Below are 72089 nucleotides of genomic sequence, written 5' to 3'. Positions count from 1 at the left end.
CGTGGTTTCTGACTCTCTCAAATCTGCTCCAATTCACTTTTTTATAGGAATCTGACAGACCTTGTGAGAGAGCTCCGGTAAGATGCTGCCTTCACGGGGCCATCTTGGCTCTGCCCCCTTTCCAAACATTTTTGTACTCCCTCAAGTCTCTCAGGGCTCCCCCTCCTTGCACCCCTCTCAGCTGACAGCCTCATCTCCTGTTTCACTAAAAGAACTGAAGCCCATAGGTCCCTCTCTCCCTTCCTTCCTTCTTTCCTTCCTTCCTTCCTTCTTTCCTTCCTTCCTTCCTTCCTTCTTCCTTCCTTCCTTTTTTTCTTCCTCCCATAAGAAGGGACTGGCCAGTGAAGCCATAGTCCTGGAAGAACATGGATGTTGAGTGGAACCCAGAGTACATACAAAAGATTCCCTTGGGAACCACTTTGACTCTTTCCCTTTTAGTGGCTTGTGACCAGGATGAGCTACTGTGATCCTCCCTGTGAGGGAAGGGGCTCTCTCAGTCAGAATTTTTGAGGTCTTGTACTTGGGACCTTGCCTGGGATAAATATTGGTCTCTTACATTTGTGGGAATCCATTGAAGAAATTCTTCACCTGGAACTTTTGTTATTGGATTCTTTAAATTGAGAGCCACTAGTCAATAACTGGCAATTGTTTTTCTCTCATTTTCTTTATTTCAATTTTTTTTCCTTAACTGCATACAAAAACAATTTTAAGCATTCGTTTTAAAAATTTTAAGTTCCATACTCTATATGTATGTGTGTATGTATGTGTATATATATATATGTGTGTATATATATATATATATATATATATATATATATATATAATAACTATACAATCAGGAAAAAAGATATTTCTATATTACCCAAGTTACAAAAGAAAACACAGGCCAAAAGAAAAAAAAAACAACAAGACTAAAAGGAAAGTAAAAAGAAAAAAGATTCAATCTGCATTCAGACTCCTTCAGTTCTTTCTCTGGAGATAGCAATGTATTTTCATCATGAGTCCTTTAGAACTATCTTAGATCATTGTATTTCTGAAATTACCTAAGTCATTCCCAGTTGGTCATCATACAATGTTCCTCTTTCTGTGTACAATATTCTTCTGGTTGTGCTCACCTCTCTTTGCATTTGTTCACATATGTCTTCCCACATTTTTCTGAAAACATTGTGCTCATCATTTCTTATGTCACAATAGTATTCTATCACAGTCATGTACCACAACTTGCTCAGCCATTCCCCAACTGATGAGCATTCCTTCAGTTTCCAATTCTTTGCCACCACAAAAACAGATCCCATAAATATTTTTGCACGTATGGTCCTTTTCCTTTTTCTCTGATCTCTTTGGAGTACAGCCCTAGTAGTGGCATTGCTGCATCAAAGAGTATGCACAGTTTTATGGCCTTTTGGGCATAGTTACAAACTGCTCTCAGGAATGGTTGGGATCAGTTCACAAGAATTCACTGTCACCAACAGTGCATTCATGTCTCAGTTTTCCTACATCCCCTCTAACATTTAATATTTTCCTTTTCTGTCATATTAGTCAATCTGATAGACATGAGGTGGTACTTCACAGTTGTTTTAATCTGCATTTCTCTAATCAATAATAATTTAGAGTATTTTTATATGAATATAGAGAGCTTTGATTTCTTCATCTGGAAACTTCCTGTTCATATCTTCTGACCATTTATCAATTGGGAAATGACTCACATTCATAGATATTTTACTCAGTTCTTTATATTTTTGAGAAATGAGACCTTTATCAGACAAATTTGCTATAAATTTCTCCCATCCCCCAGTTTCCTGCTTTCCTTCTAATCTTGGTTGCATTGTTTATGTGAGTGTGTGTGTGTGCAAATACCTTTTAATATGATGTAATAAAATGACCCACTTTATATTCCATAATGCTCTTTTATTATTATTTGGTCATAAATTCTTTCCTTAACCATAAATCTAAGAGGTAAAGTATTCTATGCTCCCTTAGTTTACTTATGAGATCACCTTTTATGTCTATTTCATGCACCCCCTTCGAATTTATCTTGGTATATGGTGTGATACATTGTTCTATAGCTATTTTTTGCCACACTGTTTTCTAGGTTTCCTTGGAATTTTGTCAGATTGTGAGTTCTTGTGACAAAAGCTTGGATCTTGGGGTTTTTTAAAAATTAGATTGCTATGGTCATTTATTACTATGTATTGTGTAACTAATCTATTTCATTGATCCACCACTCTATTTCTTAGCCAGTACCAGATTTTTTTTGATGATTAGCAGTTTTAATGCAGTTGAGATTTAGTACTGCTAGGCCACCTTCCTTCATATTTTTTTTCATTGATTCTCTTGATGTTCTTTACCTTTTGTTCTTCCAGATGAATTTTGTTATTATTTTTTCTAGCTCTATAAAACAGTTTTTGTTAGGTGGCTTGTGTAGCACTGAATAAGTAAATTAATTTAGGTAGAAATTTCATTTTTATTATATTGCTTGGCCTACTCATGAGCAATTCATATTTCCCCAATTATTTAGATTTGACTTTGTTTGTGAGAAAAGCATTTTGTAATTGTGTTCATATAGTTCCTGAGTTTGTTTTGGCAGGAAGACTCACACTTATTTTGTACTGTCAATAGTTATTTTAAAAGCAATTTCTCTTTCTATCTCTTTCTGCTGGACTTTGTTTGTAACGTATAGAAATGCTGATGATCTAGGTGGGTTTATTTTAGTTACAACTTTGTTGAAGTTATTATTTCAACTAATTTTTAGTTGATATTCTAGAATGCTCTAAGTATATCATCATATCATTTGCAAAGAGTGATAGTTTTGTTTCCTCATTGTCTATTCTAATTCCTTCCATTTCTTTTTTCCCTCTTATGCTCTATCATTTCTAGTACAATGTTGAATAACAATGATATCCTTGCTTTACCCTTGATCTTATTGAGAAAGTTTCTTGTTTATCCCATCACAGATAATGCTTGCTAATGGTTTTGGATAGATCCTATTCATAATTTTAAGGAAAGCTCCATTTATTCCTATGCTTTCTAGTGTTCTTAATAGGACTGAGTGTAGTATTTTGTTAAAAGTTTTTTTTGCATCTATTGAGATAAGCATTTAATTTTTGTTGTTTTTGTTATTGATATAGTCACTCATATTGATAATTTTCTTAATATTGAACCAGTTTTTCATTCCTGGCATAAATCTCACCTAGTCATAGATTGCTGCAATCTCCTTAATAATATTTTATTTATATTTTTGGTAACAATATTCTTTAGAGAAATAATCTATATTTTTATTTCTCTGTTTTTGCTCCTCCCAGTTTAAGTATCATTACTATGTTTGTGTTGTAAAAGGAATTTGTTAAGACTCTTTCCCTTTTTTCCCTAAATAGTTTATATAGTTTTAGAATTAATTGTTCTTCACATTTCTGTTATAATTCACTTGTGAATCCATAATGATATGGTGATTTCTTGGTGATTTCTTTTTAGGTTGTTTATTGATGACTTGTTCAATTCCTTTTTCTAAGAAATGGTTATATAAGCGTTCTCTCAGCTGCACATGGCAAGTTCACAAAAATTGACTATTAGGACATAAAAGCCTCAAACCAAATGCAGAAAAGTAGAAATGGGGGAGGTGTCAGCTTGTTTGCTCCTCTATCAATACTCTTTCCTGTCCCATTCCAAACATCATTTTCTCTTCCTCACAATCATAAACACATTAAGTGGCCCTACACCCACATCCCCCTCATAGAAATGAAGTGGCTACAAAGAGGGAGGCCAGGGTAAAGACATATTTTGGAGACACTGAGATGATCTGGAAAAGGAAATGGCAAACAGTTCCAGTACCTTTGCCAAGAAAACCCCAAATGGGGTCACAGAGAGTTGGACAGGACTTATATAACTGAACAGAAAGAGATACCCTCGATAAGAATAGAAAGTTACATAAGCTCAGTAGCAATCCCTACATCAGATGGTTATTCTGATCTTTCTTTTTTTTTCCTAAGGAAAAGTACTATAGAGCATTGTTGTTTGTGGGGAAATGATTGTTGAGTCAAAACAAAATATAACAATTACACAAAGAAAACATGTAGGATTGTTCTCTTTAAATGAGCCAGGAAGCCCTATTTAGGACTTGATAGGTCCAGAGAAGTAGGGCTTAAATCACTGGTATGTCTTCCTGTCTGCCAGAGGTATAAAAAGCCCAACCTAAGAGTCTTCATAGGCGTCACAGAACTCTCAGTGATATGAAAGTCAACAGACCTTTCTTATTGGGCATTGCTGTTCTTGCTTATGTGGAGGTGGAAGAGTTCCCTTGCACATTTGGAGTAATATTGTGTCCTTATTTATTTGTTTTTATGTTCGAGTCAAATTCTTTGTTAAATATTTCATGGTCCACAAGTGTCTCATTGCATTTTAGTCTTAAACCTGAATCCTCCAACTGGCTTGAGTTAAGCTTAGCCCAGAACAGGTGCCTTCTTTTTTTGTGTCTGTTTGTTGGTGTAGTCTCTACTTCCTGTCCACCATTCTGTACCTACCTGGTGCTGCCTCTGAAATTTCTTGTAAAGTATCAGAAAATAAATTCAGAGAGAGAATCACGGAAGGGTTGAACTGGAAAGAACTATGTAGTGTACAACCCAGAGTATGCTGAATCTGGGGTAGCTAGGTAGCACAGTGGATAGAACATTGGGTCTGGTGTCAGGAAGACCTGAGTAGAAATCTAGCTTCAGACACTTACTAGCTTTGTGACACTGACCCTGGGCTACTCAATGCAGTTTGCCTCAGTTTCCTGATTTATAAAGTGAGCTGGAGAAGGAAATAGAAAACTATTCCAGTATCTTTGTAAAGAAAAACCCCAAATGGGTTCACAAAGAGTCAGAAACAACTGAAATGACTGAACAAATGCTATATCCATCTTGTACCATCTCATGGGATGTGATTCTCAAATTTCCAGTGTAAGATTTTATAGCAAATGTTACAAATAAGGGTGTAAAGTTTTTGTTGTTGATTGTCTAGCCTTAAGAAAGGGATAGAGAAAATGTTAATAATACACCTTAAGCATATATATATATATATATATATATATATATATGTATATGTTTTTCCTGGAGATGTTGGGTATTAAATGTTTATCAGCACATCCCTGATGCTAACCTTCAGAAACTGCTGGTGCTACAACTTTCTCTGTTATGTGTGCAGTAGACACTTGAAAACTACATTTTGTCATCATTTAATAATTCAGCATTAAACTGATTAAGGAGAATTAAGGAGAATTTTGAGACAATAGTTCTTTTTTCTTCTTCACTTGGCTATTATTTTTTGCTAGCACCTTTTAAATCCACTATGTGTAAAAAAGAGTTTTCACCATTTAAAAAAATGACCCTGCAACTGAGGCACCATTTTTTTCTTATGGAAGGATCATCATCATTATTTGTTGTGGTCTTCATTGAAAATTTACTCTAGATCATTGTTTCTTAAGTTGTACATACCTAATGGAGTAATTGCAAGTGGCCCATGGAGCAAAATGTACCTGAAGCTCTGTCATTTAAATAAAAGTTTGATGTAGCCAAATAAGCAGTAAAGACTGAAAGAATATTGTTTTACACATATATATATTTTTTCAAAACTATAGTAAAACTTTTTTAAAAAGCAAATTAAGTTAAAAGCATTGCTGAATATATATATACCTTTTTTGTAATTAGTTGTGTTTTTTTTTAGATTTTTTATTTTTAGTTTACAACTCTTGGTTCTACATAATTTTGAGTTCCAGATTTTCTTCTCCCCCTCAGCCCCTCCCTCCTCAAGATTGCATGGAATCCAATATATCTTCAAAGTATAACTTCACATTGAACTTATTTACACACTAGTCAAGTTGTGAAGAATTATAAACAATGGAAAGAATAATGAGAAAGAAGAAACAGAACAAAAAAAACCCAAAACAAAAACAAAAGAGAAAAAAAGGGCAAAAAGGCAAGCATAAAGTGTGCCTCGATCTGCATTCAGGCTCCATAGTTCTTTCTCTGGATGTAGATAGCTCTTTCCATCATGAGTCCTTTGGAGTTGTTTTGACACCTTGTGTTGCTGAGAAGAGCAAAGCCTATCAAGGTTAGTCCTCACAGAATCCATATATCTGTGGTTGTGTATAATGTTCACCTGGCTCTTCTCCACTCACTCAGCATTATACTGTGTAGGTTATTCCAGGTTGTTATGAAGTATGTATCGTCCCCATTTCGTATAGCACAATATTATTTCATTACCTTCATATACCACAACTTGTTAAGCCATTCCTTAATGGATGGACATCCCTTTGATTTCCAATTCTTTCCTACCAAAAAAGAGCCACTATAAATATTTTTGTACATATGGGTCCTTTTCCCAATTGTGTGATCTCTTTGGGATACAACCCTAGAAGTGGTATTGCTGGGTCAAATGGTATGAATATTTTTATAGCCCTTTGGGCATAGTTCCAAATTGCTCTCCAGAATCGCTGGATCAGTTCACAACTCCATCAGCAATGTAACAGGGTTCCAATTTTCCCACATCCTCTCCAGCATTTATCATTTTCCTTTTTTGTCATTTTAGCCAATCTGACAGGAGAGATGTGGTATGTAAGAATTGTTTTGATTTGCATTTTTCTAATCAGTAGTGATTTTGCACATTTTTTCCTATGCCTATAGATATCTTTAATTTCTTCCTCTGAAAACTGCCTATTCATATACTTTGACCATTTTTCAATTGGGGAATAACTTGTATTCCTATAAATTTGGCTCAGTTCCCTCTATATTTTAGAGATGAGGCCTTCATCAGAGACAACACTTGTAAAGATTTTCTCCCAATTTTCTGCTTCCCTCCTAATCTTTGCTGCATTGGCTTTTTTTTGTACAAAAACATTTCAATTTAACACAATCAAAATTATCCATTTTGCATTTTGTAATGCTCTCTATCTCTTGTTGTGTCATGGATTCTTTTCTTTTCCATAAATCTGATAGGTAAACTACTCCTTGCTCTCCAAAACTGGTTATAGTATCAGCCTTTATTCCTAAGTCATGAACCCATTTTGATTTTGTTTTGCTACATGGTGGAAGATATTGGTCTATGCCCATTTTCAAGTTTTCCCAGCAGTTTTTGTGAAATAGTGACTTTTTAGCCCAGAAGCTGGATTCTTTGGGTTTATCAAAGAGTAGATTGCTATAGTCATTGACTTCTCCATCTTGTGTACCTATCTTAATCCACTGATCCACAGCTCTGTTTCTTAGCCATTACCAGGTAGTTTTGATGAATGCTGCTTTATAGTACAATTTAATATCTGGTATTGCTAGACCACCTTCCCTAGCATTTCTTTTCATTAATACCCTAGATATTCTAGACTTCTTGTTCTTCCAGATGAATTATGTTATTATTTTCTCCAGCTCTGTAAAATAATTTTTTGGTAGTTCAATTGGTGTGGCACTGAATAGATAGATTAATTTAGGTAAAATTGTCATTTTTCTTATATTAGCTTGGCCTAGCCATGAGCAACTGATATTTTTCCATTCATTTAGATCTGACTTTATTAGCATGAAAAGTGTTTCATAATTATGTTCATATAGGCCCTGGGTTTGTCTTGGCAGATAGACTCCCAAATATTTTATGGTGTCTACAGTAACTTTGAATGGAATTTCTTTTTCTATCTCTTGATGTTGGGCTTTGTTAGTAATGTATAGGAATGCTGAGCATTTATGTGGGTTTATTGTATATCCTGCAACTTTGCTAAAGTTGTTTATTATTTCAAGTAGATTTTTACTTGATTCTCTAGGATTCTCTAAGTAAATCATCATATCATCTCCAAAAAGTGATAATTTAGTTTCTTCTTTGCCTATTCTAATTCCTTCTATTACTTTTTCTTCTCTTATTGCTACAGCTAACATTTCTAGTACCAAATTGAATAGTAGGGGTGATAAAGGACATTCTTGTTTCACCTTTGATCTTATTGGGAATGCATCTAGCTTATCCCCATTACAAATAATGCTTATTGATGGTTTTCAGTAGATTTATAATATATATATATATATATATATATATATATATATATATACCCACATATATATGTATATATATGTATATTTATAATCTTAAGTAAGGATCCATTTATTCCTATGCTTTCTAGTTTTTTTAATAGGAAAGGGTGTTGTATTTTGTCAGAAGCTTTTCCTGCATCTATTGAGATGATCATATGGTTTCTGCTAGTTTTGTGGTTGATAATATCAATTATTCTGATAGTTTTCATAATATTGAACCAGTCATTACTGGAATAAATCCTACCTGGTCGCGGTGTATTATTCTCGTGATAAGTTGCTGCAGTCTTTTTGCTAATATTTTATTTGAAGATTTGCATCAATATTCATTATGGAAATTGGTCTATAATTTTCTTTCTCTGTTTTGACTCTACCTAGTTTGGGTATTAGTATCTTATTTGTGTCATAAAAGGAATTTGGAAGGACTCCTCCTTCACCTATTTTCCCAAAAATCTATAAAGTATGGGAAATAATTGTTCTTTAAATGTCTGATAAAATTCACATGTAAAACCATCTGGCTCTGGAGATTTTTTCCTAGGGAGTTCATTGATAACTTGCTCAATTTCTTTTTCTGAGATAGGGTAATGTAGGAATTTTACTTCCTCTTCCTTTGCCCCGACAATTTACGTTTTTGTAGATATTCATCCATATCCCTAAGGTTGTCAAATTTATGGGCATACAATTTGGCAATACAATTCCTAATTATTGTTTTGATTTCTTCTTCATTAGAGGTGAGTTCACCATTTTCCTTTTTGATACTGGTAATTTGATTTTCTTCTATTTTTTTAAACAAATTGACCAAATGTTTATCAATTTTATTGGATTTTTCATAAAACCAGCTCTTTGTTGTATTTATTAATTCCACAGTTTTCTTGGCTTCAATTTTATTAATCTCTCCTTTGATTTTCAATATTTCTAATTTGGTATTTAATTGGGGATTTTCAATTTGTCCTTTTTCTAGTTTTTTCAGATACATGCCCAATTCATTGATCTCCTTTTTCTCTATTTCATTCGTGTAAGCATTTAGAGATATTAAACATCCCCTAGGAACTACTTTTGCTGCATCCCATAAGTTTTGGTATGTTGTCTCATTATTGTCATTTTCTTGAATGAAGTTATTGTTTCTCTGATTTGTTCTTTGGCCCACTCATTCTTTAGAATTAGATTATTTAGTTTCCAATTAATTTTCAGTTTATTTTTCCCTGGTTCTTTATTACAAATAATTTTCATTGCATCGTGATCGGAAAATTATGCTTTGACTGCTTCTGCCATTCTGTACTGGATTGTGAGGTTTCTATGCCCTAATAAATGGTCATTTTTTGTGTATGTGTCATGAACCTCTGAGAAAAAAGTATATTACTTTCTATCGCTGTTCAGTTTTCTCCAGAGGTCTATCATATATGCCTCTTCTAAAATTCTGTTCACCTCCTTAACTTCTTTCTTATTTATTTTGAGGTTAGATTTATCAAGCTCAGAGAGGGGGAGGTCAAGGTCTCCCATTATTATAGTGCTGCTGTCCATTTCTTCCTGTAGCTCCCTTAACCACTCCTCTAAAGAATTTGCATGCCATACCATTTGTTGTGTATATGCTAAACAATGATATTGCTTCCTTGTTTGTGGTGCCTTTTAGCAGGATGTAATGTCCTTCTTTTTCTCTTTTAATTAAACCTAACTTTACTTTTGCTTTGTCTGAGATTAGAATTGCTACCCCTGCTTTTTTTTACTTTAGCTGAAGCAAAATATATTTTACTTCAGGCTTTTAACTTTACCCTGTGTGGATCACCCTGTTTCAAAGGTGTTTCTTGTAAACAACATATTGTAGGATTAGGGTTTTTAACCCATTCTGCTATCTGCTTCTGTTTTATGGGAGAGTTCATCCCATTCACATTTACAGTTATGATTTCTATCTGTGTCTTTTTCTCCATCCTATTTCCCCCCCTTTTATGCTTTTATTTCTCCCCTTCCCCTTCCACTCCTCAACAGAGTTTTCTTTTGCCTGCCACCTTCCTCAGTTTACCCTCCTTCTTGATTCCCCTCCCTTACCTTACTGTTTTCCACTTGCTACATCTTCCCTCCCTTCTGAACACCCCCTCCCTTTCTCCCCCCTTTCCCCTCATACTGCCTGTAGGACAAGTTGGATTTTTATCCTTATCAGGGTATGTTATTCCCTTCTTGAACCAGATCTGATGACAGTAAAGCTCAAATACTGCTCCTCTGCCTTCCTTCTTTCTGTCTACTATAATGTGTTTTTGTGCCTCTGTATTTGATATAATTTACCCTTTTCTACTACCTACTTACCTCTTTTCCCATAACTCTCACTAATATCTCTTACTAATGTTTTTTATCCTTATGTCAGTTATTTTATACAGACATCCACAGTCTATGTGTATCCTTTTCAATTGTCATTAGTTGTACTATTCTCAAGATTGACATATTTATGTGTATATAAATATGTATATAACATACATAAGATGATATAATCCTACATAAAGATGCAAATAATTTGCACTTATTGATTAATAAGGCTTGTGGTGTTTTTTCCCCTGTTTACCTTTTTATGTCTCTCTTGAGTTTTGCATTTGAAGATGAAATTTTCCATTGAGTTCTGGCTTTTTCATCAGGAAAGTCTGGAATTCCCTTATTTCATTGAATATCCATCTCCTTGCCTGAAAAATTAGGCTTAATTTTGCTGGGTAGTTGATCATTGGTTATAGTCATAGCTCCTTTGCCGTTTGGAATATCACATTCCAATTTCTTCTTTTATTTAATGTAGATGCTGAAAGATCCTGTGTGATCCTTACTATCGTTCCACAATGTTTGAAGTGTTTCTTTTTGACTGCTTGCAGTATTTTCTCCTTGATTTGGTAATTCTGAAATTTGCATATAATATTTCTCGGTGTTTTCAATATGGGATCTCTTTCAGGGTGTGATCAGTGGATTCTTTCAATGATTATTTTACCCTCTGGTTCTAGAAACTCTGGGCAGTTATCTTTGATAATTTCTTCAAAGATGCTGTCAAGACTCTTTGCTTCATCGTGGATTTCTGGTAGACCAGTAATTTTTAAATTGTCTCTCCTGTACCTATTTTCCAGGTCAGTTGTTTTTCCAATAAGACTTTTCAAATTTTCTTCTATTTTTAAAATTCTTTACATTTTGTTTTACTACTCCTTGATACCTCTTAAAGTCATTAGCTTCCACTTGCTCAATTCTAATTTTTTTATTTAATTTATTTAATAAATTTAGTTTTCAGCATTGATTTTCACAAGAATTTGAATTACGAATTTTCTTCCAAGATGGCGTATATTCTGGTCGCTCTGTTCCCCAGTCAGCTCTTCCTCCTGTCACCCCACTCCCTTCCCATTCACCTTTCCCTTCTTCTCTTGTAGAGCAAGATAAATTTCTATGCCCTGTTGCCTGTGTATCTTATTTCCTAGTTGCATGCAAAAACTTTAATTTTTTTGTGTTTTTGAACATCTGTTTTTAAAACTTTGAGTTCCAAGTTCTCTCCCCTCTTCCCTCACCACCCACCCTCCCTAAGAAGGCAAGCAATTCAACATTGGCCACATGTGTATCATTATGTAAAACCCTTCCACAACACTCATGTTGTGAAAGATCAACTATGTTTTGCTCCTTCCTAACCTATCCCCCTTTATTGAATTTTCTCCCTTGACCCTGTCCCTTTTCGTAAGTGTTTGTTTTTGATTTCCTCCTCCTCCCTGTCTGCCCTCCCTTCTATCATCCCCCCTTTTTTATCTTCTTCCTCCTTCTTTCCTGTGGGGTAACATACCCAAATGAATGTGTATGGTATTCCCTCCTCAGGTCAAATCTGATGAGAGCAAGATTTACTCATTCTTCCTCACCTACCCCTCTTCTCTTGCTACAGAACTGCTTTTTTTTTCTTGCCACTTTTATGTGAGATAATTTACCCCATTCTATCTCTCCGTTTCTCCCTCTCTCAATATATTCCTCTCTTATCCCTTAATTTGATTTTTTTTAGATACCATCCCTTCATGTTCAACTCACCCTGTGCCCTCTGTCTATATGTGTGTGTGTATGTGCATATATACATATATATGTATATATATACATATATATACACCTATATATACATGCATAGACACACACATATGTATATATTATATATATGTATATATACATATATATACACCTATATATAATACATAGACACACACACACACACACACACACACACACACATATATATATATATATATATATATATATATATATATATATATATATACATACACACACAGACACACACAATACTATCCTCTTCCACATTAGTATTTTGACCATCCCTGTCTTTGTAAAAAGAATTAATGGTCCTCAGTTTTTTTGTGTTCTTCTTCATGTTGGTTAGCTTTTTCCTGGCTTTACAATGGATATCTGCTTTTGGGGCTCAGGGATCTCTGTCCCAGGTTTCTTGTTCTGGGGATTTTGAGTCTTGTTCCTGGCTTTGTGTACTATAGCCTTCAGTTTCCTGAGGTGTGGGGGAGGGGTCTGGCTGCCTGAAGTGCCTTTTTACCCTGGAACTGCTCTCCAGCATTGTTGCTCTTCAGCAATGGTCTCAGCTCTTCGTTGTCTGTGCTGGTGTCTGCCACTTCCCCTTGCTGTGCAAAGGTATGTCTGCCCTCTTGGTGTTGACCCCTGCTGGCTCTGTCCCATCGGGAATCAGGAACCCCCAGTGCTCTGCCACTGAAGCCCCAATTCTGTCTCTTCTATTCCAGCATTGTTCCTGAGGAATTCTCTGTGTCAGGGAGGGAGGGATTAGAGCTGTTTACGTGGCCACCATGTCTCCTGGAAGTTCAAGAAGGCAAACCTTTGGGCTGCAAGCCTCAGAAGTAGATGTCTCATGGTGGGAGGCCTTCTGCTGCTGCCTCTCATCGCTTTGACATACTCCTGTCCTGTGTTGGGAGGCCTGGGGATCTCCCCTAGTTTCGGGTGCCCAGCTTTCTCCCAGCCTGGATCACTGCCTGGTTTCCACATCTGCTACCACTATGGTGCTGTCTAGTGCAGCTCTGCATGCCGAGCCCTCTCCCAGCCTACAGATCCGTCCCATTGTCCTTTCAGAGTCTCCTGGCTTGCCCCACTCAGACTGCTAGCTGCTTATAACTCTCTCAAATCTGCTTAGATTCACTTTTTTAGACGTATCTGATAGAACTTGTGAGAGAGCACCGGTAAGACACTGTTTGCACAAGGCCATCTTGGCTCCACCCCCAGTATAATTCATTGTAATAGTGATTATGCACTCAGGTAATAAAGTGCACTAATTCTCTGTCTAAGGAAGGAATAAATATTAACTGTTTTGGAAGCTGAGAACAGATCTTGAGATTGTAGAATCAAGTATTATTTTTGTAATTATGTTTTATTTCAAATCATTTTTATTCACATTTTGTGTTTCTATGTAGACTCCATTTCTGAATGTCCCTTCAACTGGAAGTATCAAACACATATAACCCACAACACTCCTGAACCAGATGGAAATATAATTGGGAAATATTTAACAAAATAAATAAAAATACAATTAAAAATTACAAAATATATATGTGGTCTTCAACATTCATAATGACATGCATTATTTAGTAGCCCTTGTTTCTGTTTGAATTTGATGCCACATTTCTACACTCTCTTCATGTGTCCTCCTTCCTTCTCACATCTCCCACATAACAATCATCTCCCCCTGTCCCCAACACACAAACACGCACACACACACACACATGCACACACACACACACACACACACCCTCTGTAAACAAGAGAGGGAAATATGTTTTCTCATCTCTTCAGGAACAAGTTTGGCTTGGTCATCATAATTATGCAACATTTGGTTAAGGGTGTGTTTCCATTTTCGTTGTTGTCATTGTGAGTAGTTTTCTTGGTTCTACTTAATTTACTTTATACCAATTGTCATGAATGTGTCCAGGCTCCTTTGGATTCTTCATAAGTAATAGACTATTAGTGAATTTTTACAATAGATGACTTTTACTCAGTAGAGAACAGGATCTAAGAGAAGGTATGAAGCTTCTGGAGAAGAGTATACCATTAAGAATAATTAGAGGCATCTAGATGACCCACTGGATAGAACACTGGCCCTGGAGTCAAGAGGATCTGAGTTCAAATACAGCCTCAGACAGTTGATGCTTACTAGCTGTGTGACCCTGTGTAGGTCACTTAACTCTGATTGTCTTGCCAAAAAAAAGGTCTGGGATGCCAAATTCACAAGTGAATATGTACATTAATGTTTATATATCTTGGATTGGAAATTTTAAGATATTTATAGATTTTTGAAAAGAAAAATCCCTATGATTAACCTTTAGAATAATAATAATAGCTAACATTTATATAGTGCTAATTATGTTCCAGGCAAAGTGCCTCTACATATAAGAAAAGGAAAGATAGTGCCTGAGGTCAAGGAGCTTACAACTGAATGAAGGAAAATGTCACATCAAAGGAAGTTTATTTTAAAGGGCTGGAATAAGGCAAGGTACCTGATGATGAGAGTATGATAACAACAGAGTAGATTCCAAAGAGCGAGGCTTCCTGGGAAGTACTTGTTTTTATATGTTTCTTATTTTCTCTTTGGAAACATACTGTACTTGCTTTCATTTTGTGATTTCAACTAAATACTCACCCAAATTTTAGGCAGGAAAATGGACTTTGAGTAATAATGGATATTTCTGGCAGTAATGTACAAGTATCAGTCACAATTCAAAGAATTAAAGTAAATTTTCTTTTAAAGTAAATCTTATTCACAGTCTTTATACATACTGGAAGAATAAACCACAGAGTTTTGTTCATTCTTGTATAAGATAAGAATTGTACTTAATCTCTTCACTGGTTCTAGAAGAAATCAGGGAGAATGAGCAAAAGTAGAATTTAGAATATGTATTGTGCATTTCAAGTCCTTTAATTTTTTTGCACATGAGGAAAAAGTATCTGTAACATAAAATTTAAAAAAAAATTTCTAAAATGTAAGCTTATTTTGTAACTTTTTTGGGGATTTTCAAAAAGCTTTTTGGGGTCCAGTCAATAATTAATAATAACAGCAGTCCTGATTCTAGCAGTTACTGGGCAAACTTAATGTTTTTCATATATGTTCAAATCGACATGGGAAAATAGTTAAAAAAATAGACTTAGATATCTTTTTCATCTTCCTCCCATTTTATTGTATTCCAAAATGATATGAACTTTAATTTGTCAAAAGCAGTGCTTGCATCCTGGCAATTACATGTGGCTTCTAGTAAAATGACAACCAATCTGTAGTTAAACAGAAATGGTTCTTCACCAAGACAGCGTACAAAGATTGTATTTCTAAGAGTAATTACTGAAAATGGGCCATGTAGACACCCTTTGTTTGTCTAGAAACTCAATAAAATCTGAGTAATAGCCTCTTCCCAACCACATACTCGATAATCTATACATGTCTTCCAAGATTCTGCTATGAACTTTCATTCTCTGTTGCACTTGGTTATTTTATCACCTCCCAGTGGATTGATATCTTTATGCAGATGGATCCTAAACAAGAGTCCAGTGCTGATTTTTCTCCCCCAAATACTTCCCCTCCCCCTAACTTCCCCATTACTCTTAAGGAAACTATTTTACCATTACCTAGATTTCCAACCTAGATGACATATTCTTCCTCATTCACATTTAGCCCCTATATCCAATCTGTTCCCTAATCATTTTAATTCTCTCTACAATAGCTCTCATTCATAGACCCTTTCTCTCCTCTGATATTGCCACCACTCTAGTACAATCACTCATCACCTCATGCCTGATCTAATACAATTGATTTCTGGTTGATCTACCTGCCTCAAGAGGAAGGGTGGGAATAAGCATTTTTTTAATAGTGCCTACTATGTGCCAGATACTGGCTAAGTGCTTTACAAGTAATTAATCTGATCTTTGCAACAACCGTACAAGTGGGTGTTTTAATTTGTATTTTACAATTGAAATCAAGACAAATACAGTTTAAGTAACTTGCCCTTTCTCACATGAAGAAATGATCTCCTTTCCAATGCTAACCCCTCTTTACCTGTACAAGTGATCTTATTCCATCCCATCTCCTTTAACATATTTCCACCTCTGTCATCTCTAATCTCTCCCACTCTACTGGCTCCTTCCCTACTACCTACAAACATGCTCATGTCTCTCTCAACCTCAAAAAAGTCTTCACTTGATTATTCCATCCCTGCTAGTGATCATCCTATGTCTCTTTTAACCTTTGTGACTAAAATCCTTGACAAATCTGTCTTCATAGTTGCCTCCACTTTCTGTCCTCTCACTTTCTTCCTAACTATTACAATCTGGCTTCCAGCCTCACGATTCCACTAAAGTTGCTCTCAGAAAAGTTGTTTTGGATCTCAGTAGCCAAATCCAATGGCCTTTTCTCAATCTTAATTCTAAACTTCATCTCACATAGTAAACACTTAAGAAATGTTAATTGATAGACATACCCTACACAGCCATTTTTACTAAGAGAAAGGAAAAACAAACACAAGATAGAAATTACCAAGCAAGAGGACTCCTGAAGTAATATTGCTGGAGTTCTGATCCAGTTAGCATTTGAGTTATAAACTTGATAATCCCCTTAGCATTCAGGGCTTTACAAGCCTGATTATTCCAGCAGGCAGGCAGCCACTAAGGTGCTGCTGTGGATAGAGTTGGGCTGGAGTTGGGAATACCTGGGACACTTTCTAGCTGTGTGACTCTGGGCAAGTCAGTTATGCTCAGTTTCCTCAACTGTAAAATGGGGATAACATCACCAATCCCACAAAGCTCTTGGGAGAATCCATTGAGACAATATTTGTACAGCACTTTATGTAGTGTCTGGTACCTACTAGGTGCTATGTAAATGCTTATTGCCTTTCCCCAAATAACTTCTTTTTATTCTGGGCTTATAAGGTAATCATTTCTTGGGTTCATTGAAGTACAAGGGATTGCACCAACAAACTTTACTGCTCTCTGTTTTACAATTATTGTTTGTTAATATTTAATTGAAAATTCCATTGTCTTTTCTCTAGTTTTACCCTGCCAAGTCCTAGTTTAGGTTAGATTACTGCCACCATTTACTGCCTTTGCTCTTATTCCTGTGCTAATGAATGAAGCTAGAGAAAATTATGAAAATTATGACTATTGCATCCATCGCAGATTTTATTTATCATCTCAGTTTGGCCCTCACTATGGCACAGCAATCATTTTGTGCCTCCATAATCAACTAATTATCATACTACAATGTTTTTTCCAAACCTTATTTTCCCCCATCAGATCTCTCAGGGCTCCCCCTCCTTTCACCCCTCTCAGCTGAAAGAACTGAAGTCGTTTTCCCACAGGTCCTTCTATGTCTTTTTCCCTTCTTTTGTTCCTTCCTTCTTTCCTTCCTTCCTTCCTTCTTTGCTTCCTACCTTCTTTCCTTTCTTCCCTCCTTCCTTCCCTTCTTCCTTCCTTCCTTCTTTCCTTCCTTCCTTCCTTCCTTCCTTCCTTCCTTCCTTCCTTCCTTCCTTCCTTCCTTCCTTCTTTCCTTCCTTCCTTTCTTCTTTTCTTCCTCCCATAACAAGGGACTGGCCAGTGAAGCTGCAGTCCTGGAAGAACATGGTTGTTGAGTAGAACACAGAGCAGATACAAAAGATTCCCTTTGGGGGCCACTTGGACTCTTTCCCTTTTAGCGGTAGTGAGGAGGATAAGCTGTTGTGCTCATCCCTGTGAGGGAAAGGCCTCAGACTCTCTCACTCAGAATATTTTTTTAGATTTATTTTTTATTTTTAGTTTATAATACTCAATTACACAAGTTTTTGAGTTCCAAATTTTTCTCCCTCTCTCTCCTCCCCTCCCTGCACCCCAAGATAGCATGTAATGCTATATAGGTTCTTCAGATACTTTCACATTAAACTTATTTTCACAATAGTCAAGTTGTAAAGAAGAATCATAACCAATGAAGTGAACCATGAGAAAGAAGAAATAAAACTCCAAAGAGAGAGCCAATAGTTACTTCAATCATTATTAAGACTCTGTAATTTTTTCTCTGGATGTGGATCACTTTTTCCATCATGAGTCTTTTGGAGCTATCTTAGAACCTTGCATTGCTGAGAAGAGCCAAGTCTATCAAAGTTAGTCATCACAGATACCATGTGTCTGTAACTGTGCCTAATATTCTCCTGGTTCTGCTCTCCTCACTGAGCATCAGATCATATTAGTCTTTCCAGGTTGTTATGAAGTCTATCTGCTCCTTATTTTTTGTAGCACAATAGCATTCCATTACATCTATATACCACAACTTAAGGCATTCCGCAATTAATGGACATCCCCTTGATTTCCAATTTTTTTGCCACCACAAAGAGCTGCTATAAATATTTTTATACACATGGGTCCTTTTCCCACTCATATGATTTCTTTGGGATACAACCTTAGAAGTGGTATTGATGGGTCAAAGGGTATGCACTTTTAGCCCTTTGAGCCTAATTCCAAATTGCTCTCTGGAATGGTTGAATCAGTTCATAACTCCACCAACAATGCAATGGTGTTCTAATTTTCCCACATCTTCTCCCTCATTTATCATTTTCCTGTTTTGTCATGTTAGCTAATCTGATTTAGAGCAGTTTTTCATATGCCTATAGATATCTTTAATTTCTTCCTCTGAAAGCTGCCTGTTCATATCCTTTGACCATTTATCAATTGGAGAATGACTTGTGTTCTTATAAATTTGACTCAGTTCCCTGTTATTTTGGAGGCCTTTATCAGAGACACTGGTTGGAAAAATTCTTTCCCAGTTTTATGCTTCCCTTCTCATCTTGGTTGCATTGGCTTTTTTGTACAAAAACTTTTCAATTTAACATGACCAAAATTATCAATTTTCCATTTTGTAATGTTCTTTATCACTTGTTCAGTCATAAATTCTTCCCTTCTCCATAATTCTGACAGGTAAACTATTCCTTGCTTTCACAAATTGCCTGTATTATCAGCCTTTATATCTAAATCTTGAACCCATTTTGACTTTATTTTGGTATATGCTGTAAGATATTGGTTTATGCCTAGTTTTTGCCATTCTATTTTCCAGTTTTCCCAGGAGTTTTTGTGAAATAGTGGGTTCTTATGCCAGAAGCTGGACACTTTGGGTTTGTCAAAGAGTAGATTACTATAGTCACTGACTACTGTGTCTTTTGTACCTAACCTATTGTACTGATCCACTACTTTATTTCTTAGCCAGTACCAAGTAGTTTTGATGATTGATGCTTTATAATACAGTTTAATATCTGGTATGGCTAGGCCACCTTCCCTAGCATTTCTTTTCATTAATTCCCTTGATATTCAGGACTTTTTTTTTCTTCCAGATGAATTTCGTTATTATTTTCTCTAGCTCTTTGAAATAATTTTTGGTAGTTTGATTGGCATGACACTAAAAAAGTAAATTAATTTAGGTAAAATTGTCATTTTTATTATATTAGCTCTGCCTAACCACGAGCAACTGATGTTTTTTCGCTTACTCAGATCTGACTTTATTTGTGATGAAAAGTGTATTGTAATTGTGTTCACATAGTTCCTGAGTTTGTTTTGGCAAGTAGATTTCCAAGTATTTTATGTTGTCTGCAGTTATTTTGAAAGGAATTTTTCTTTCTATCTCTTTCTGTTGGACTTTGATGGTAATATATAGAAACGTCAATGATGTATGTGGGTTTATTTTAGCTGCAACTTTGCTGAAGCTGTTAATTATTTCAACTAATATTTTAGTTGATACTCTAGAATTCTCTAAGCATGTCATCATATCATGTGCAAAGAGTGATAGTTTTGTTTCCTCATTGTCCATTCTAATTCCTTCAATTGCTTTTTTTCCTCTTATTGCTCTAACTAGCATCTCTAGTACAATACTGAATAACAGCGATGTCCTTGCTTTGCCCCTATCTTATTGAGAAATTTTCTAGTTTATCCTCATTACAGATGATGCTTGCTGATGGTTTTAGAAAGATACTATTTATAATTTTATGGAAAGCTCCATTTATTCCTATGCTTTTTACTGTTTTTAATAGGAAAGATTGTAGTATTTTGTTGAAAGATTTTTTGGCATCTATTGAGATAATCATATAACTTTTGTTGTTTTTGGTATTTATATCATCATTTATGTTGATGATTTTCTTAATATTGAATCAGCTTTGAATTCCTGGCATAAATCCCACCTAGTCATAGTTTGCTGTAATCTCTTTCATAAAATTTTATTTACAATTTTTGTAAAAATATTCACTAGGGAGATATCCTAGTTTTCTTTCTCTTTTTTTGATCCTCCTAGTTTAGATATCAGTGCCATACTTGTGCTGTAAATGGAATTTGGTAGTACTGTTAGCCTTTTTCCTTTCCAAATATTTTATATAGTATTGTAATTAAATGTTCTTTAAAGGTTTGTTATAATTCACCTGTGAATCCATATGGTCCTTGGGATTTTTTTTGGTTGCTTATTGATAGCTTGTTCAATTTCTTTTTCTAAGAAATAGTTTTAGAAGTATTCTTTTTCTTCTTTTGTTAATTTGGGCAAGTTACATTTCTGTAAATAGTCACATATTTCACTTACATTGTTAAATTTGTAGGCATGTAATTGGGCAAAATAGCTTCCAACAATTGCTTTAATTTTACCTTCATTGGTGATGAATTCTTTCTTTTCATTTTTGATACTGGTAATTTGGCTTACTTTTTTCCTTTGGAAAAATCATGTTAACCAATGGTTTATCTCTCTTATTGTTTTTCCCCTATAAAACCAGCTCCTGTTTTCATTTTTAGTTCAATGGCTTTCTTACTTTCATTTTTATTAATCTCTCCTTTGATTTTCAGGATTTCCAATCTGGTGTTTAATTGGGGATTTCAAATTTGTTCTTTTTCTAGTTTTTAATTGCATGTTCAACTCATTGATCTATTTTTTCCTCCATTTTATTGATTTGTTTACTGATATAAAAATTTCCCTAAGTACTTATTTGGCTGAATCCCATAAATTTTTGTATGTTGTCTCATTGTCACTCTCTTTAATGAAATTATATATTGTTTCTATGATTTGTTACTTGACCCACTCATTCTTTAGCATTACATTATTTAGTTTCCAGTTAACTTTCAATCTATCTTTCCATGGCCCTTTACTGAATATAACTTTTGTTGCTTTATGATCTGAAAGGTATTAATTTAATATTTCTACTTTCCTGCATTTGTTTGTGAGGTTTTATGCCTTAAAAAAGGTGAAGGTGCCATGTACAACTGAGAAAGAGATATACTTTCCTTTCCCATTCTGTTTTCTCCAGAGGTCTAGCATATCTAACTTTTCTAAAATTCTGTTCAAGTCCTTATCTCCTTTCTTGTTTATTTTTTGGTTAGATTTATCTAGCTTTTAGAGGGGAAAGCTGAGGTCCCCAAATAGTATATTTTTTACTGTCTATTTCTTTCTCGAACTCATTTACCTTTTCCTTTAAGAATCTTTTCTCTTTCATTTTAGACTGCAATTACACAGTCAATATTTATTCAACTCAGAAAAGGTTTTTTTTGAGCTGTTTTTTGCATAAGTACTGATACCTATTGTATTTCTGAATCCTTTATAACTATTGCTGTCATTTCCCTGGAGTGCTGGTGCCTACCTGCTCAATGTTTGTATTTTCCTTCTGTCATTGAGAGTAGACCTAGACTTCTTGCCTTATTGTGAGAGCCCTAAAGAGTGAAAGTATATAACATATATTTGCCTGCTGACCTAAAACCCCCAAGTAACCAGCCTCAAATTTCCTTTCTTGGGAGCTCCATACTTTCTGGAGATGTAGCTCATCTTGTTCTTCTGAAACTGAGGCTGCCTGTCTTAGGTTACTCTTGCTGTGTAACATAATTTCATGATGGAATGTTTGCCCAGGTCCCTGACAATGGACAATCTTCTTATGCCATCCCAGTTACTAATTGAGTGAAACAAGTCTCTGGGCTTGCTCCCATGCTTTTTAGCATGATATTTTCAGCCATGTTGTCAAATGCCTTCAGTGAGGATGAACATGGTGTCAAGGTCAGCTACCACACTGATGGTAAATTCTTCAACTTGAAAAGGCCAAGACCAAAGTGGAGGGAGAGTTGGTGCATGATTTTCTATTTGTGGATAATTGTGCACTAAGTGCGGCATTGGAAGCTGATATGTAACAAAGTATGGACCAATTCTCTGCTACTTGTGCTAATTTTGGCCTGACAATTAACACCAAAAAAACTTAGGTATTCCATCAGCCACCACCACACCATCCGTATGTGGAACCATAGGTTACAGCAAATGGAGAAGTTTTGAATGCTATGGATAAGTTCACTCACCTTGGTGGTATACTTTCCAGGGATGTACACATTGATAATTAGGTTGATGCATGTACTGCCAGAGCTAGTTCAGTGTTTGGGAGGCTCTGAAGGAAAGTATGGGAGAGAAGAGGTAGACTGACTACCAAACTGAAAGTATACAGAGCCATGGTGCTGACCTCATTGTTGTATGCCATGCCAGTCAACTGAATCACTACTGTTTGAAATGTTTTAGGAAGATTCTGAAGATCACAAGTCAGTATAATGTACCAGACACTGAGGTCCTTACTCAAACTAAACTGCCAAGCATTCAAACTCTGCTTCACAGAGTGCAACTCCGGTGGGCTGTCTACATTGTTCGAATGCAAAACACACATTTGCCAAAAAGACTTTTATGGAGAACTCACACAGGGCAAGCATTCACATGGTGGTCAGAAAAAGCAATAGGTGTCTCTTAAGAACTTTGGAATTGATTGTGTGACATGGGAGACACTGGCACAGGACTGCTCAGCATGGCTTGCTCACATCAGAGAAGGTGCTCTGCTCCATGATCAAAGCAGAATTGAAATAGCTAAGAGGAAATACAGGATGCACAAATTTGGAGTATCCACCCCAAATTTGCACAAAAACTATTTGTGCCCAACCTGTGGTAGAGGATTCCTAGTTCATATTGATCTCATCAGCAACAGTCAGACACATTGAAACTTGCCTCTATCATAGTGATGTCATTTTGGTCCTCTTTGAGAATGAAGGACCACAACCAACCAACCAACCAGCCAACTCTTGCTGTGTCAGGAATCCTTGGAGAAAATGCTGATTGGCCTTAGGGGCTTGAGGGGCCCAGAAAATTTTGGTATTCCCTCTGTGTAAGGGTATACCTGGACATGTTGATTAGATTCCCTAGGTATTTAGGTATCCATGGAGAAAATTTGGCTTCCTCTACTATGTTGCTTAATTTTCTAGAATTAAACTGATTCTGTGAGTCTGACCTCAGAGGAGAAATGGATAGACATCAGCAGAAGAGGAGAGGATGAAGTGGCCCAGCTTCTCAGAACTCAGAGATGATTTATATAAATACTAAGCCTAAGAATGAGTAGGTGACCACCAATCTATTCTATACCATAAATCCCTTCAGGTAGAAATCAGAATAATCTGGGAAGCTCTGTACTTACAAGGTTTCATTTTGAAATAAGAATTTTCTTTTTCTTTTCTTCATTTGCCGTTGGTTTGGGCAAGGCCCTTTTCAGCACCTAGATAGGCCGTGTAAAGTACTAAGCAAGCTCTGTAAAATGTTTTTTTTTCTCTTTTGAATGCATATAACTGCATTTGTGGAAATTAGAATTTTCCAAGAAAACATATAGGACTGGTTAAGATCTGGGCCACAGTAACTTTTTAAAGACTCTTATAGCACTTGGGGAAAGCATTCAAGAAAGAGAGTTTATGCTTCCTTGAGATCCTAGGAAAGATCCATGGATTGAGGACAGGGGCCATCTGTTTAGAAGACCCCATGGCTTATTTGTTGAGGACAGCAAAATTTTAAAAAAGTGGTGGGGAGTTGCTGGGAAAGTGTAATGAAGGATTGGCCAGTAAAAGCCCAGTCTTGGGAGCATATGGAGGTTTGGTGAGCCTGCGTCTGGGCAAAGTAGAGATTTCACTTTCTACTTGTATTCTGACTGTTTCTAGTTCATTTATCATGTCCCTTTCGGTTGACGACTGAGCTGGGATTGGAAGTTCATAGAAAAGACTCTCATGGTGGCGATTCTGTCTCTTTTGGGCTAGTTTTTCTTTAAAGGAGCCAGGAAGCTCTACTTAGGACCTGATAGGTCTAGAGGAGTAGGGCTTGAATTGTTGGTATGCCTTCCTGTCTGCCAGAGGTGCAAAAAGCCCAACCTGTGAGGCTTCATAGAACTCTCAGTGATATGAAAGTCAATAGATCTTTCTCATTGGACATTGCTGCTGTGGCTTATCTGGAGGTGGAAGTGTTCCCTTGCACATTTGAAGTAATGTTGTGTCTTTATTTATTTGTTTTTATGTTTGGGTCAACTTCTTTGTTAAATATTTTATGGCCCACAAGTGTCTCATTGTATTCTAGTACTAAACCTGAACACTTTGACTGGGTTTAGTTAAGCCTAGTCCAGAACAGGTACCTTCATGCTTTGTGTCTGTTTGTTTGGTGTGGTATCTACTTCCTGTCCACTATTCTGTACCTACCTGGTGCTGCCTCTGAAATTTCTTATAAATGATCAGAGAATAAATTCAGAGGGAGAATCACAGAAGGGTAGAACAGGAAAGGAGTATGTAGTATATGACCCAGAGTATGCTGGATCTGGGGCAGCCAGGTGGCACAGTCGATAGAGCATTGGGTCTGGTGTCAGGAAGACCAGAGTTTAAATCTGGCTTCAGGCACCTACTAGCTGTGTGACTCTGATGCTGGGTAGTCTTTTAAGCCTATTTGCCTCAGCTTCCTCATTTGTAAAATGAGCTGGACAAAGAAATAGAAAACCACTCTAGTATCTTTGCCAAGAAAACACTAAGTAGGGTCACAAACTGTTGGAAACAACTGAAATGACTGAGCAAATGCTGTATCCATATTTTACCACCTTATGATATCTGATTCTCAAATTTCCTGTGTGAAGCTTGTATCAGTAAGGCAAGATTCATGACATTGAAGATGACCATGAACATGCCTGTATATTTTGAAATTGCAAAATATAAAAGTTTCCCTAGGTAGAAGGCAGAGGAAGAATAACATTTATTTAGATACCAGAAGATCAAACCCCAGAACCAATAACCCAAATTTGATATAGCAGTGATTGTATTCCGAAACCAATAAATCCACCTCAATGTAACAACAGGAGATTACAACACATTATTATAGCAAGGAACCAAATCATCCTGTAACCTTCCCCCGCTGGTGTCTCACTGTAAACACTCAGACCTAGCTGTCTGCTTGTCTGTGTTCTCTCCCCACTTAGTTCTCTGGTCTCTGCAGCTGCCTGGTTTCCACTCCTGCTCTGCACTCTCTCTGTAGCATTGTTGTCTGGGAGTTCTTATTTCTCCTCCTTGGGCTGAATTCTGACCTTACAGTGGCTGCCTTCTGGGTACATATACTCTTTTTAGGGCCCGAGGGCTTCACATCCAATCAATAAAAGGGTGGAGGCCTGGGGCTTAATACCTAGTAAATAAAGAGTGTAACCCTGGGGCTTAGCACCTAGTACAGGCTTGCCTACAAAGAAACCTCTAATCAAGCTTCCCTTAAATGGACCCACCTGAGGCCTGTTGAATGGGCAGGAAAGATTTTCAATCACTGATTGTCATCACAACCTTTATAGCAAATGTTACAAATAAGAGTGTAAATTGTTTTGTTGTTGATTGTCTAGCCTTAAGAAAGTGAAGGAAAAAATGTTAATAGTACACCTTAAACTTAAAGTTTGTTATATATACATTTTCCTAGAGATTTTGGGTGTTAAACATTTATCAGCTCATCCCTGCCTCTAACCTACAGAAATTGCCAGTGTTAAAACTCTCTCTGTTATATATGCAATAGGCACTTGATAACTCCATTTTGTCATCATTTAATGATTCAGTATTAAACTGTTTAAGGAGAATTAAGGAGAATTTTGAAAGGAGTTCCTTTTTTCTTCTTCTCTTGGATACTATTACTGCTAGTAGTACCTTTTAAAAACAGTATTTATAGAAAAGGAGAAGGTTTCACCATTAAACAAATGACTCTTGAATTGGGTTGTGGTCTCTGTTGAAAATTTACTCTAGGTCATTGTTTCCTAAGCTGTGTGTGATGGAGTAATTGCCAGTGGCCCAAAAATCAAAATGTACCCCAAGCACTGTCATATAAAAAAAAAAGTTTGATATACCAAAATAAGCACTCTAGACTGAAATAATATTGTTTTACACACACACACACACACACACACACACACACACACACACACACGTTATTTTTGAAAGTTGTAGGCAATTTTTTTAAAATGCAAATTAACTTAAAAGCATGGCTGAATATGTAAATGCCTTTTTGTAGTAAAATTATAATGTTTGGGTTAAAGAAACCTACCTCCAGTTGTATCTGAGGATGTGTCTACAGTCAGTGACAGCTAGATATTTATCAGATAAAGATGAACTTGAAATAATAATTTATATTAACCTTGATGGGGAATTTTACAAGTTTTAAATTCTAGTGCCTTTTCTCAGCTGTCATGATTTCCTTGCTTTTTCAAATTGAGAAAGATTTAAATCTTACTGTGTTTTATTTGTAAAGCATAAAAGCTCCGAAGAACATTGACATGGTGAGCTTTGTGTTTTGCAGATATTCAGGAGCAGCCTGTGGCCTGGCTTTTGTTGTCATATATCCATCTCTAATTCACATAATGTAACTGTACAATGAGCACCAACACATCCAACACTGCTACTCCACCCCTGCTTAATTATGGATTCTGGATTTTTAAGGTTCTGTTGGCATCTGTTTAAAAATGAAGATGAACATGAAATGCCTCAGTGGTGTTCATTCTAAATATTAAAGATTTTAACAAAGAAGAAAGCCACAATGACCCACTTCCCAGCAACTCAAGTTTTCCTGAATAAAGGTTTAATGGGTCCTACAAGTCCTTGCCATGAGACCTGGGAGAGACCTTAGCTTAAAAAGGCCAAGGTCTCCCACTGCATCTGGGGTCATCTCCAGTGATCCTGATCTATATCTTGTCAGTGGACCCAGATGACTCCAGAGGAGAACCTGAGGCTGTTGACCTTGCACAGCCCTCCTTCACTTAAATCTGATTCACTTGCAAGTCATGACATCACCCCTCTGTTATCATGGTACTCTTCAAGAATGAAGGACAAACAACAATGGGTCAACAAAGTTTTTAATGTTATAAAAGTGGCCTCAATCTTGGAACACATTAAGAAACTCCTCCTCTCAGCAGAATGGTAAGGTACTACGGGATATGACATATACTTTCAAAGTCCTAGAATCATTGGTTTTGCTTAATGTTTGTTAAAAGTATTGATTGTAAGGGGAGGTGGGGGAATATAGGGAAATAAGTGTGGTATATAAGGAGCAAAAATAATTAGTAAAACTTTAAACAAATTGAATGTCTCCTGATACTTTAAAATACCCTTCTTTGGAACAAAGGTAGGGTTCTCTTTATCTTATTGACAGGTCAAAGTCCTTTGGAAGCTTAGTCAGCATACCTAGGATTAATTAGTTGATTGATGTGTTTTCAATCCTCCCCAGCTTTGGATTCTAAGCCTTGTATTGCATTAGTAGTAAGGAAGAGTGTCAATGGATCCGTCTGTGGTCATTGCTCTTGGCTTACTGCTCTGTATGTCATGTCTACTTCTCATTTTATCATGGAAAAAGGGCTATGGAAGAGGAAAGCTTCCACCTGGTCCTGTTCCTCTTCCCATTATTGGCAATATACTGCAGCTGGACCTTAAGAATATCCCAGAATCTCTTTGCATGGTAAGTAAGCATCTCTCTCTTCTGTTGGTTTCATTCCTTACTCTTAGTGGCAGTTAATTTGTTTGGGGAGACTGTCTTCAAATAACTTATTCTAATGAGTAGAGCATGTTAGAGTAGGTAGGTACCTTGTAGGTTTTCTAGACCATATTTGGATTCACTTTAGTGGCCATCAGGTCCCACTGCTTCAGCAGTTGCTGGGTGCTCTCAAGTTTACAAAAAGTGCCATCCTCTGCTATTACTGCTCACATTGGCCCTGCATAGTTCTAGGTGGGAATACCATCATTCCCACTTAAAATGCTCATTGCCAACTATAGGAAGTAAGGGGGTATTTAATATGTCTGATTATTTCTGCTGCCTGAGGGATGGGTAGGTCCTGCCAACAGGTAGGGACCTCCAGCCTTTGTTGGATCAGAGTGGAGAATGCGTTCCTTGCACATTCCTTCACAGGGACCACTCAAGCAGCCTCTGTGTCCATCCCCAGTCCTTGCATGTAATATTAAGTGTGCCTGGGTGAAAGCAAACCCAGACTCAAGAGAAACCAGCAAGTTCTGTACTCAGTCCTGTAGATCTCAAAGGCTTTGAAAGGTAGCCCGGGGTGATAGAAAAGGCACTGAGCTTGGGATTAGAAAGGCCTGGGTTCAAGTCTGGATTCTGACATTTACTAGCTTTGTGCCTTGGGCAAGTCATGATGACTTCTCTGGACCTCGATTTCCTAGGTCTGTATGAGAATGTTGTCAATAAATGCCCTATCTGCCTCACTGAGTTGTGAGAAAAGATCAGGTGAGTTAATGTGAAAACAAAAATGTTTTTTTTCATTTTGACTTGGTAGATTACCAAACTGATATCTTTATTATATCCTCCCCAAACCTACCCTGATCTTTGGGGCCTCAGTGTCCTCATCTGTAAAACTATGATTGGTTTAGAAGAGGAGTTCTTAGTCTTGGGACCATGAACTTCCAGTGGGAGCATAGATATATTTCAGGGGTTCTGTGAATTTGGATGGGAAAAATGACATATTTATTTTATTTTAATACAAGTTTTTTTATTTGTAATCCTGTGTGTTTTATTCTAAAAATATGATTCGGAGGAGCTCATAGTTTTCACCAGAATGTGAAATGAGTCCACAACAAAAAAGTGTTAACATCTTCTAGTTTAAATGTTCTCTAAAGTCCCTTCCACATCTATATCCATGATCCAATGATACTGATTTGTAGTATTACTATTGCAATGAGAATCCTTTTCTGCTCCATAATTTCACTGATAACATTGTCCCTACTCCCCAACTCTGCTATTCTCAAAGCTTTAGTTGAATCATAATAATAATGACGATAATGGTGTGATTTATGGTGTGCCCAATGTTTTACAAACATCTAATTATTCTCACAAGAACCCTTAAAATTAGGTGATATTATTATCCTCAGTTTACAGATGAAGAAAGTGAGGCAGACAGAGGTTAAGGGACTTCCTGAGGTCACATAGTTCTTAAATATCTGAAACAGATTTTGAGTAAGGTCTTCTTGATTCCAGGGCCAGTGCTGCATCCACTATGGCACCCAGCTATGAAACCTCTTAGGAAAGTGGGGAATACTGCACTGAGGTCATATACTGTACTCATTAGCCACTCTTCTGCCCTAGGCACAAAATGAACTTTTAGGCCTTTGAGCCATCTGTGGCTTGGGTTGGGTGTATAAGTTTCCTCCTCCTCTCTGTAATAAATGTCACAAGTGTTTTGAAGGAGCTTTTAATGGATTGAGAACTTCTCCAATAAGGTCGACAACAGTAATCCAAGCTTTTTGTCACCTGATTCAGTGATGACCCTCTCATTACTGCCCACTTCTCTTTTCCCAGCTAGCAAAAGAGTATGGCCCAGTGTTCACTCTACAATTGGGTTTTGAGCGTGTTGTGGTGTTACATGGGTACCAGGCAGTGAAAGAAGCTCTCATCGATCATGGGGACAAGTTTGCTGACAGAGCACTTAAACCACTTTTTGAATTGGTGAGCAAAGGATTAGGTAAGTTTCTGCTTCATGTAGAGGAAGAAGAGAAAGACAAGAATGGGGAAAAGAATAGTTTTCCGAGAAATTGATGGAAGTAGACTCACTTTCAAACCAAAGCAACCAAAGCAGTGGCATGTTGTGGAGGACATAATGAGTGGTACAGAGGCCATTTGCCTTTTCTCTAGGACAGCAGCTGTGTAGTGTCATATTATATGTTATAGCCAGTTAAAGTAGGAAGAAAGAGATTAAGGGAAAAAATAAAAAGATAGAGAGACAGAGACAGAGACACACACAGAGAGACAGAGATAGAGAGAGAAAAGGAAAGAAAGAAAAGAGGGGAGAGAGAGAAAGAAAGGGAGGGAGAAGGAAAGCAAGAAAGGAAGAAAAGCATAATGAGAGAGAAAGAATGGAAATATGGAACCAAGGAAAGAAATAAAGAGGAGGAAAGAAGGAAAGAGAATAATTGTAGGGTGGAAGAGTCCTGGAGGGAGAAGAGAGATGTACTTCTCCCATCCATTTATCATTTACAATTTCCTGTAATCATTCACCCGTCAGGTGTGACTTTTATCTTCAAAGATCCAGTACTCTTTTTCATTTTCCAGTTTATTGGAGGTTTTTCCCTGCTTTTCAGAGATTCAGTACTCAGCTATCTAGCACCTACATTAATGTCTTCTTAATGGACAATTACCACAACTTTATGTATCCTGGGAATCCTAGGAACATGTCTTCCGGCAATCTGACCTGTGTCTTCTCCATATTCCCTATGAATATATCATTAAGAGACATTGTCAGATGCTTTGCTGAAATCTGTGATTAGTCAATCAAGGCATTGCCTAGATCTATTAGTTTGATAACGATGTATAAAAGAAATTACATTAGGCTAGCAAAACCTATACTTGATGAACCCATGCTGACTCTTAGTGACCACCCTAAGTGTTCACAAATCAACTTCTCTTAAGCATAGTAAGAAAGTGAGTAACTGAGACAAGACACACTGTGTAGGACATTGAGACCTTTGTCTTGCCAAGTGACATCTCTTGTTGGGCATAGCAGAAAAGGGTGAGTGGCAGCCAATAGATGTAGAACGTTAGAAAATTTGCCACAAAATGGATGAAATGAAGCTGGTGGTCAGGGATTTGCTACCTGCCACCAGCAACAGGTAAATCAAAATTACTTCAGTCTGCAAGGATAGTGATGATCCCAAATGTTAAGCCTTTGAATACCAAGCAAGGTGTAGCATAGCCAATGTGGTTTGGAATCCATATGGAGGAAAGGTATTTATGCTTTTTTAAACAGTCTTAAAATGATAATTATCTGGCTGCTTCTAGAATAGGTCACCTTGCTTAGGTGACTAGAGCTAAAATTAGGACAAAAATCCCTCTCTCATGGCACTCCATAAGCTACAGCCTCGCAAAAGTCTCTGATAAAGCTTTCATTACTACTCCTATTAACTTGACTAGAAGACAAACACGTTTCTCTGCTACAACAAATGTAGAACACTTGTAGTAAGGACTTTTGAGTGAATCAAGGTGGGAAATGAATGAATGAATCAACAACAACAATAACAGCTAACAAATACAGTACCTACTATGTGCCAGGCACTTTGCTAAGTGCTCTATAAATATTATCTCACTTGATCTTTGCAACAACTCCAGGAGGTGGGTGCTATTGTTACTTTTCATTTTACAGGTGAAGAAACTGAGGCAAAAGAGGTCAAGTGAATAGCTCAGCTAATAAGGATATAAGGCTAGATTTGAACTCAGATCTCTTGACTGCAGGCCTAGCATTCTTTCCATTGTGACACCTAGCTGCTTTGGTTATTAGACAGCAGTTTATCTGAAAAAAAAAAAAGATCTGGGAAATCTTAAGGGACTGCAGGCTTGACATAAATGAGCAACACAAAATGGTAGCCCATGGAGGCCAATAATGACCTCTTATAAAAGGAGACCAAACATATTAGAAGGAAGAAAAACATTAAAGCCATGGGGGGAGGGAAAGGGGAAGAAGAAAGCCAGTGTGAAGGTAGAGAAATGGAAAGTGGAGTGCCCTGTGGGAGGAACTGGAGCATAGAGTTTGTAGAAAGGAGTGAGATGGAGGAAGGCCTGCACCTATCATGTGCCGAGCACTGGGTGAGGTGTTGGGAGACGCAAAGACACATGTGAATATAGTTAGTGCCCTCTAGGGGTTTACAGTGGGATGGGGTGGGGAAGATACAACATGTACATTTTCACATATACATGGATAGTTAGATACATATATGTTTATGTATATAGACATATATGTATATACTATGTATATATTTATATAGACATATTATACACACACACAAAAACGATGCAAGGAGAGGACACTAGCAGCTGTGGGCATCAGCCAATATCTGATTCTACAATGTGGCACTTGAGCTAAGCTGAGGATCCTGGGAGACTGAGGCAAGGATGGAGCATGATACCAGCGGGGAGTGCCATGTACGAGGAACAGCAAATTGCCCTGTGCACCCTAGTGTGCTTGGAGGGGAATAACGTGTAGTAAGCTTGAAAGGGTAGGTTGGGGCCAGTTTGTGAAGTCCTGTGAAAGCCTAATAGAAGTTTATGTATTTGATCCTGAATGTGAAATGGAACCACAGAGGTTGTTGAGTAGGCAAATGATTTGTTCAGCTTCTCACTTTAGCAAACTTGCTTTGTTTTCTTTCATGCTGGAAGAGGATCAAAATGATGTCACTATGTCAGGGTCAAGGTATGCTGTGTCTGACTGTGGCTATCAGTCCAATCAGTCTGGTAGCTAGGTGAAGGATGAATGGGAGAGAGTAGAGTAGAGGCAAAAATATCACAATATTCCAGGCAAAATAGTGATGAAGTCATGGACTAGAGTGGTGGATACATGAGTGAAGGGAGGGGAACGGTTGCGAAAGGTGAGGTAGGGGTAACTAGGTGGCTCTGTGGATAGATCCCTGCTCCAGAAGTTAGGAGACCTGAGTTCAATTCTGGCTTCAGACACTTGCCACTTCCTAGCTGTGTGACCCTGGGCAAGTCATTTCACTCCAATTGCCTCACCAAAATAAAGTAAGAAAGCTGTTATAGAGATAGGAATTCTTAGGGAACTAGTTAGCTGTGATGGGAAGGGAAGAGTCAGGAATCAAGGATCCCACTGAGGTTGCCAATCTGAGAGACTAGAAATGTGGTGGTTCCCTCAACAGAAATTGGAAAGGATAGAAGAAGGGGAGGTTTGGGTGAGGAAGACAGTGAATTCAATTTTGGATGTAATGGGTTTGAGTTATCTACAGGAAGTAAAGAAATGGAAGTATGAAGTTTATCCTGTTATTTTCATTTCATTTCATCATCTGGGGTGGTAAGAATCAAGGATTTTGATCAGGGTTCCTGAGTCCTAGGCTTAGTCTGAGACTTAACCATTCCTGACTTTAGATGAGTCATTTAATCTTTCTCAGATTTTTCATGTATAAAATGAGAACAGAGGACTGGACAAATTCTAAGATCCCTTGCCTATATCAGCTAATGATTCAGTGAAATCAGGTACAGAGCAATGGCAAAACTTAAAATTTTCCTAAGCAAAATTTTGCAAAACCCTTATTTCAGGTCTTTACGTGCACTTACTTGCATTTCTTTCTTTCTTTTGTTTGTTTTTTTGAGGGGATTCCCAGGCAGAGCAGGAGCTACTTAAGGTCCAGAGTTTGTTATGTTATGAAATCAAGAGTGTGTGTTAGTGAATGCAAATTGTGACATTGGCATCAATGAGCACATTGATTAGCAGAATGAGCAGAGAGCAGAAACCCTTTGCTGGGGATCTCAACTTTGCTACATACCCTAGGAGGCCTCACTGTGTTAGCTTCTATTTTTTCAGAGAGGCATTTAGTGAAGCCAACCTGAATTTAAGTCCATTCCAAGGAATATTAGTCACTTTCTTGTTTGAGGATTCCCTTATGAAGCATCTTGAAGTAAGGGATTAAGAATTTGATTCTGATAAAGGTCTTATGGAAATAAGATTAGAGGCAAAAGTATCGTACCCAATATAAGATTAGTTGGGTGAAGTCCTCATCCTCTGTCTGGAATCAGAGGGTGATATTTGGAGGTAGGAAGGTGTGATGTAATCAGGGAAGGAAGGACATGACATGTTAAGCTTTAGTAAGTTTGTAGCATGTGTGTACCATATTGATACGTGTACACCTTAGCCATTGCTCAAATTAACTACAATTCTTTGTGTAATTGTTGTATTTTGTTTTGACTCAGCAATTATTTGCCCACAAAAAACAATGTTCCATAGTACCTTTCCTTAGAGGAAAAAAAAGGAAGCTCAGAAAAATCATCTGATATAGGGATTACTACAGAGGTTAAGTAACTTTCCATTTTTATTGAATGTTCTTGTTGCTCAGTCATTTCAATTGTGTCCAACTCTCTGTGACCCCATTTGGTGTTTTCTTGGCAAAGATACTAGAGTGGTTTGACATTTCCTTCTCTAGATCATTTCACAGATGAAGAACTGAGGCAGACAGGGTTAAGTGACTTGCCCAGGGTCACATAAATGCTAAGTGTCTGAGACTGGATTTCAACTCATAAAGATGAGTCTTCCTGATTACAGGCCCAGTAATCTATACGCTAAGTGACCTCGTAACCCACAAAAAGGCCAGAAACAGAGACTCTCACTCTTTGGTCCCTGTGTGAATTAGGGAAGCTAGCACTTCAAGACATCCTAATCCTTTAGGTTCCTTGGATCAAAAGATGCAGAGATACAAACTAACTTACTCTACAACCATTCGATTTCTCCAAAATATGTCTTTTTCCTGGCTTCCCTCTTTGTAGCCACTTAATTTCCAGGAGGAGGATGTAGGGGTAGGGCCACGTAATGTGTTTATAACTGTGAGAAAAAGAGAATGATGTATGGGACAGGATAGGAAACAGTATTGATAGAGGAGAAAACCTTCTCCATTTCATTCTATTCTCCTAGAACACAGGGTGTGGGCCAAGGACCCTTGGACATGGACTTTTTCACATGGAGTGTAAGGAACTTTGGAGTCTAAGGCTTCTTTCTGCTCCTCTTTATAGGCATTATTGTAAGCAATGGAGAGAGATGGAAGCAAGTCCGGCGCTTCTCCCTCATGACCCTGAGGAATTTTGGGATGGGGAAGAAGAGCATTGAAGAACGAGTCCAAGAAGAGGCGAAATACCTTGTGGAGGAGTTAAAAAAAACAAAAGGTTGGTGTGTGTTTATTGTATTACCATTGACCTTAGAAAAATCCATCCTATTCCAGGTAACTTCTGCAGACTGAAGTTGGTCCAAGAATTTACTGCATTCTGAAACCACCATGTTTGCACTTTGGGCCCATCCTGGGGATATGCCCATACCCATGTGCTCATTCCTAGAAGCCCTGAAGGGTTAGGATAGCCAAGAGAGGAGGTGAGAGGAAATGCAGCTCTGCTAATGAGTTCATGCTAATCTTGTGGAGAAGCAGTGTGGTGAGGAAAGTTTAAGGAGATAACTTTCTACGTTTTTATTCCTTTTTAGATGGAGAAGAGCTCACAAGCACCCAGAAGCACTGGCTCTCTTACCTTTGTTCAACAGTTCCAGAGGGAGAAGGCCTAGCTTTAGGATCATTTTGGGGACTCCAGGGATTTTCTTGATGTTTTGCTGACTTGTTGAAGGAAGGGAAGCAGGGCTGAGAACATTGCTAGGAAGGCAGTGAGCTGACTCATCAGCATCTCTTGGAAGCTCTTTTCTTTCAAGCTTCCTTCTCCTTTCTCATCTAAGGTATCTAGGAGAGGGGTTGTTGTCCTGTGAAATCTGAAAGTTAGGGCAGCCATATGGCATTGGAGGGGGCCATAAATAGAGATGCTGATGCCACAAATCTATGGGATCAGTACATTCAAACCGTTAAAGGCAAAGCCTGCATGTGCCATGCATGAGTGTGTACCTGTGTGTGTGTTTGTGTGTGTGTGTGCGCGCGTGTGTATGTTGGGTGGCGTTAATTGAGCAGTAGTAAAGTACTGTCTCACGTTGCTCCTAATTAGCTATATGAGCTCTCCTACTCCATAATGTTTCACCAGGAATAACAGGAATAAAATGAGAGCAGCATTCCCACCCCACTGTGGATTCTGGGTCTTTTGCCACTAGTTTGTGTAGATATTTTCTCCCCATTATAATGTAAGCTGTCTGATGGCAGAGACAGTTTCCCTTTTGTCTCCGTACCCCTGGTGCTTAGCCTACACCCTTGTAAGAGCTTGGTAACTGCTGGTAGATTGGTTGATTGATGCTCTCTCCTCAGTTACTTCTGTAATGCTTTTCTCTACTGGTTCCTCCTCATAACTGATTTTTATTCCTCAGTATTCTTTTGCTGCATCACTATCTATCTTCAGTCCCCTATGTGTGAATATCTCCAAGACTCTGTCCTTGGCCCCCTTTATTACAACCATCTCACCTGTGACCCTGATGGAGACAGCCCAGGATCTTCAAACAAAAGGGCCTGAAGAATAGCAATACTTTCTCTCCAGTGTCCATAGCCACTCTCTTGTGGAGATACAGCCTAGCAACTGCCCCCGCAGAGACTAAGCCACCTAGATTGAAAAATATTTACAAAATGAATACAAAATGGTTTGGGGAGGGGGAACACCTGAATGATCCTTGATGGTCAAACCACCTTTGCCTTGAAGATCATCTCCCCTCTGACTGATGGAGACAGCCCAGGCCCTTGAGCCCAAGACTTTGGGAATAGCACCTCCCAACCACCAAGTAACTTCTAGGACAGTCCCTCCAATTCTTATTGAGAGGATAAATCATTGTGGAGAAATATTTCTCATTACCAATTGATAACCAGGTACCACCAACAGGTAGGTAAGTACAAGGGTCATAACGGCTGCAGCAATGTGTACACCATTGGTACTTTAGAGTACAGCCCTTACAGGTCCCATCTGGGGAAAACTGTGGAGAAGGGGCTGGCCATCTCCACTAGTTGCCAGCCAATTACCAGCCAACTACTATCCATAAGGCAGATAAAAAATCAAACAAATTAGAAACCAAACCAGAACAAGCAAGATGGCTAAAGGAGTGGAGCATCCTGAGGGAGAGACAAGAGGAATATATGCCAGTCAAGGCAACCAACCATCACCACCTTGATATCATCACTCATTAAATAGCGCAAGACCCTGAACCTAAGATCATTTGGAATAGCCAGGCTTCCAGTCCAGTGCCTGCAATTCTTATCCTGGTATTATTGATTGAAATAAAATGAAATATAATTTAAAAATTGACATGAAGAAGTCTAAAAGAAAAGCTGATTAGGGTGAGGAGATGAATAGGGATTTATAAATGGGAACTGATGTGGTACATTAGGAAGAGCAGTGTATCTGGGGCCAGGAGAGATTTTGGGTTGAATCTCACTTCTTTTTCTTTTAATATTATTATTTAGTTATTCAATATTTTTATTTTTCAGCATTGATTTTCACAAGAGTTTGAATTACAAATTTTCTCCCCATTTCTACCCTCCCCCACTCCAAGATGGCATATATTCTGATTTCCCTGTTTCTCAGTCAGTCCTCCCTTCTGTCACCCCACTCCTCCCCCACCCCCATCCCCTTTTCCCTTACTTTCTTGTAGGGCAAGATACATTTCTATGCCCCATTGCTTGCATATCTTATTTCCTAGTTGCATGCAAAAGCTTTTTTTTGAACATCTGTTTTTCAAACTTTGAGTTCCAAATTCTCTCCCCTCTTCCCTCCCCACCCACCCTCCTTAAGAAGGCAAGCAATTCAACATAGGCCACATGTGTATCATTATGTAAAACCCTTCCACAATACTTGTGTTGTGAAAGACTAACTATATTTTGCTCCTTCCTATGCTATCCCCCTTCATTTAATTTTCTCCCTTGACCCTATCCCTTTTCGAAAGTGTTTTTGTTTTTGTTTACCTCCTCCCCCATCTGCCCTCCGTTCTATCGTTTCCCCCTTTTTTCTCTCCTTCCTCCTTCTTTCTTGTGGAGTAAGATACACAATTGAGTGTATATGTTATTCTCTCCTCAGATCAAATCCAATGAGAGCAAGAGTCACTCATACCCCCTCACCTGCCCCCTCTTCCCTTCCTACAGAACTGCTTTTTCTTGCCACTTTTATTCAAGACAACTTACCCCATCCTATCTCTCCCTTTCTCCCTCTCTCAATATATTCCTCTCTCATCCCTTAATTTGATTTTATTTTTTTAGATATCATCCCTTCATATTCAACTCACCTTGTGCCCTCTGTCTATATATATATACATATATATATATATATATATATATGTACTGAGTTTTCATGAATTAAGCACATCATCTTTCCATGTAGAAATGTAAACAAAACAGTAAAACAGTTCAACTTTAGTAAGTCCCTTATGATTTCACTTTTCTGTTTACCTTTTCATGCTTCTCTTGATTCTTGTGTTTGACAGTCAAATTTTCTATTCAGCTCTGGTATTTTCACTGAGAAAGCTTGAAAGTCCTCTATTTTGTTGAAAATCCATATTTTGCCTTGGAGCATGATACTCAGTTTTGCTGGGTAGGTGATACTTGGTTTCAATCCTAGCTACATTGACCTCCAGAATATTGTATTCCAACCCCTCGATCTTTTAATGTAGAAGCTGCTAGATCTTGTGTTATCCTGATTGTATTTCTACAGTCCTCAAGTTGTTTCTTTCTGGCTGCTTGGAGCATTTTCTCCTTGATGTGGAGCTCTGGAATTTGGCAACAATATTCCTAGGAGTTTTCTTTTTGGGATCTTTTTGAGGAGGCAATCTGTGGATTCTTTCAACTTCTATTTTGCTGTCTGGCTCTAGATTATCAGGGCAGTTCTCCATGATAATTTCTTGAAAGGTGATATCTAGGCTCTTTTTTTGATCATGGCTTTCAGGTAGTCCAATAATTTCTAAATGATCTCTCCTGGATCTATTTTCCAGGTCAGTGGTTTTTCCAATGAGATATTTCACAATGTCTTCAATTTTTCATTCCTTTGGTTCTATTTGATAATATCTTGACTTCTCATAAAGTCACTAGCTTCCACTTGTGCCAATCTAATTTTTAAGGTAGTATTTTCTTCAGTGGTCTTTTGGACTTCCTTCTCCATTGGGCTAATTCTGCCTTTCAAGGCATTCTTCTCCTCATTGGCTTTTTGGAGCTCTTTTGCCATTTGAGTTAGTCTATTTTTAAGGTGTTATTTTCTTCAGTATTTTTTGGGGTCTCCTTTAGCCAGTCATTAACTTGTTTTTCATGGTTTTCTCACATCACTCTCATTTTTCTTCCGATTTTTTCCTCTACTTCTCTACCTTGTTTTTCCAAATCCTTTTTGAGGTCTTCCATGGCCTGAGACCAGTTCATGTTTTTCTTGGAGGCTTTTGATGTAGGCTCTTTGACTTTATTGACTTCTTTTGGCTGTATATTTTGGTCTTCTTTGTCACCAAAGAAAGATTCCAAGGTCTAATTCTGAATCTGAGTCTGTTTCCACTGACTGGCCATGTTTCCAGTCAACTTAATTGACCCTTGAGTTTTTTTCAAGGTATGACTGCTTGTAGAGTATAGAGTACTCTGTCTCAAGCCTGACGGGCTGTGCTGTTGTTTTCAGAGCTATTTCTCCACAGTAAGCTCTGCCACACCAGCATTCCTCCTCTCCCAAGTACCGCCACCCCCTCCCCTCCCCGCTGGACTTAGATCTAAGCTGGCTCTGCACTCCTACTCAGATTTGCCACTTATTTCCTCCCACCAGGTGGGCCTGGGGCTGAAGCAACTGCAGCTGGAGCTTTGTAGCAGCCTCAGAGCTGCACCACCTCTGTTGCCCCCGAGGCAGTGGCCAAACAGTGAAAACCTTTCACTCTGTCCCCGCAGCTTTTCCCACTAACCTTCTCTGTTGTCTTTGGTGTTTGTGGGTTGATAAGTTTGGTAACTGCCACAGCTCACTGATTCAGGGTGCTAGGGCCTGTTCTGCCCAGGTCCTGGTCTGGTTGGTCCAGGCGTGGCTCACGCTGGGCTCTGCTCTGCTCCACTCCAGGTCTCTGTGATAGACCTCACCCCATGATCATCCAGGCTATCCTGGGCTGGAGCTCTGCTTTTTTCTGCTATTTTGTGGGTTCTGCAGTTTTAGAATTCGTTTGGAGCCATTTTTATAGGTGTTTGGAGGGACCTGGGGAGGAGCTCACCCAAGTCCCTGCTTTCCAGCCGCCATCTTATCTCTGCCCCCTGTTTGACTGATTCTTGATGTCTCATGGAGTCATTAGTTTCTACTTGCCCAATTCTAATTTTGAATGTGTTGTTTTCTTCCTTTAGCTTCTGTATTTCTTCTTCCATTTGGTTGATTTTACTTTGCAATGAGACCTTTTCTGCATTTATATTCTGAATCTTCTTAACCATTTCTCCAAGTTTACTTCTTAAAGATTTGTTTTCACTAGTGAATTTTTCCGTTTTTTGTTTTATCTCTCTAATTTGTTTTTAAAGTCCTCCTTGAGCTCTTCCAGGAATCCTCTTTGGTCTGTAGACCAGTTCACTTTCCCTTTTGAGGTTTCAGTTGTGGTCACAATGTCCACACTGTCCTTTTCTGAATTGTTATTTTCATCTTCCCTGTCTCCATAATAGGATTCAATGGTCTTTGGCTTTTTAGTGTGTTTTTTCATGGTGTTCTTTTACCTTCTGGCTTCTAAAGTGGATCTCTGCTTCTGGGGCTCAGGAGACTCTGCCCCAAAATCTCGTGTTGGTATCTGTGGGCCTACTCACTGGCTCTGTGTGCTATGGCCTCTGGTTTTGTGAGGTGTGGGGGAGGGGTGGTCTGGCTGCTGGGAGTCTCCTTTTCCCCAGGACTGCTCCACAGCATAGGTGGTCTCCCCTGTTGTCTGTGCTGGTGTCTGCCATTTCCCTGTCTGTGCAAAGGCACGTCTGAGGTCCTGGAGTTGACGTTTGTTAGCTCCATTCCCCTGGGGCTAAGTTATTCTCGTTGTTCTGCTGAGATGAGGTCTGCTGGGACACCTCTCTTCCTGCACTAGTCTCCTTCCACCACCACAAGAAGGAACCTCTCCCCAACTTCTCTAACTAAAAGGCTACTACTGATGCCCCACTGCTGGTGCCCCTGTTTCTCCCACAGGAGTGTTCTCTGGGTTTATTCAAGGGAGGGATAAGAGCCATTTTATCTGGCCATAATGGCTCCCAGAAGTTCAAGAAGGCAAGTTTCAAACCTTTAGACTATGAGCTGGAGGCCTCCAGGGTAGCTGCTCCCATGGCCACAGACTCTGCTCTCTCCCATTGCTCTGGCAGACTCCAGTCCTGGGCTGAGAGGCCTGGGGATTGATCACTGCCACAGCCAGTACTTCGGCCCTGGGGCTGCTCCTGTTTCCACGTTTTGCTCTCCCAGCACTCTCCTCTGAATCTCACTTCTTGGTCCTTCCTAATTGTGGCATAAATTAGGTAATGGTCTTGAGCCTCAGCAACCTCATCTATACCATGGGAATTATTCTATTTGCACCTAAGATTCTTATGTGGATCAAACCAGATGCTTCACAAAGGGCGGTTTATTTTCAACCTTGCTGTGCCAAATAAATGTCAGCTAGAATATAAGCTAGAGGGAAAGCAGGACAGTCAGTTCCTACCTAAAGGCAGGCAAGCATTACTTTTGGTCACAATGGTAGCATCAACATACCTCTCTCTCTCTCTCTCTCTCTCTCTCTCTCCTCTTTAGGATTACCATGTGACCCCACATTTATCCTTGGGTGTGCTCCTTGCAATGTAATCTGCTCTATTATTTTCCAGAAACATTTTGACTATAAAGACCAGAAATTTTTATTTTTAATGAAGCTCTTAAATGAAAACGTCAAGATCTTAAGTTCCCCATGGATTCAGGTAAATAGAGTGTTCTCTCTTTTTGGACCTCAAGATATATTCTTTTCTTTACTTCAAATAAACTGCTGCAAGGAGCTAGGACAGATTTCTTCCTGCATTCCATTGGGAAGTACAACAGTGCCACACTGGGGTGGGATCACATTTTCTTCTTCATTGAAAGTCACTGAAGACTGAGGTCACCCCTTTGTGGTCTGATTTGAGGGACATTATATGGCCCCTCCCTGTTCCCAGGGAGTGAATGTTAAAATTCATGTTACTGCATAGAAACTGACTCTTCCCTTGAGCACCTGGGTTTGGATCAGGTTAGCAGATGAGCTAGCTGTCCCAATGAAAAGAGTTAGGCAGAGCTCTTAAAAGACCTCATAATGAGAAAGGATGAGAACTTTTTTGTAGGAAGTAAGAATTGAGAACGAAAGTCAAGGTAGTTTTAGGTAACCAAGGAAAAGAATACTAAACTACTTTTAGGGAGTTTGTACAGGAATTGATGAGAAAAGTCACTATTTTAAAAGGGCATTTGCCCCACCCTTATTTAACCTTCTTCTGAACATTATCTAAATGTTGGAGTAGAGAATTATTTTCTCTTTCTGGTAAAAGTATGACATAAATTTCTTCTTTTTAGGTCTACAATTCTTTTCCATCTCTAGTACATTATCTCCCTGGATCTCATCACAAAGCAATTAAAAATATTAATTTAGTATATGAATTTATTTTGGAAGAAGTGAAGGAACACCAAAGTACACTGGACTCCAGTAATCCTCGGGACTTCATTGATTGTTTCCTGATGAAAATGGAGCAGGTACAGTGTGAACAGCAGGTCTGAATCTCAATTCTTGTAAGTGAAATTGCTCGTATATTAGAGGCTCACACTCACATTCACAAACATAGAGCAGTAAAGAATCATATATTAACCATAGTGTGCTCAGAACATTATATGAGGTAGACAGACAAATTAGAAGACATGTTCCTAGCCTTCTCAAACCCAACAGAATGAAGGAAGCACATGTCAGAAATAGAGAATAATTATCAGGAATGTGTAAGGAAAACCAAAATAGATTGTATATTGAAGATTTAAGTGATGAAGGAATTTGGAATTAGCAAGAATTATAATATTTGGGGAGGGATAAGACTTCCTTCTGGAGGAGTTGGGTTTTCATCTGGGTCTTGAAGGAGGTCCTAGAGCTAAGCAGTGAGGACTGGGCAGGACATTTCAGGACTCTGCAAAGAGAGTGTGGTATAGGGAACTTTAATCTGAGCAGCCTGATTGGAATGGAGGCATTGCTGTGGTAGGTACTTAGGGGTAGGAAGGTGGGTTTTACAGTCAAGATGGTGGAGTTAGAGGATTCTCACTTTTGATCCCTTCCACAAAGACCAAAGAGCAAAACGAAAGGGAAGAAAAATTATTGAAAAATAATGTGAAGAAAAAACAATCAACCAAATTAGAAAGAAAACTAGAATGAACAATATCCTAATGTAATTCATATGGAGTAAATGAAGCCCTGAAAGCACAATAAATCGGTATAAGGTGAAAGATATACTGATGGCCATCCTGAAATGGATTAATGACCCACTTAAAGAAATGAAGTGTACTCTGAGGCCATCACGAATGGTTTTCTTACCAGACCAGCGTGAAGAAACATTAATTCTAAGCATAGAACATTTAATTTAGCATTATAGCAACATAACTGACAATGAATATCCTTCCTTCCTCAGCCTATGCACATAAGGGTATATTCTCCCACAGATTCCCAACCCATTAGTAGATGAAGGAATGTGGGAGAGGGCAAATATGTAGACCAGAGCAAGAGATTTTTAGAATAATTAACATATAGTAGTCTCTTGTAATGCTCTCTGTTTAGTTTGTGAGCATCTTAAGAATGCCATATGCATTTTTCTCCCTCATCACCCATTGTGGGATTAGGCCTTGGTTGACTTGAACTTGACTTATGTTCCCTAGTACCTGCCTGGTATTCCTATGTTTTTACCTTTCTTATCTTTACTGCATAGGGTATTTGTTATATATTCAGTTTCTGACCTCAGTGGTGACTTTTCCTCAATGTTGGCATCTCATGGTCAGGGGCAAAGTATTTAGCATCTCAACTTCCTCAGCAGTAAAATGACAATAATAATGCACTACCTCTATCACAGTATTTTGATGAGGACGAAATGGGAAAATGTACATGGACTCCTTTCATATAAATTGTTATGTATATGTAAGTTGATAATTTTTTCCTTCCTCATTTTTTTCCTTCCTCATTTTCCTTCCTATTTCCTTCCTCAATAAGTCCTGTTTATCTCACTGAATTTATATAAAGCTTATCTTATATCTCACTAAACTTACAACAGGATTTAGTAGCATCCTAAATCAGGAGGAACATACAATAGCTTGCATTTTTATAGTGCTTGTGCATTTGTTGTTTAGGCATTACCATCATGTCCATCTCTTGTGACTCCATTTTGGGTTTTCTTGTCAAAGATACTGAAATGGTTTTCCATTTCCTTCTCCAGCTCATTTTACAGATGAGGAAAGTGAGGCAAACAAGGTTATGTAACTTGTCCAGTGCCACATAGCCAGTAAGTGTCTGAGGCCAGATTTGAACACAGGAAGATGAGTCTTCCTGACTCAAGATCTAGCACTCAATCCACTGCCCCACCTAGCGCTTGTGTATATCCACAGATATTGTTGATATATATTATATATGTATAGATATCCTGAAAGATAGCATGATATAGTACAGTAGTTTCAAACATGAATAGAAATGGATCCCATTGGGGCTCATATTGACTTGGAAAACCCAGATATTAACATTATCACTTTTATATTGTATTGCATTTTAATCTGGTTTGGACCCCACACAGTTTTGCAGGTTGCTTGTGGCCAGAGGGCTGAGAATTTGACACCCCTGATGTAGCAGAGGAAGAGCTGGCCTCAGAGCCAGGCAAAACTGAGTTCAAGTCCCCTCTCTAACACAAAATATCTATGTGGTCCTGGGGAAGTCACTTAAGCTGACAGCACCCTAGGGTTAGGCAACTCTCTTGAGACTTTAAGTTTTTCAGAGAAAGGGCAGACTTGCATTGGCAGACAGAATTTTTTTTGCCTGGAAATTCCTTGTGCCAATGAAATTGCAGCTCTCTCTCTCTCTCTCTCTCTCTCTCTCTCTCTCTCTCTCCCTCCCTCTCTCTCTCCCCTTTTCCTCTCTCCCCTTTGTACAATCCGAAAAGGTCAAACTTCCTCGATAATTGCCAGGTTCTTGTGTTCCACTTTGGATTATGTTGCTCAAACTTAATTTATTTATAGGATCATAGATTTAGAACTGAAAGGGATTTGGGAGATCACTGAATCCAACCCCCTCATTTTACAGTGAGGAAACTGAAAGATAAAAAGGGTAAATCACTTGCCAAGGTCAAGATCAGACCTGGCTGGAGTGGGAGAAGTTAAGTGGCACAGTGAATAGAGCACTGTGAAGTCAGGAGGACCTGAGTTCAAATCCAGCCACAGACACATACTAGCTGTGTGACCTTGGCCAAGTCACTTAATCCTGATTGCCCCCACCCCCAATTTTTTTTTTTAAATATCAACTGGGATTCAAACCAAGGTCCTTCGCTTCTACATCCATCACACTCTCCATTGTGTCCTCCTGCCTTACTTACTTTTCAATTAATCCTCCCAAATTATTCCTAGGAAAAGCAACAACCACAGTCTGAATTTACCATTGAAAACTTGGTCCACACGGCAAGTGATCTATTTGCTGCAGGAACAGAGACAACAAGCACCACCCTGAGATATGGACTCCTGCTTCTCCTGAAACACCCTGAGATAACAGGTAGGATAACAGGCAAAAATAAGCAACAATACACATCCATAATTTAGTCAGCATGAAAGAGGTTCATGGTCTTTTTGAGACATTCCCTGTAAACTTTCATTTTAATATATTTGAGTCATTACAGGTTCAAGTTAACTTATTGCTCCTCCTCCACTGCTACCTCCACCCTGCTTAATTAGGTGGTATGTAATTGTGAGTTATTATTAAAGACAGGCATAGAGATAATGATGGGGATAGAGACTACAGCCCAGTGATAGAACTGGGAGGAGCTGAATGATTGAGAAGCACTGGTTCCTGATTGCTCATTGATCCTGCCTCATCACAGGAGGAGCTGCATCTGGATTCTTGTCACTCATAGAGCCACTCGGGGCAGTGCCTTGGGCCTATTGTTGGTCACACTGAGTTCTGGAAGTGGCCCAGACTGAGATCTCTCCTCATTTCCTTAGGCAAGTGCTGCTTGACCTGTATTTTTTTAAGGTCAGATTGAGCCTCTCCTGAGGGCATAGGGCATAGGTGCCTGTAGGGATTCTCGGCTGGCTTAAAAGACTAAAATGGAATTTTCATCTATCTATCTACATCTATGTATCTGTGTATCTACGAGAATGTGAAGGTCAAGTCCATTATTTACCAGTGTAGCTCTTGGTGCAATTTCAGAGAAAGTATGAGAGAAGCCAATTTTTGTCCATACTTTTCAGATCAATTTTCATTCATGTATTGACAGGAAAAGTGCATGAAGAAATTGATCGTGTGATTGGCCAAAATCGAAGTCCCTGCATGGAGGACAGAAGCAAGATGCCTTACACCAATGCTGTGATATATGAGATCCAGCGTTACATTGACCTGGTTCCCACCAACCTGCCCCATGCAGTATCAGAAGATGTTCAATTTAGAGAATATATTATCCCGAAGGTCAGAAGTATTTCTCACTACAACACAAGATTTTGTACTCTCTCCCATTGAATTATAGAATCTTAGAGTTAGAAGGAACCTCAGGACGACATATATCCCTGAGAAGTGGTCACAGAATTTCAGGATTTGAAGGGATTTCTGTGGTCATATTATTCATCTCCAATCTGAAAAAGAATTCCACCTAAGGTATATACATTTGTGGTCATCTAATCTTTGCTTAAAGACTTTCAATGGGGGTGAGCCACTTAATGAGAATCCTGTGACATTCTATTCTAATCTTGGACAACCCTAATTTGAAAGAATTATTGTTTCTTGTGTTTGGCCTAAGTTTGCAGTTTTGTAACTTTATTGTTCTTGCTTTCGTCCTCTGGAACAAAACAGAACAAAGTTACTCTTTCTTTCTAGTAACAGTCCATAAAACACTTGAAATCAGCTATCCTGTCCCCTTTTCTACTATGTCTTCTGCTTTCTTGTCTCAATATCCCCATTTCCTTCAACCCATTCTCACATGGCATGGATTTGTTATTCTTACCATCTTGTTGCCCTCCTTTGAGTAACCTCCAGCTCTTCAATGTCCTCCTAAAATATGAGTCCTAGAACGAATACAATCCTCACTTGTCACCTGATGAGATCATAATACAATGGTGCCTATTTCCAAGTTGCCATTGAACTTTCAATAATTACCCTTTGTATATGGTCAGTCAATCAGTTTTAAATCCACCTAATTGTATGATAGTCTAACCTGTATATTTCCATCTTTTTCAGAAGAACATGAAAATCTTTATTAAATGCTTTGGTAAAATCTAAATAATCTCCATGTACACCATTCCCCAGGTCTACCACTTTATTAACACCCTCAAGAGAAGGAAATAATGATGATGCTTCTCCAAATCTCTGTGATCACTACTCCTTTATCTAGAGTCACTTCCTTATTCTTTCCTTACATAGATTAATTATCTCTTTAGAAATATATTCTAGACTCTGAGTGCAAATTGAAGTGCAGTTTTTTCACTTTATTTTTCTTGTGCAGGTTTCTGGGTGCTCTCTTTTTTCTCCTTATTCCTCTGGGTACTAAATCCCTATCAGCCATATTGATTTATTTGTTCTATCCTTTTCAGTTCAAAGATCATTCCCTTGGTCAGAAAAAAATACCAGAATCAAACGAAAAATTGATTTTTTTTTATCTTCTCTCATCCTCATGCTATAAGTCTCTGAGTTGTGGGGTTATCCTTTCTTTAATCCTCCTCTTTTCCACAATATAGGTTTTTAAAACCCCTTCTTGTTGCCCTTTGTTGGCCTCACCAGCCTCTGTTCATTCTGGGTTTCACTATTTCTGTCATTCTTATGGACCTGTCACATGCTTCTTTCACTCATCTTTGTCTTCGAAAAATCTAGGTTGGTTGGTGAGTTCCCTGTAATAATACTAGCTATTTTTTATAAAGTACTTTGTGGTTTGCTTTACATAGATTACCTCATTTAATCTTTACAACAACTCTGTGGGAGTAGATTCTGTCATTATCCCCATTTTACAGGTGAGTAAACTAAGTCTTAGAGAGACTACCTGGCTTTCTGGGGTTCATGCAGGTAGTAACTGTCTGAGTCAGGATTTACAGTAAGGTCTTTCTGATTTCTGGTCTTGCAGTCTCTCCACTGAATCACCTGGCTATTTTATCCACATTGATATCTTTAGAGAATGGTCCTTTTTCTTCCATCATCAGAACTCTTCTTCTTTGTGTGTTCAAAAACTAATTATTTTCTTTCTGGGTGACAATAATAGTAACCAGCGTTAAGATTTGTGAAGCGCTTTGCAAATATTACCCCTTTTTATCCTCAAAAGGACCCTGAAATGTAGGCACTATTATTATTCTCATTTTACAGATGAGGAAACTGAGTCTGAGAGAGGTTAAGTGATTTGGCCAAGGTCACACAGCTAGTGAGTATTTGAGGTCAAATCAGGTCTTTCTGACTCCAAGTCCTGTATTCTATCCACTGGGACACTTAGGTCTGTTAAAAACTCTTAGTTGGACTGGTCACCTTCCCCAAAATTCCTATCATTAACATCCATAGTGTGCACAGAAAGTGTATCTAGTGTTATAGCATCCACTGTAACACAGCATGATCCCTTCAGAAGAAAAATGTTGTGCCACAGGGATTCTGCAGATCTGTATTCACAATTTTGTCATCCAAGTTCCTCTCAGATGGTGAGAAGTGGATCCTTAAAAGAATTTCCCCTTTTTGGTTCTGCTACATTTTCAGGATAAAATTATCACTAAGGAAAGTCAGGGAATTACGAGATGCTCTGTTTTAGACAGAAAGGAAACTTAAAGACCTGAATGAATAATTGAAATCTTCCATCACTGCTATGTCATTTCTAATGATCAGGGCTTATACTCTGTTTTCTGTATTCCTTGTCTATTTCTTCTTTCTGTCTAAGTAGTCTGTAGAACAGTCTCATGACATTGTGATCCTTGACGTTGCCTCAATTTCTCTTTACCTGGATGCTTCTCATCATTCTTCTTTCCACTGCTTCCTCTATCTTCTTAATCTATACTACCACACTCCTTTTTTCCTATCCTCTTTCTTTTGAATAAGATATACTCTTTCCAGAGCTTCAGGATCTCCTCCTAACAATTCCTAGCTATAACTGTGAGGTAAAATTTGCTTCTTTGTCCTAAAATCTCCAATCCATCTTATTTTATTAGGCATACTTTAAGCATTTAAAAACCAATTTTAACTGTAATTGTGAGAAATCAAAAGAATAATCTTTCCAGCCTTTGTTAGGTACATCATTCCACTCCCGGTTAGGAGTCTATCATTCCTATATTTTAATTAAAATGTAATCCAGAAATCCAAATCCCATTCTCAAACACCCTCTTACAAGATATCCATTTCTGAAATCTGCCTTTCCTTTCTGAATCTTTTGCTTCCACTTACCCCCATAATGAATACACTACCTGTACTCCTAAGGCCTTTATTTTTTTGTCCTAAATGTCAAAAACTTTGGAATCCTTCCTTGGTTCCTTATAGAAGATTTATTTTTGCCCATTTGAATCACTAGAGTTGTATAGTAGTCATCCCTTTTGATTTGTCTTGAAGGGTTCGCTGTTATGTCTTTGATATGTGCTATGAGAATATAGCAGAACTATGTATTTTTATCATTGTCAGCAAACAACTGTTCATTATCTTTCCACGTTGCTCTTCTCTTCTTCCTGGATATCTTACCAGATAACACCTGTGAAAATACTTTACCATTCTTTAGAATACAAGCAAGTTCCTCTTCCTTAAAGCATCCAGTTTCTTCATCATTGAAAAGAGTTACCAATTTGTTTATCAGCTTTTTCCTTATTCTTCTTTGTGACATTATTTTTTCTCCAATATCCTGACACAGGTCAGAATTAATTTCTGCCTCTTGAGATCATCTGGTGTATGTTTTAACTTATCCACTATTTGTGTGGTTATTGTCCACCAAGGCAGCTCTTTCCTTCTTTGATAGATCTAACAGTCAAAAGTTATTTCATTAACTTTTGTAGCCTAAGATCTTCCTCCTTGTGTCTTTTCCTCATCATACTGGTTCTGCCCCAAAAGGTATCAAAATTCAGTTTCATTTCTCACAATAGTATTGCAGATTTTCTATTTTACTATCAGCTCAGACATTTAAATATGTTGGCTTTTTTCATACTTAAAAATGAGACGTTTTGACTAGATGATAGTTCTAAGTTCTCTTTCAACACTAACTTTTTTTGGTTCTTATTTTCTAATTATTTGTTTGTATCTTCTCATTTCAGGGTACCACTATAATACCAGTACTATCTTCTGTTCTCTATGATGATGAAGAGTTCCCCAATCCGGACAAGTTTGACCCAAGACACTTCCTGGATGAAAGTGGCAAGTTTAAAAAGAGTGACTATTTTATGCCTTTTTCAGCAGGTAAGACATTCATCTAAAGGTGTATGTCAAAGATGGATTGATAACTCAGAGGACCTGTGTTTTGATCCTGCTTTGCTACTTATTAACTGTGCAACCTCAGTCAAATTATTTCATTTCTCTGGGCTTCAGTTATATTTTTGCCAGAAGATTGGGTTGGACTAGTTGACCCTTATGCTTCTTCCAAGTTTTAAAACCCTGGAGTAGTGTGGGAACATAGTACATCATTCTTCTAATTCTCCTTGGTCCATGGTTTATCAACTAAATCAGCTGGGTTTCAGGGTAGTTGTCTGAGCTTATTCCAATTAAGTGTCAGGACTGAGAAAGTGACCATTCTGTTCTGCATCCAGATCCACTACTGAAGTTCCCTCCACCTCCCCATATTAAAAACTATCCTCCTAGGGGCAGCTAGGTGGTGCAGTGAGTATAGCCCTGGCCCTGGAGTCAGGAGGACCTGAGTTCAAATCCCGCCTCAGACACTTGACACACTTACTAGCTGTGTGACCTTGGGCAAGTCACTTAACCCCAGTTGCCCTGCCTTCCCCCCCTCCAAAAAAAAAAGAAAGAAAAACTATCCTTCCGGTCACCCTCAACCAAGATCTGCTTCTCAGATAATCTTGCAGGCTTTTATGTTAGCATGGTACAATCTTATATCTTATCAGGACAAGGAAGGGGATTGGGTTATCTCTGTAGGCCCGTTACTCAGGTACCATTATGGCTAAGGACACTGAAGGTCTAATCTTACAGTTTCAATTTTGTAGAAATGTGACTCCTGACTAGGACACATACATATGGAACCTCCTTTCCTAGTTATGTAGATTGTAATGGGCATCTATTGGTACTGAATTATAGATGATGGTCAGTCTTGTCCTTTCACTTTAATTCTTTGTTGATCTTATTGGTTATTAGGAAATGGTGGTGATAACCAACTCTGGAGCTGGCATATATGAATGGTGGCAGGCAGCTAACTGTCCCTGACATTGTGGTCTCCAATGCCATGGCCTACTCACTTGTTTCTAATCTTTGTGTTAGAGCTAGGAGTGAGTAGTTAAGACAAGTGACCGGATGGCCATCAAGTTGCAGGGTAGATTCCAGAAGTGTTTTCTGTCCAGAATAGTGACAGGAAGTTCCCAATGGGAACTTTGATCATTCTTCTGTCACCTTTCCCCATTGCAGTTACTCTGGGTAGCCACAAGTTTAATTCTTGAGATTATAAATGAGTGATTGTTTTCTCCCTAGGGCAATGACTCCTTTCCTTTGAATATAAGTCTCAGGATTTGTTCTGGCTCAGGGGGAATGATTTAGAGAGAGAATACTTGAGAGGTCTTCTCTCTCTGTTCAGGAGGAACTGTCTCTTCAAAGGAGACTAGGATCAGAGAGGAAAAGATTACATACATTCTCCTACCTAATACCACTGTGTGTTTGTGGGATCCATATAAGTCCTAAGAAGTGGTCTAGGTGATTCTGGAGTTTATGAATATTAAATCATTGTATTTGTCTCTTTCAGGAAAACGCATATGTGCTGGTGAGAGCCTGGCTCGGATGGAATTATTTCTGTTTTTTACTACTATCTTACAGAATTTTTCCTTGAAATCTATCATTGACCCAAAAGATATTAATACCTCCCCAATTTACAGTGGATTTACCAAAATACCCCCTTCCTATGAGCTCTGCTTTCTACCTTACAAAAATATGTGAAGTACCTCCCCTGTTTTCAAATGCTGTAGAGGCTCTTCATGTGCTATGAACCAGCTGTATTCATTCCATTGCCTGGCAATGAAAGCCCTCTATGATTTCAGCTCAATATGCCCTTTTTGCTTAATCTAATACTCCCAATTTCTGCCAACATTCCCCAGAAATTGCCTGTTCCTGGAATATTTCTTCTCTTCTCTTCAACTCCATTGACTCGAATCCTACCCATCCTTCAAATCACAGTTCAGATGTCAAATCCCTGTGACCTCTTTAGTACTTAAAGTCTGTACTGCACAATTTAAGCCTGAATTATATTCCCATCTTATGTTGTGTATTCTTTCAGTAATGTTAGTTGATCTTGTCTTGTACTCCTCACTAGATCTTAAGCTTCTTATTAGTAGGGCCTTTATCCTATGCTTGTATGCAATTATCCACCACCAATGGGTTAAAAGCCTTTTCCTACTCCTTAAATGTCTCAGGCCATACACTTCAATGCATGCATACATCCTGCTGTGATGACAACTTAACCACTCACAATGTGATACCAGTGAGGTGGTGCATAGTGTATGACCTGGAGAAAGGAAGACCTAGTTAAAATCTAGCCTTGGACACTTCCTGGAGCTATGACCCTGAGCAAGTCACTTTAGGTCTGTTTCCTTCAGTTTCCTTATCTGTAAAATGGGGATAATCATAGCATTTCTCTCCCAGATTTGTCATGAAGACCAAAGGAGTAGATAATTGTCAAGCATTTAGCAAAGTATCTGGCACATAGTAAGTGGTATTTAAATATTATCTGCAAGTATTATTATTATTACAACAATGAAAACAACTACTGCTCCTTTTCTTCCTCCTCCTACTACCTCTACTACTACATATTTCACCTGCCTACTTCAATTACAAAATATGTACTTTAATTTTTTTATGTTTAAATGTCAAAATGTATTTTTTCACAACTTTTGAGAAGTTGATTCCATTCCTTCAAAAAAGTCTAGAATATGGACAAAATGCCAAGAAAAATTAGACAGTAGCTTATGCCAAAAACAAAAATATACATCTGATGTATACAAACTTTAAAAAGCAATATTGCAGGCAGTATGAATATAAATTACATTTAAAATATTTTTAAATGACATAGCTACAAACTTAAATTATGGTAAAATAATAATCACATCTTTAATGAAATATATTTACATATTCAGTCAGTGTCTTAGTTCCACAAGTTAGAAAAGGAGATGAATTTAAAGATACCCTTGCTTATAATACAAGTTAAAATATTTGAACGGCCATGTGATTTTTAAAAATACAGCAAGAACTTACATCACTATTTGCATCTTAATCTTCCTATGGTGTTAAGGAAGTGCATTACCATTGTTACAAGTAAAAAAAAAAACCTACCAAGGAAACTAGACAGCAATTTAGCTGCTGAAATTATACTAGATTCCCTAGCAAAATGAAGAAATGCGCCTCAGTTTGGAGGCATTTTGCTCCCTTAGCCTTTAGTTCATATTTAACAAAGTACGGAAAAGAAAGGCTAACATGCAGGGTGTCCCAAAGTCCTTGGTGGTGTTTTAAAGCTATTAAAGCAGCACCAAGACTTTTGGGACACCCTGCAGACTCATAGCTGCAGTTATAACTCACAACTCACCTAGCTTTACTTCTCAGAGCACTTTCCATAATCACACATAAAACAAGGCAAAAGAAAATTAAATAAAATCTGTCATTAATACAGGAAAAAATTCTTCAAAGTACCCATATTCCTTCTTTTTAGGAACTCCCACATTATTCATTCACAGAGAATTTAGTACTTTGTGCAAGTTTTTTTTTTATTTTAATGTTATTCCAAACTCATCCAATGTAGACTTAAAAAAATAACTTACCTAGAAATTGAAAATGCAATCTAAAGTAAATACCCCCTTTGTAGCAGTAACTCTCTTTTAAGTGGAACACTTAAGCTATATCCTCAATTTTGTATCTGATCATTTGCAATTAAAAAAATTTCCAATTCCACTCTTTCAGGCCTCACAACAATCCTGTTTAGTGATAATACCACTAACATGCTATTATATCAATTTGATAGAAATGAACATTAGTGCTCTGTTAGTGCTAGTATAGAATGATGTAAATTCAAACAAGTTATAAAAATAAAGTTTAACAAAACTTTCAGGAAATAGTGCATTATCTGAAGCTGCTAATTACTTCCCTTTATAGCTGCTGAGAAAAACAAATAAAATGCTTTATTATTTTCATGTTCAAATACTGAAATAAGTAGTTAATTTTTTAAAACAATATTAGATCCATGCAGAGAAAACAAAAATGCAAGTTATTTAAAAGGAAACAAATTAAATCAATGGATACTAAATTGGAATACATGAATTAGAGCAGATAGTTTTTAATAATCATAAAATCTAGTAGTTGGAAGGGACCTCAGAGGCCATCCAGTCCAAATGGTACCTGAACAAGAATCTTCTTTACAACATATTTGGAAGCATGACAGAATCATGATGAAATTGCACTTAATTCTGAATTGATATTAATTCCATCATTCCTGTTCCTTGCTATTGAACATTTACCACATAATTTCTTTCTTCCTTACAAAAAGACTCAGAACAAACATTTATATGTTCTATTTGATTTTCAACATTTGGTCATGACTGTTAAAGGGCCAGATGATTTTACCCTGTCGGCTTGCTGATCTGCTTCAGATTTTTTTTAACTCAGAGGCAAACAGTTCTAAAACAGGATTCACAAATACAGAATATTCTGAATTGCCGTTGTTATCCGTTTCGGCACCAACAATATCATTTTCCCACTCCAGCCCATTAGAATCATCAGAAGCAGAGGTAGGATTACTTCCAGTCTTCTTGCTACTGTATTTTAATGCAACCTGTAAAATATCCTCTTCGGTTTTGGAACGTTCTCTCAATGGGACCATTCTGTTCATCTTTCCACTTTAGATCTAGGGATGTGTTGTCATCATTTCCACTGATTCAGTTTTGGTCATTAAGTCACAACTACTTTCTGTGTTTGGTGTCAAAACTGTGGCCTCTGATGAAAGTCTACTACTTCGAAAAACTTCATATTGTGACTTCATATTTCTCAAATAGGATTCAAAGTCTTCTTCTGCCCCTGAACTTTGATATTCTCCAGTGTTGGAATGGTGAGATCGCTGCATAATCCTTTGCCTTTCTTGCTCCAAGAACTTTCGCTGCTTTGCTGCCCTGGCTACTTCACGCTGTGCAGCGTATAAAGCTTCTTCTTCTAGTCTTAACTTCTCTTCTGGTAAGGCTAGCTCTCTTTGAATTTTCATATCAAATGTTTTCTGTTTTTCGGCAACAGAATCACAATGTCTCTCTCTTAAGTCAGCTATTTCTTCCTCAGTGAGGGGCCTATGACTACTTCCTGGGCTTTCCCCTTCATCACTTTCTACTAGATTTTCAAACTCTATAGTGAAATGCTCGCCTGTTGGGCACGTCCTAAAATATTTTGACCCTCCGCCGCCTCCTCCCCGCTGGAGCCGTCTTGCTTCCTTGCGGGGGAACCGGAAGCACTGGGTCCAGCAGCAGCTCCCCATGGCATGCCGCTGCCCGTCGCGCCCACGCCCGGGACCCGGCCCCGGTCCCTGCAGCCGCATGGGCGCTAGGAGCCGCGAGCAGCCACATGGGCGTGAGGGCGCGAGCCTTGGCGGGGAGCCGCGGGCCGGCGCAGAACAAAGGTGCTTAGCGCTCGAGCGGCCGGGGAGAGGCCGCAAAAGGAAGCCGAGCCTGGACCGGGCCCCTCCGGCCTTTCTCCATGCGCCTGGCGACCCCCTTGGCGCCCCGCTCTGCCCCTCTGCCGGCCACGTGGAGAGAGCGAACCGCTGTCAGCTTCGGAGTCCACAAAATATGTATTAAAACAAAAATACAGGACACCTTTGAATAGTGCAGTTTCGCTGAAGCACCGAGGGGCTTGAGAATATTAATGGGAATACTGCGGAAAGGAAGTGAGGCCTTGAATGTCAGGAAGAAGAGTTTAAACCTCACTCAGAACACAAAAGGGAGCTGAGTATTACCTGATCTGTACGTAAGGAAGGTTAGTTGGACAGAATCTGAGGAATGCATTTTATGGGGGAGATGGCTTCTGCCACAATACGAAGTCAAAGAGGCCAGGTTATTTCAGGATTTGGGGGAAAGGAATTATTTGACACACGTATCACAAAGATTGATTTAATGAAGGTAGTAGATAGGATACTTCAGGTATTCAATTCCAATCACTTATGCATCTGCCTGAGTATTCTCAACTGAGTTATATAGAGGTCTTCAACTGGCAAATTCAATTCCTTCTAAGCCAAAAGTTAGGCTCTGGCTTACTTGCCCACTATTTGTTGCCCATCCCTCTTGTAGCCTTCTAAAGGAAAAAGTGTCCGGAGATGCAATATCAACCAGGCCATATCACTACTTGTAGAGATAATGTCCCCAGGTGCTCATCCTCCAGGAATACAAGTATTTTTCAAAGGCCTATCATTACATATACATTAATCTATCTTGTTATTAACAGTTATGTCCTTACCTTTAGTACAGTCTAATATCTATTAACACATCAAGTAAAGAACACACCCAGTCTTCTCTCATTCTTTTCACACACATGAAAAGGGCAACAACTACTCTTCCAGTTGCTTTCTAGAGGCAAGTTCTTTATCCATAGAAAGATAGTATAGTGACATTATTTCACTTTTAAAGCTGCCATATGATGAGGATGCTGAAATTTCTTACTCTACAAAATGCTACTGAGAAGGGATTCTTTCTTTTACCCATCATGGCATACTTGCAAAACTTCCATAAATAATCCAGTTTTCCTTTTGCCTAAGAGTCCGGGAACTTAGGATTTGCTATATGCAGAAGCACTTGCCAGTAATTAAAAGGTAAAAACCAAGCAAGCAATAAGACTACTTTCAGCAGCCTGCCTCTGAAAATTGGGAAGAGTTCTTGTACCTTCAGCCACATTGTCAGTCTTGGTTGATTTGATCCTATTTGAGGAAAGGATGAAGATTTGAAGGGAAGACTAATCTCCTAGCTTCTCACAGTGCCTGATATATAAAAAATATGCTTAGTAAATATTATTTCATTCATTTGTTCATTCTCTCATTCATTACAGCATTCAAAATCAACGACCCACCCCTTTTCCCATTGGGACCTTCTAGGTTGCATTTCTGTCGAACTTATGGTCAGAAACACTGCAAAAAACAAAAGAACAAAGAAAAAAACAAAAAAAAAATCTTAGAAGGGACCATAGGGTCAATCTACTTCAACTTACACTCTTTCATTATCTATTAACATTAGAAAAATTGCTCTAGGGTCAGCAATATTTTAAAATATAAGGAGAACATTAAAGACTAATTATAAGGTACTCATTGAGGTCAAACTGTTTACTTCTGACATATTAAAATGTTACCAGTTTTAAAATTGCCATAATTACTAGGATAGTTAGAAAGAAAGGTTGGGACTGAGTTGTTTATGAAGGAGTGATTCTATAAACAAAATTGGGTAGAAAAAGGTAAAAAGGAGCAATTATCACAAAAATGGGGTATTATCTCCAAAATGAAAGGAAGAACTGATACAGAAAAAGCAGGTGGAGGTGGAGGGCTTGTAATGTTGGAATCTAACTCTCATAGGATCTGGGTTGAAGAGGAGTGCATTGAATGTGTACAGCTGGAGGGGTGTAGAAGTCTTCTGGACTTGTAGAGAGGTGAGAACACTAGGAGACAGAGTTGGAAAGGGACTTTTAGAAAGATGTGTAGATTAAGATCTAGGAGGGGTGGGGCAGAGCTTAAGAGAGGGACTCTTAGAGAGGTGGGTGGAATAAAGAATAAGAGGGTAAGGGGAGAAGATAAGGTAACAAGGATCCTCCCAGATAGTAATTATACCTTTGAATATGAATGGGATAAATTCACTCATAAAATAGAAACAGATAGCAGAATGGGTTAAAAATCAGAATCCAACAATATGTTATTTACAAGAAACACACTTAAGAATGAGAGATGCACACAGAGTTAAAAAGGAGTGCTGGAAGTAAAATTCATTATGCTTCAGCTGATGCAAAAAAAAAGCAGAGTTAGCGATCATGATCTCAGACAAAGTTATGGCTAAAATAGATTTAATGAAAAAGATAAACAGGGTAACTATATTTTGATAAAATATACTATGGAAAATGAAGCAATATCAGCACTGTACCTATATGCACCAAACACTTTAGCATCTAAATTTTTAAAAGAATTGCTAACTGAATTACAGGTGGAAATAGATAGTAGTACTATAATAGTGGGAGACTTAAACTTTTCCTTCTCAGAACTAGGAATCAAAACATAAAATAATTAAGAAAGAAATTAAAGAAGTGAATGGAATTTTAGATAAAGCAGATATGATAGATATCTTGGGAAACTTAAATGGAAATGAAAAGGAATAAAATTTTTTCTCAGCACTTCATGGTATCTTTACAATGACTGACCATATATTAGGACACAAAAATCAAAGCAGAAATATTGAAAATATCCTTTTCAGATCATAAGGCAATAAAATTATATTTAGCAAATGACCATGGAAACATAGATTTAAAACAAATTGGGTGTTAACCTAATCTTAAGGAATGAATAGATTAAAAAACAAATCAGAGAAATAATCAATAATTTCATTAAAGAGAATGAGAACAATGAGCTAATATATCTAAACCTATTGGATACAATAAAAACAGTGATCACAAGAAAATTTCTATGTCCAAATGCTTACATCAATAAAACAGAGAAAGAACAGACAAATGAATTGAGTGTGTAATTAACAAAAACTAGAAAAAAGAACTAAAAATCCCCAATTAAATCCTAAATTGGAAATCCTGAACATCAAAGCTAAGGCTAATATAATTGAGTATTAAAAAAGCCATTGAATTAATGAATGAAACTAGGAGTTGGTTTTATGAAAACATCAATAAAATAGATAAGCTATTGGTTAATTTGATTTAGAAAAAGAAAGAAGAAAACCAAATTACTAGTATTAAATATGAAAAGGATAAATATACCACTAAAGGAAGATGAAAGTGAAGCAATTACTAGGAGTTATTTTACTCAATAATATCCCAATAAATTTAACTTTTTACATGAAATGGAAGAATATTTACAAAAAGATAAATTGCCTAGATTAGCAGAAGACGAAATAGATCTATTTTAGAAAAAGAAATTGAACAGCCCATAAAAGAGCTTCCTAAGAGAAAAAGCACCAACATCAAACTGATTTACAAGTGAATTTTTTCAGCATTTAAAAATCAACTATAATATTGAGTAAATAGGCAAAGAAGGGATACTACCAAACTCCTTTTATGAAACAAACATGATACTGATACCTAAACTAGGAAGAGCAAAAACAAAACAAAACAAACAAAAAACTATAGACTCTTTCCTTAATGAATAAGGAAGCAAAGATCCTAAATAAAATAGTTGCTAAAAATTACAACAATATATCCCAAAGATTATACATTATGACCAAGTAATAATTATACCAAGAATGCAGGGATCATTTAACATAAGGAAAGCTATTAATCATGACTGATTGCATCATGCAAAAGTAAAAAAGAATCATATGATTATATCAATAAATACATAAAAATACTTTTGATAAAATACAACACTCATTTCTAATAAAAACACTTGAAAGTATGGGTATAAAAGGATTTTCCCCTAAATGGATCAAAAGCACTTATCTAAAACCACCAGCAATGATTAATTTAACGGGGATAAGCTAGAAGACTTCCCAGTAAGATCAGGTGTGAAACAAGGATGCCCACTGTCACCAATATTATTCAGTATTGTATTGGAAATCCTAGCAATAGCAGTAAGAGAAAAAAAGTAGAAGGAATCAGAATAGGGAATGAGGTAATAAAACTATCTCTTTTTGCAGATGATATGATGATGTACTTTGAAAATCCCAAAGACTCAAGTAAAAACTAATTGAAACAATGGACAATTTTAGCAAAAACAAAACAAAACCCCAACAATTTTAGCAAAGTGGCAAGATACAAAGTAAATCCACACAAATCATCAGTATTCCTGTATATCACAAACAAAAGCCTATAAGAAGAGATAGTTAGAGATACCCCATTTAAAATAATTCTAAAAAGTGCAAAATATTTGAGAGTACATCTGCCAAAAGAAACCCAGAAAAAATATAAACAAAATTATAAAAACCTTCTTATACAAGTAAAACCATATTTAAATAATTGGATTAATATCAATAGGTTGTGAGTAGGCAGGGCCAATATAATAAAAATGACAATTTTACCTAAACTAATCTGTGCATTCAATGCCATTCCAATTAAATAGCCAAAAAATTTATTGAATTAGAAAAAATAACAAAATTCATTTGGAAGAACAAATAGTCAATATATCAATGAACAAATGAAAAAATGTAAAGGAAGGTTGTTCAGCAGTACCAAATCTTAAACTATTAATAAAGCAGTAGTTATCAAAACTATCTGGTAGTGGCTAAGAAATAAAAACATAGACCAATGGAACAGAGTAGCCATACAATTTATAGTGGCAAATAAATATGGTAACCTTGTATTTGACAAATGTAAAGACTTAAGATTTTGGGATGTGAATTGATTGTTTGGTAAAAATTATTGGGAAGACTGAAAAGCAGTATGGCAGAAATTGGGCATAGACTAGTACCTTACACCATTTACCAATATAAGGTCAAAATGAATACATGATCTAGATATAAAGAGAGATATTAGAAGAAAATTCAAAGAACATAGGACATAATACTTATCAGACATAATTTATGAGTAAGCAAAGACAGAGTAATGTGAGGTATAAAGAGAATAATTTTGATTATATTAAATTAAAAAAGCTTTTGAGCAATTAAAATAAATGTAAACAAGATTGGAAGGAAACCAGAAAGTAGGGGAAAATTTTATAGACAGTTTTTCAGATAAAGATATCATATATCAAATATATAAAGAACTTTGTAAAATCTATAAGACTATAAATCATTCCCCATTTGATAAATGGTCAAAGCAAAATATGTACAGAGAGTTTCCAATGAGAAAATCAAAACAATTTATAGCCATAAGCAAAAAGTGCTCTAAGTCATTATTGATTAGAGAAATGCAAATCAAAACAACCTTGAGGTATGATTTTACAACTATCAGATTGGGTAAAATGATTGAAGGAGAAAGTGACAGATGTTGGAAGGGATGTGGAAAAATTGGGACACTAATTCATTGTTAGTGGAATTGTGAAATGATCCAACTATTTTGGAGAGCAATCTGAAATTATGCCCAAAGAGTTATGAAATTTCCTATATCCTTTGATCCAGCAGTACCACTACCAGGTCTATTTCCCAAGATGATTAGGGAAAAAGGAAAAAAACCTATATGTTCTAAAATATTTATAGCAATTTTCTTCATAGTGACAAAGAACTAGAAACTGCAGGGATGTGCATCTACTGGGAATGGCTGAACAAGTTGTGTTATATATGATTGTGATGAAATATTACCATGGTATGAGAAATGATGAGCTCAATTGTCTCAGAAAATAACATATATAAATTTGTACAAAATAATGAAGAGTGAGATGAATAGAACTAAGAGAACATTGTACACAGTAAGAGCAATATCATTTTTAGAAAAAAAAATTGAACAGCAAAGTCATTTTGACTATTATAAACCCCCAAATTAACCACAAAGGACATAGGAAGGAAGACACTGTTTGCATCTAGAGAAAGAAATGATAAATAGAAGTATGTAAAGAATGATTTGACATATATATGTATGTATATATATATACATATATGTATACATATTTGAGTCTAATGGTAGCCATCTCTAAGGTGGGTAGTTGGAGGGAAGAGAAAAAGGGGAGAAAATAAATTTGCCTAATTTTCTTACATATTTAAAAGGAATAGCAAATTGTACATAACGGATTTGCAGTTTCATGTACAATCTTTTAAAAAAGTTATACTATGTTATAGAAATGGTTGTTTTATTTCACAAATTAAAAATGAAATAAATTAAAATTAAAATAAATTTATTGTTTTCCAGATTGGTGGGACCAATTCACAGCTCCACCAACAGTCTCTCAATGTGCCTGTTTTCCTGAAGCTTTTCCAGCATTTGCCATTTTTCTCTCTTGTCAGTTTTGCCAATCGTATTGTTTTAATTTATGTTTCTCTGTCAATAATGTCAAGCATTTTTTTCAAATGGTTATAGTTAGTTTGGATTTCTTCCTTTGAAAATGGCTTTCCATATCCTTTGGCCATTTGTCAACGAGGAATGAGCTTATCCTTTTTATCTTTATTAGCAAGTCAGAGTTCATTAGAAGTAAAAACATATTTTTCCAGATAAAGTGGAGTCATTGACTTATTAGTTTTGTGTTTATAATTCATAAAGCACTGGATTCTCAACCTTCCGCATTGGTAATAGCAAGGAAGAAGTCCAATGGATCCATTTTTGGTGAATGCTTTTGGCCTAGTGTTCTGTGTCTCATGTCTGCTTCTTATTTCAGCTTGGAAGAAGGCATTTGGAAAAGGAACGCTCCCTCCTGGCCCTATTCATCTTCCAATTATTGGTACTATATTGCAATTGGATATTAAGAATATTCCTAAATCCTTATTCATGGTAAATGAGAATCACTCCATCCTATTGGTTTCATTTTTGACCTTAAATGTCAATGTGCTTTGGGAGACCATCTTCAACGAAATTATCGTAATAAGCATAGCGTATGTTAGCAATAGGAGGTGCTATACTGATTGTCTAGTCCCTATTTTGATTCATTTGTGGCAACACCATGGCCCATTGCATCAGGAGAATTGGGGCACTATCAAGCTCTATAGAAGTCTTCAGAAATCAATTGTGTTCAAGGCTAGATAAGACTTACTTCTTTATTTTTTTTAGGGATTTTTATTTTTATTTTCTGTCACTATGAACCCGAAAAATATCAGTGTATATTTATATGCAGAGGGGTGGAGGTAGTTTTTTCCAGTCCATGCCTGTGTCCTCCAACTGGATCAACTCAGTCTTTCCCTTTCCCTTTCTTACTCTCTGATCTACCTGACTTCTCTCTGAGTTGGAGGCTGAAGATTTTTGCCCAAGTCATCCATTCTTGCTCTTTACAATTTTGCAATATTGACTTGTGTAACTGTTCTCTCCAGTCATATTATTGTAGTCTCAGTGTATATTATTTTCCTAGCATTACTTACATCACTCTTCATCACTTTATATAGCTCTTTCCAATATTTCTCAGTAATATTTATCATTTCTTATAGCACAGTAACATTCCATTATATGCCGATACCCAAAATTTGTTTATCTACTAATAAAAAGATATTTATCTAATATATTTTGACATACAACTTTATTTTATTTATTACATTTATATTATATAGCTAATAATATTTAACTAACTAATAAATGGGAATAAATGGGCAATTACTTTTTTTCCATTTCTTCCTTTCGCCTTCCTTGCTCTAATTTGTTTCTTACATGATATTTTATATCTACATCATTTATCCACATTTTTTTCACTCCGATTCAGCATTTTTTTTCCTACTAACCTTCTCTGTTTTCTTTGGTGTTTGTGGGTTGAAAAGTCTGGTAACTGCCACAGCTCAATGATTCAGGGCCCTACCACCTATTCCGCCTTGCAACTGGGCTGGTTGGTCCTGGCGTGGCCTATGCTGGGCTATCCTCTGCTCTGCTCCCAGCTCTGTGTGATAGACCCTTCCCAGTGACCATCCAGGCTTTCCTGGGCTAGAGCCCTGCTTCCCTCTGTTATTTTGTGGGTTCTGCAGCTCTAGAATTTGTTCAGAGCCATTTTTTACATGTGTTTGGAGGGACCTGGAGAAGAGCTTAAGCAAGTCCCTGCTTTCCAACTGCCACTTTGGCTCTGCCCCCAGGAAGTTCTATTTTAAAGGGCTGGAATGGGGTAAGGTACCTGATGATGAAGGTATGATAATGATGGAGTGGATTCCAAAGAATGCAGCTTCCTGGGAACTACTTGTTTTTATACTTATTTTCCCTATGGAAACACACTGTACTTGCTATCATTTTGTGATTTCAACTAAATACTCATCCAAATTTTATGCAGGAAAATGGACCTTGAGTAATAATGGATATTTTTTTGCAGTGATTTACAAACATCAGTCACAATTCAAAGAATAAAAATAAATTTTTTTAAAGTGTTGATCTTTCTCCCCCAAATACTTCCCCTCTCCCTAACTTCCCCATTACTCTTAAGGAAACTTTTATCATTACCTAGATTTCCAACCCTGATGTCACATTCTTCCTCATTCACATTTAGCCCCTATATCCAATCTGTTGCCTAATCCTTTTAATTCTCTCTACAACAGCTCTCACAGACCTTTTTTTCCCTCTGATATTGCTGCCATTCTAGAATAATCACTTATCACCTCGTGCCTGGTCTAATACAGTTGCTTTTTGGTTGGTCTACCTGCCTCAAGAGGATAGTGGGAATAAGCATTTTTAAAATAGTGCTTTCTATGTGCCAGGCACTGGCTAAGTGCTTTACAAATCGAAGCAAATAGAATCTAAGTGACTTGCCCAGGGTTATAACTAATGTGCCTGAGGTCATATTTAATTCAAATCTTCCCTGACTCCAAGCCCATCCATTGTTGCCACTGCAATCAGTTATCAAAGTGATCTTTCCAAAGCACTGGTTTGACCATGTCACTCCCCTCCCCACTCCCAACTCAAGAGGTTCCCTATCACCTCCAAGATCAAATATAAAATCCCCTTTTGCTTTTGAAAGCCTTCACAACCTCCCTTCTCACCACCCATTTGATTTTCCCAGTCTTCTTAGATCTTAATACTCTACCATATAATCTAATCCAGTGATATTCACCTTTCTCATTCTTGAATAAGACACTTTGTCAACTAACTTGGTATTTTCCCTGGCTTATCCCTATGCCTAGAATTCTCTCCCTCCTTATTTCTACTTCTTGACTTCACTAGCTTTCTTCAAGTTTCAATACCTCACACTTCATAAGAAGTCTTTCCTAGTTCCCCTTAATACTAATTTCTTTTCCCCTAGATTAACAGTATTGGGGGTTGGATAGATCTAATTCTAGCCTTGAAGCCCATATCTGAGGAGAGCAGTGGCCAGCCTTATGGCCACAATCTTCTGCTTCCCTCTTAGTTGGTATCTCTTTTGGAGAAGGTAGGGGGAGGAGAACAGAGATACCTAAGCAAATTTCCTGATGAACTACATTTAAACAAACCAATGTGGACACACATAAACTGGGTAACATTTCATAGACCTCCAGTTCACTCTCCTTCCTTCCTCAATGAGTTACTGTCTCCAGCTCTCTTGATCTATATCTTACCACTGGACCTAGATGGCCCTAGAGGAGAAAGTGAGGCTGGTGACTTTACATAGCCCTCTCTTCCTTTAAATCCAATTCACTTGCAAGTCATGGCATCACCTTCCTGATGTCATGATTCTCTTTGAGAATAAAGGACAAGCAAAAACCAGGCTCATAGTTTTTCTTCTCCCCAACTTCAACATACATAATGACTTTTCCTCAAACACCCTAACCACTCAATTTCCTAAAATCTCCTTATTTGATTGTCGTCTATTGGCTTTCCATGTTTCCCTCTCTGTTCCCTACTATTAGTCTGCACTATCACTTTCAATCCCTCAACTCTTCCTTTCTTTCCTTGGCCATCACTCCTGAATTAACTACACTCTTTTCTTTTTCTCCATCATGGCCGTGAAGCACTTCAACCCTATACTGTCCTATTGAGTCCCTAGCCCCTATATTTTGCTGGCTGTTTTTTACCTCTTTTTGTATCCCCAGCACTAAGCACAATACCTGTCACATAGTAGATGCTTAGTAAATATTTGATTGATTTATCCTGCTAAGCATCAGCCTTAAATCATTCTCACTACATCATTTATGCTCCTACACATGGTGGTGCTGAATGAAGATGGAGAAAATCACATGAGTATTCTGATCAGGTCCACTGCAAATTTATGTAACACAGCCTCAACTGGGCCCTCACTGTTCTTAGGCAATCCTTCTATACCCACTTTATCATACCACTACCCCACTCCCCACAGCAATTCTTCCAAGCCTTTTCATCCCTGCTTCAATTCCCATGGTTCCTCCTCCCTGCTCTTTTCAGCTGAGAATATGGCCTTCTATTTTTACAGAAAAAATTGAGTTCATTAACCATGAGCTCTCACCTTTCCTTTTCCTCATCTCAACCAATAAACATTTGTTAAGTGCCTACTATGTGCCAGGAAGCACTGGGGACACAGAAAGAGGCAAAAGACAGTAGCTTCTCTCAAGGAGCTCATAATCTTTTTTAAAAATTTTTTTTTTTATTTAATATATTTAGTTTTCAGCATTGATTTTCACAAGAGTTTGAATTACAAATTTTCTCCCCATTTCTACCCTCCCCCCCACTCCAAGATGGTGTATATTCTGGTTGCCCTGTTCCCCAGTCAGCCCTCCCTTCTGTCACCCCACTCCCCTCCCATCCCCTTTTCCCTTCCTTTCTTGTAGGGCAAGATAAATTTCTATGCCCCATTGCCTGTGTATCTTGTTTTCTAGTTGCATGTAAAAACTTTTTTTTGTTTTTGAACATCTGTTTTTAAAATTTTGAGTTCCAAATTCTCTCCCCTCTTCCCTTCCCACCCACCCTCCCTAAGAAGTCAAGCAATTCAACATAGGCCACATGCGTATCATTATGTATAACCCTTCCACAATACTCATGTTGTGAAAGACTAACTATATTTTGCTCCTTCCTAACCTATCTCCCTTTATTGAATTTTCTCCCTTGACCCTGTCCCCTTTCGAAAGTGTTTGTTTTTGATTACCTCCACCCCCATCTGCCCTCCCTTCTATCATCCCCGCTTTTTTATCTTCTTCCTCCTTTTTTCCTGTGGGGTAAGATACCCAATTGAATATATATGGTATTCCCTCCTCAGGTCAAATTTGATGACAGCAAGATTGACTCATTCCCCCTCACCTGCCTTCTCTTCTCTTCCTACAGAACTGCTTTTTCTTGCCACTTTTATGCGAGATAATTTACCCCATTCTATCTCTCCCTATCTCCCTCTCTCAATATATGCCTCTCTCATCTCTTCATTTGATTTTATTCTTTTAGATACCTTCCCTTCATCTTCAACTCACCCTGTGCCCGCTCTCTCTTTCTCTCTCTCTCTATATATACACATACATATATACATACATACACACTCACATATGCATATATATACTCAAACATATATATGTATATATATATGTATATATATGTATGTATATATATATATATATGCATATATATATATTTGCATATTGCCTTCAGCTACCCTAATACTGAGGTCTCATGAATCATACACATCATCTTTCCATGTAGGAATGTAAACAGAACAGTTCAACTTTAGTAAGTCCCTTGCAATGTCTTTTTCTTGTTCTTTTTCTGGATTACCTTTTCATGCTTCTCTTGATTCTTGTGTTTGAAAGTCAAATTTTCTATTCAGCTCTGGTCTTTTCACTGAGAAAGCTTGAAAGTCCTCTATTTTATTGAAAATCTGTATTTTGCCTTGGAGCATGATACTCAGTTTTGCTGGGTAGGTGATTCTTGGTTTTAATCCTAGCTCCATTGACCTCTGGAATATCATATTCCAAGCCCTTTGGTTCCTTAATGTGGAAGCTGCCAGATCCTGTGTTATCCTGATTGTTTTTCCACAATATTCATATTGTTTCTTTCTGGCTGCTTGCAGTATTTTCTCCTTGACCTGGGACCTCTGGAATTTGGCGACAATGTTCCTAGGAGTTTTCTTTTTGGGATCTATTTGAGGAGGTGATCAATGGATTCTTTCAATTTCTATTTTACCCTCTGGCTCTAAAATGTCAGGGCAATTCTCCTTGATAATTTCTTGAAAGATGATATCTAGGCTTTTTTTTGATCATGACTTTCAGGTAGTCCAATAATTTTCAAATTATCTCTCCTGGATCTATTTACCAGGTCAGTAGTTTTTCCAATGAGATATTTCACATTGTCTTCCATTTTTTCAATCCTTTGGTTCTGTTTGACAATATCTTGATTTCTCATAAAGTCACTAGTTCCACTTGCTCCAATCTAATTTTTAAGGTAATATTTTCTTCAGTGGTCTTTTTGACCTCCTTTCCCATTTGGCTAATTCTGCCTTTCAAGGCATTCTTCTCCTCATTGGCTTTTTGGAGCTCTTTTACCTTTTGAGTTAGTCTATTTTTTAAGGTGTTGTTTTCTTCAGTATATTTTTCCGTATATTTTTGGGTCTCCTTTAGCAAGTCATTGACTTGTTTTTCATGGTTTTCTCACATCACTCTCATTTCTCTTCCCATTTTTTCCTCTACTTCTCTACCTTGTTTTTCCAAATCCTTTTTGAGGTCTTCCATGGCCTGAGACCAGTTCATGTTTTTCTTGGAGGCTTTTGTTGTAGGCCCTTTGACTTTGTTAACTTCTTCTGTCTGTATGTTTTGGTCTTCTTTGTCACCAAAGAAAGAATCCAAAGTGTGAGACTGAATCTGGTTGTGTTTTCGCTTCCTGGCCATGTTCCCAGCCAACTAACTTGACCTTTGAGTTTTTCTGCGGGGTATGACTGCTTGTGGAGTTGAGAGAACTGTGTTCCAAGTTTGGGGGGATGCGGCAGCTCTGCCACACCAGCATTCCTCCTTCCCCAAGAACCCCCAACCCGGACTGGACTTAGATCTTCAGCAGGCTCTTCACTCCTGCTCTGATTTGCCACTTAATTCTTCCCACCAGGTGGGCCTGGGGCAGGAAGCAACTGCAGCTATAGTTCTGTAGTTGCCCCACCTCCGCCGCCGCTGGGACAGTGGCCGAACCGGGAACTCCTTCCACTCCCACAGCTTTTCCCACTAACCTTCTCTGTTGTCTTTGGTGTTTGTGGGTTGAGAAGTCTGGTAACTGCTGCAGCTCACTGATTCAGGGTGCTAGGGCACGCTCCTCCCAGCTCCTGGTCTGGTTGGTCCGCGCCACTCACACTGGGCTCTGCTCTCCTCTGCTCCCAGCTCTGTGCTGGATAGACCTTACCCAGAGACCATCTAGGCTGTCCTGGGCTAGAGCCCTGCTTCCCTCTGCTGTTTTTTGGGTTCTGCAGTTCTTCTCTGGTGTCTTTGGTGTTTGTGGGTTGAGAAGTCTGGTAACTGCCACAGCTCACTGATTCAGGGCGCTAGGGCCCGCTCCACCAGGCTCCTGATCTGGTTGGTCTGCACGGCTCTGCTCCGCTCCCAGCTCCATGCGTGAAAGACCTCACCCAGCAACCATCCAGGGTGTCCTGGGCTGGAGAGCTGCTTCCTTCTGCTATTTCGTGGGTCCTGCAGTTCTAGAACTGGTTCAAAGCCATTTTTCATAGGTTTTTGGAGGGACTTGGCGGGGAGCTCACGCTAGTCCCTGCTTTCCAGCTGCCATTTTCAGGAGCTCATAATCTAATGGAGGAGTCAGCATGCAAACAAGTTATAGACAAGATAAGTAGGAAACAACAGAAAGAAGGCACTAGAATTAGGAGGGAGATTGAAAGACTTTTTGTAAAAGATGGGATTTTACTTGGGACTTAAAGGAAGCCAGGGAAGTCAGTATGGTGTCACTCACATGCCTTCTGCCACTATCTCCTTCATTCCTGTCTCATATGAAGAAACGATTTTGGGGTGGCTAAGTGGTGCAGTGAGTAGAGCACTGGAGTCAGATAGCTGTGTGACCTTGGGCAAGTCACTTAACCCCAATTGCCCTGCCTTCCCTCCTCCAAAAAAACCACCAAAACCCCAAAACAAAAAAAAAAATGAAGTAGTGATTTCACTCCTTTCCAAGATGAACCCCTCTCTACCTGCATAAGCAATCTTATTCCATCCCATCCCCTTCAACAGATTTCCACCTCTGTAATCCCCAATCTCTCCCACTCTACTGGCTCCTTCCTGGCTACCTACAAACATGCCCACATCTCTCTCAACTTCAAAAAAAATTAACTTGATTGTTCCATCCCTGCTAGTGAACATCCTATGTCTCTTCCAACCTTTGTGACTAAAATCCTTGACAAATCTGTCTTCAATCATTGCCTCCACTTTCTGTCCTCTCACTTTCTTTTTAACCCTTACAATCTTGCTTCCAACCTCATCATTCCATGCAAATTGCTGTCTCCAAAGTTGCTGAGGAATTCAGTTGCCAAATCAAATGGCCTTCCCTCGATTCTAATTCTGAACTTTGCAATCTTTGATACTGTTAATCACCTTCTTCTCCTTGATAATCTATTCTTTCTAGGTTTTCAAGACACCATTCCTGGTTCTCCTACTAATCTGTCTGCTCCTCAGTCTCCTTCAATGTATCCTTTACCAGAGGATGCTCTTTAACTCTAGGTGTCCCAGAGGGTTCTGTCAGGGCTGCTTCTGCATCTATACTACTTCAGTTGGTGATCTCATCAGTTCCCATGGGTTTAATTACCATGTCTATGCTGATGATTCTCAAATCTACCTATTCTACCCCAGTCTCTCGGCAGACCTCCCATCTCCCATCTCCCATTGCCTTTCAGATACCTTAACCTCAACATGCCCAGAGCTGAACCCATTATCTTTCCCTCTAAACCCTCCCCCTCCTCCTAACTTCCCTATTATTGTAGAAGGCAACACCATTTTTCTAGGCTCTCTACCTAGATGTCATCCTGGACTATTCACTATCTCTCGCCCCCCATATCCAATCTCTTACCAAGGCCCTTGTCAGTTTTTCAACCTCTCTTGAATAGCTCCCCTTAACTCAGACATATCCACCACTCTAGTATAGGCCCTCACCACTTCATGTCTGGATTGTTGCAATAACCTGTTAGTGGATCTCCCTGACTGAAGTCTCTCCCTGCTCCAATTCATCCTCCATTCAGCTGCCAAAGTCATTTCCCTAAAGTGCAGGTCTAATTTTGTCACCTCCCCTACTCAATAACCTCCAGTGGCTCCCTATCCCTTCTAAGATGAAATGGAAAATCCTCTGGCATTCAAGACCCTTCATAACCTTCATAAACCCTTCCTTTCTTTCCTGTGCTCTCACACCTTATTCCTCACCAAGTACTATCATATAGCAATGCTGCCCTCTTGACTGTTCCACAAACAAAGATGCTCTATCTCTTATCTCTGGGCATTTTCCCAGGCTATTCCCCATATCTACAATGTTCTACTACCTCATCAGTACCTATTGGCTTCCTTTAAGTCCTGACTAATATCCCATCTTTTACAGGAAGCTTTTCCTAACCCCTTTGACTTCTGGGTCTTTCTGTCTTTTGATTATTTTCCATTTATTTTGTATATAGCTTGTTTGTGCTTCCTTGTTGTCTCCCCCACGAGCCTGTAAGCTCCTTGAGTGAAGGGTTTGTCTTTTGCCTCTTTTTGTACCCCCAACACAGAGCAGTGCTTCTCACACAGTATATACTTAATAAATGTGAATTGACTGACATATCCTACACAGCCATTTCTACAAAGATGAAGGAAAAACAAACACAAGATACAAATTACCCAGCAAAAGGGCTCCTGATGTTATATTGCTGGAGTTCTGTCCCAATTAGAATCTGAGCTATAAACTTGATAATCCCTTTAGAATTCAGAGCTTTCCAAGCCCTATTATTCCAGCAAGTAGCCAGCCACTAAGGTGCTGCTGTGGATACAGCTGTACTAATTAATGAAGCTAGAGAAAAGTCATGAAAATGTGCCTATTGTGTCCACCGCAGACTTTATATATCATCTCAATTGGATCTTCACTATGGCAGAGCAATCCTTTTGTGCCTACATTATCAACTATCTTACTACAATGGTTTTTCCAAACATTTTTGTCCCCCCTCAAGTCTCTCAGGGCTCCCCCTCCTTGTACCCCTCTAAGCTGACAGCCTTATCTCCTGTTTCACTGAAAGAACTGAAGCCCATAGCTCCCTCTCTCCCTTTCTTCCTTCTTTTCTTTCTTCCTTCCTTCCTTCCTTCTTTCTTTCCTTCTTCCTTCCTACCTTTTTTTCTTCCTTCCATAAGAAGGGACTGACCAGTGCAGCCACAGTCCTGGAAGAACATGGATGTTG

At 38.0% G+C, this 72089-nt stretch overlaps 1 protein-coding gene and 1 pseudogene across 2 annotated transcripts; one reads left to right on the top strand and one right to left on the bottom strand.

The window, feature by feature from the left end:
- The first annotated feature begins 27501 nt into the window (after positions 1 to 27501).
- On the top strand, positions 27502 to 54163 carry LOC118828297 (cytochrome P450 2C19-like). 2 transcript variants are annotated; one of them, XM_036734852.1, is made up of 9 exons: positions 27502 to 27810; positions 29659 to 29821; positions 34861 to 35010; positions 41494 to 41654; positions 42274 to 42468; positions 45334 to 45475; positions 46197 to 46384; positions 50170 to 50311; positions 51816 to 54163. In XM_036734852.1, the coding sequence occupies exons 1-9, from the start codon at positions 27631 to 27633 to the stop codon at positions 52004 to 52006; spliced, it is 1512 nt and encodes a 503-aa protein (XP_036590747.1). In that variant the 5' UTR covers positions 27502 to 27630; the 3' UTR covers positions 52007 to 54163. The 2 variants fall into 2 exon arrangements, with proteins under 2 accessions (XP_036590747.1, XP_036590748.1); XM_036734853.1 differs by having other exon boundaries at positions 27503 to 27810; positions 42274 to 42450.
- A 471-nt stretch (positions 54164 to 54634) lies between these two features.
- On the bottom strand, positions 54635 to 55571 carry LOC118829562 (annotated as a pseudogene).
- Between the last annotated feature and the right edge of the window lie 16518 nt (positions 55572 to 72089).

Source organism: Trichosurus vulpecula, chromosome 8 (assembly GCF_011100635.1).
Source record: "Trichosurus vulpecula isolate mTriVul1 chromosome 8, mTriVul1.pri, whole genome shotgun sequence".
Classification (NCBI taxonomy): Eukaryota; Metazoa; Chordata; class Mammalia; order Diprotodontia; family Phalangeridae; genus Trichosurus; species Trichosurus vulpecula.
This window is presented reverse-complemented; position numbering and strand designations above follow the sequence as displayed.

Bases quoted from the DNA above. Each gene is read 5' to 3' on its own strand.
- LOC118828297 (XM_036734852.1), top strand. From the start codon at position 27,631: ATGGATCCGTCTGTGGTCATTGCTCTTGGCTTACTGCTCTGTATGTCA. The intron at 27,811-29,658 runs GTAAGTAAGCAT...CTCTTTTCCCAG, and splicing joins TCCCAGAATCTCTTTGCATG to CTAGCAAAAGAGTATGGCCC. The intron at 41,655-42,273 runs GTAAATAGAGTG...TCTTCTTTTTAG, and splicing joins TAAGTTCCCCATGGATTCAG to GTCTACAATTCTTTTCCATC.